The following is a 71,558-nucleotide window of genomic DNA, read 5'->3' on the forward strand; positions in this document are numbered from 1 at the left end:
CCTTGGAGGCGAAGAGGTCGACCCGGGGAAACCCCCACCTCTGGAAGATCGTGTGAGCCACGTCGGGACGGAGGGACCACTCGTGGGAGAGAAACGACCTGCTGAGATGGTCGGCCAGCGTGTTCTGCACTCCCGGAAGAAAGGACGCTTCCAGGTGAATGGAGTGGGCCACACAGAATTCCCACAGGAGGATCGCTTCCCTGCAGAGGGGTGACGAGCGGGCTCCGCCCTGCTTGTTCACGTAGAACATTGCTGTTGTGTTGTCCGTGAATACTGTCACACAGCGGCCTTGCAGCTTGGTCCGAAAGGTGTGACATGCAAAACGGATTGCTCTGAGCTCGCGGACATTGATGTGGAGTGTGAGCTCGCTTGCTGACCAGAGGCCTTGAGTGTGGAGGTCTCCCAGGTGAGCCCCCCATCCGAGTGCAGAGGCGTCCGTGGTCAACGTTGCCGATGGCCGGGGAGGGTGGAACGGGACTCCAGCGCACACGACCTCCGGGTCGAGCCACCAGCGGAGGGAGCGGAGAGCCGTCCTGTTGACTGTGACCACCATGTCGATGGCGTCGCGATGCGGGCGGTACACCGTCGCGAGCCAGGACTGAAACGGACGAAGGTGAAGTCGTGCGTACGCGGTGACGTATGTACACGATGCCATGTGGCCCAGGAGGCGGAGGCATGACCGCACCGTCGTGGTCGGGAAATTGACGAGGTCTCGGATGATGGAGACCATCGTCTGGTGTCGAGCGCGAGGGAGACAGGCTTTGGCCATCGTGGAGTCGAGGACCGCCCCAATGAATTCGACTCGCTGCGTCGGAATCAAAGTTGACTTCTCGGTGTTGACAAGAAGACCGAGGCGCCGAAAGAGAGCCAGGACCTCTATTATCTGACTCTCCAAGAGCTGCCTGGACAGACCGCGAATCAGCCAGTCGTCCAGGTACGGGTATACGTGTATCTGGTTCCGTCTCAGTGCTGCGGCGACGACCGCCATGCATTTGGTGAATACTCTGGGGGCGGTCAAAAGGCCGAATGGCAACACGGCGAATTGGTAGTGGGCGTCGTTGGCCACAAACCGAAGGTAGCGCCGATGAGGGGGGTAGATAGCGACATGGAAGTAGGCATCCTTCATGTCGAGGGCCGCAAACCAGTCTCCCGGATCCAGGGAGGGAATGATGGTCCCCAAGGTGACCATGCGGAACTTGGGCTTGAGTAGGTATCTGTTCAGCCCGCGAAGGTCCAGGATAGGACGTAGCCCGCCTTTTGCCTTGGGGATGAGGAAATACCTGGAGTAAAATCCCCTGCCCCGCCTGGAGGGAGGCACCTCCTCTATGGCACCCACGCTCAACAGAGTCTGGACCTCTTGTAGGAGGACTTGCTCGTGAGAGGGGTCCCTGAAGAGGGACAGGGAAGGTGGGTGGGAAGGAGGGGGCGAAATAAACTGAAGACGGTATCCCGAGTGGACCGTGCTGAGCACCCAGCTGTCCGACGTTACTCGGGACCACTCCAAGAAAAAACGGGAGAGGCGGTTGTGAAATAAATGACGAGGCTCCGTAGGGGAGAGTGATGTGCAGCCCTCGTGCGTCCCATCAAAAGGGTTGCTTCGCCGCCTGTGGGGCCTTGGAAGCGGCCTGGCCCCGGTTTCGGCGGTTGCCCGACGGGCGACGGCGATTTTGGGCCGGTCGCCGAGCCAGGTAGGGTCGGTACCGCGACTGATAGCGGGAGGGCTGCGGGCGGAAAGGTCTACGCTGCGTAACCGGCGTATGCATCCCGAGTGTCCGGATTGCCACCCGGCCGTCCTTGAGCGACTGGATCCGCGAATCCGTCTTCTCCGAAAACAACCCCTTGGTGTCAAAGGGCAAATCCTGGAGAGTAAACTGGACTTCTGGAGGCAGGGTGGAAGATTGGAGCCAGGCGATGCGCCGCATCGTGACCCCTGTTGCTACGGTCCGTGCCCCTGAGTCCGCCGCGTCGAGGCCGGCTGTAATGGAGGAGCGAGAGGACCGCCTCCCTTCCTCCAACATTGTGGTGAAGTCCTGGCGGGATGTCGGGAGCTCGACCGAGAGTGCGAACTGCGACGCCTGGAGCGTCCGCGGGAGTCTCGGTGCCGGGAACGGTGCCGGGACTGAGACCGGCAGTGCCTAGCTGGTGGCGACCTCGATCTGGTGCGACGTCGGGAGTGCGACCGGTACCGCGAAACGGAGCGGTACCGGGACTTCGACCGACGAGGAGACTGCGATCGGTGCCGCGATGGGGTGCGGTGCCGGGAGCGCGATCGGCGGGACGGCAAGCTGTCGACGGTGCGGGAGCGAGACCGGGACCGTGACCGACGTCCACGCCTTGATTCCATGGAGGGTGGCCGGACCATTGCCGCCAGTTTTCCTCTGGAGACGACAGCCCGCGCCGGCGGTGCCGGGGGCCGGAGGCCTGGAGCCTCTATGAGCTGTATCAGCTCTCGCGCAGAGGCGAACGTCTCTGGCGTCGACGGCCGCCGAGGCTCGACCACGGACGGCACCGGGGAGCGAGGCGGCGCCGGACTCGACGGCCCTTGCGGCGCCAGAGTCACAGGTGCAATGCACTGTTTGTGCAGAGGCACCACAGGGGCTGCAGGCTGCGGAGTCGCCTTGGCGGAGTCCTGCACGCGCGCCTGAGCCAAAGCCTTCGCCAGTCTTTGTTTCCTGGCGGGCGAGAGCGAGCGGTGCCGAGTCTTCGCAGCCGCTTTCTTCGCCGGCGGTGCCGCAGTCGGTGCCGGCGGTGTGTCCTGCACGGGAGGAGGCCGCGGAGGCGGCGCGGGCGGTGCCGGTGGTTGGAGGGACTCCTCCATGAGGATCTGTTTTAAGTGGCTATCTCGATCCTTGCGGGTCCGCGGCTTGAATTTCAAACAGATCTGGCACTTGTCAGTTCGGTGCCCTTCGCCTAAGCAGCGGAGACACGCGTCGTGCGGGTCTCCTACGGGCATCAGTTTCTGGCACCCCGTGCAGGGCTTAAAGCCCGGCGCTTTGGGCATGAGCCCGCACCGGCTAACGCAAAAAAAGGGGGAACCCCCCCTTTTTTAGCCTATCTAACTAACACTAACTATGCTAACTTAACAACTATAACTAACTATGCTAACTATGTACAACAATGAACTAGAGAAAGCTAGGGACGTGAAGAGCTATCAAGCACTCCACAGTTCCAACTGCCGTCACGGGCGGTAAGAAGGAACTGAGGAGCGGACGGGCCGGCTGGGGTATATATTTAGCGCCATGGCGGCGCCACTCCAGGGGGCGCCAGCCGGCCCGCCGGGGTTGCTAGGGAAAAAGTTCCGGAGAAGCCGTGCACGCACGGCGCGCACACCTAACTGGAATGCATTGGAGCAATCACTCGAAGAAGAAGAGGAGCAGACCTGCTTGGGCCACAACAGTTGCTAAGACGGGATAAAGAGCCCTGGAGAGGCTGAGGGTGGGTTAGAAAGTCCGGCTTTAATTGGTGACGATACTGAGTGCCTAATGCTCTAGAGTTGGCTTGAAAACAACTCTGTCTAAATCAGTCACCTGTCCTCTTTACACCACAGTGTGTGGAACCCCCTTGCACAGGAGGCAATTGGCAGCAGTGGGATTTGAACCCACACCTCTCAAGGCACAGCCACCTAGGCCCTCCCACTCCCAGCTCTGGTCCAGTCCTGCCCCCAGCTGTGTCCCTGGCTCCCAGCCCAACACTTGGCCCCGTCCCCAGCATCAGCCCAGCTCCACTCCTGCCCCCACCCCCAGCCTTGGCTCCTGGCGCCGCAGCCCTGCTTCCTGCCCCAGAATCACTCCTAGCTGCGGCCCCAGCCTCGGTTCCCTTACCACTGCCCCTACCCCCTGAGCCATCGCAGAGTGGGGGCTGCAGACATAGGTACGGCGGGCACAACCCCCAAAAGTTTGGGGCCCGCTGTTCTAGCACATCCTCTCTCATTTGTCTCCTTTCACAGTCCCAGCCTTTTCCACCTCCCTTCATACACATCTCTCCCCTCCTGTGCCTTGTCTCAGAGCCCTCTCTGCTGGTAGTTACAGATTATTCCTGAATGAAAAATAATATATAAAAAATCTGCACTAGCCCGAGGGAGGTGGGCTGGGGCTCTCCCATCTCCTGAGTCTCTGAGAAACAAACCTGAGCACAGAGCACTGGCAGGATGACGGAAAGGATAAGGAGCAAAGAACTGGATTAGACAGACTAAAAATTAACTAAAGGAGCGATATGTAACCCTTCTGCCCCTCTGAGTTGGCAGCAACAAGGGCCGGGTTCAGTATCCAGGGGTTCCGTTTCAATAACGCAATGCAAAACCGGCTCAAGCCCCCACCCAGTGACCTGGGACAATTACATACCACCCCTCTGGGTGCCTCTAGGAGGCAATACTTCCCCTCTCGCAAGCACGGAGTCCGAGTGTAGCAAAATCCTTTTAATAAAGGAGGGAAACATGTAGCATTACATTGGGGAAACACCACAAACAGGATTCATAACACAAACCATGAGCAAAAGACCCACCTCCAAGTAAGTTTGGCAATGTCCTTTTCCCCTCGGGATCTTAAGTCCAAATCACCCCAAAGTCCAACAACTCAAAAGTCTCTGTCCCTGGTCAGTGCTGCCCCAGAGTTCAAAAGTTCATCTGCAGAGTTTTACCCCCCCCAGCCTGGGTGGAATTGGGGGGGGGCACACAGGGTGTTAAAGGGCACCTTACATGGGCCAAGGCCGACTGCCCCGCCTCTCCGTGGAGGTCTGCTGCAGCCTTTACCATGAATGGCTCTGCTCCACCAGCCGCTCCGCTCCTCTCCTCTAGCCGTCCCCACAAACTGCTCCGCTCTGCTCGCTGTTCCATGGGCCACTCCAACCGTCTCACGAGCTGCTCCGCTCCACCAGCCGTCCCATGAACCACTCCAGCTGTCCCCACAAACTGCTCAGCTCCGCTTGCCTCTCCAGTCATCCTGCAAACTGCTCTGCCAGCTGCTTAGCAATATATCTTCAGGCTCCCCTGCTAGTTAACACAGCACTCCCTGATCTCAGCTCAATAATTTTAGCTCTTTTAGTGGTTTCAGCTCTTAGTGAGTTCAGCTTGTAGTAGGGGAACCCCAGGGCTGGTGCACCATTGGCCCAAAGCGAATTCAGCTCAGCAGCCTGCAACAAGACTCTTGATAGAATCAAAACTAGCTTTGCTATTCAACATTAGAGAGAGAAAAAGAGATTCAATGGGTGTGCCAGGCCCTCAAAATGCACCTATGCCATCAGGTGTACATACCTGTCCCCCACCCCTCTCAATTCACTGGGTTTTGGAACCCATGTCCCTTGTCTAGCGAGTGCTACGAAGTTGATGGTGAGACCCTCTGTCATAAAACAGTCTCATAGTCCTTCATTCACATAATCAGGGTAACAACACTTTATTCCTCCTACCCCAATAACTGAGAAATTGGGGATCACACAGCTGTCAAAGTGGCCATTTTAGGCTGCTGTGGGCTCATGCTAGGCAGAGTGGGTGTGCCTATGCAAACAAGATCAGCCCCTGAAGTTCTTTTCCACACTCGCCATAAATCACCACCAGATGTCAGGGTAGAGCTTACACATACAATCTGTTGATTACACAGAAGTAACCGTCCTAACATCAATTATTGAGTCCAGCCCAGTATCAAAGGTGAATGTACAATAAAATGATTAACTAAGTCTAAAGAAACAAGAATACAAAGTCACTCTAAGGCCACAGGTCGCTCGACAACAGGACAATGTTGCTCAAGTTGCCATTTATGAAACAAAATCCCTTGGAAGAATGATTGAAAAGAAGCCAGCCCTAGACGGAGGCAGGGAAACTCTCCTCAGCCTTACTACAGTGCAGGCACCATCCTGACGGAGCCGAGCAGGATGCTGTGGGTAACTAGAAATGGGACAGAGCTGTTTGACACTGCCGTTAGAGGCTGAGCTGTCAGCCTGAGCAACATCCACTGGCAGGGAGTTCCGTGGGCTAATGTCACCCCCATGAGAGGTGGAGCCTGCAGGGCAGAGGCAGCTATAAAAGAACCAAAGATGCCAGAATGCAGAGTGACACAACCCTGCTCAGAGACAACACAATGCCTGCTGTCAGGGCTAGTGGCCTGAGTCTCACAGAGAGTGTGAGAGACGTGGGGTCCACTCCCAGATGAGCCCAGCAGTGCTAGTTTTGCAAATTGCCTTTAGGAAGTAGCTAGATCTGGAACAAGGTGCAAACAGGGTGGGTGAGCACAGTTGTGAAGGTGGGATAAAGAGATCTAGAGAGGGCCCAGCACCTCTGGGCCTGGCAGTTCAGAGCCCAAGCACCTGTGGGCCTGGCACATCAGTTATAAAAGAAAAAAATTGTTTGAGCTCCAGCACTTCTTTCATTACAAATTAAGCACTGGTGAAATCCCTCCCAAGAAGGGTACATGGCAGCACACAACCAACTGCAGAGGTGAACTGTTCTCTGGTTGATGGCCCAGCTTCTAGCTCTGTTACGGATTCAAATCCTGCCTAGCTTAGATTTGACATGCTGGTTTGATGTTCTCTTGTTCTTGTGTTAAAAATGGAAGGTTCCAATCGATCTCCTGTCATTCATGTCACAACCCCTTTCAATTGTCTTGCTTTACAGCCCCAGCTTTTTTAATCCTATTCCTACAGACATCTCTGCAGCCCTGCTGCCTTCTCTCTGAGCCCTCTCTGGCAGTAGGTAGAGATTATTCCTTAGTGACAAATAACACTGTCAGTTTTTTAATGAGAATCTGGCACTAACCAGAGAGAGCGTGATCAGGACTTTCCTGTCTCTGGGAACCAAACCTGAACCCAGGCCATTGGGCGGATCAATGTATTTGCAGGCTAAATAGTTCACTGAGTTATTCTCAGCAGAAGACAGCCTGCCTAAACAGACCTGCTGGCCTTCTCTTCTGAGACTAACACAGAGTCTTTGCCAACAATTACAACTTACCACTCAGCGCTTCCCAGGCAAGCCTATTCCATCCCCGAGGTAAAAGCAGCCTAGAGAAAACATATCAGAAACAACAGAAGAAGCGAGACATGTGCTAATAACGTCACGGACGTCATCCAAGGTGTCTCCAACTTTTCCACTAGTGAAACCTTCAAACGCCCCAACAGGGTCTCTTTTGTGCTGACCAGTTCAGAGCAGCCTCAGTGCAGAAGTAGCCTGCTCATGAAAAGTCTAATCCGTCCTTTGTACAGTTCGGGAATCTTTGATCTGGAGTTTCCAGGAGCAGGTCACCAGTAGAAAATGGGTCTCTCTCTCTCCAGGGCAAAGCTTCAAAAGGCTGTGGGGAATGTGCATTTCCCTTCTCCCAGGTGCTTTCCAGGAAATCCACTTTGCCCACATTGTCCTCTGAAGCCCTTTCAAGTTCCTACTGCTATCCACAGATTGCACTAGTCAGTCGCCTGGAGGAGTTACATGCAATTCCGCCAACACAGACACACAATTTCATTTGCAATACTCTGGATCCCGAAGGGATTAAACTTAATTCAGTAATTGTCTTAGTCCCGTAAGGTTTAGCTAGCATATTAAGAACATAAGAATGGCCATACTGGGTCAGACCAAAGGTCCATCCAGCCCAGTATCCTGTCTACCGACAGTGGCCAATGCCAGGTGCCCCAGAGGGAGAACCTAACATGTAATGATCAAGTGATCTTTCTCCTGCCATCCATCTCCACCCTCTGACAAACAAAGGCTAGGGACACCATTCCTTACCCATTCTGGCTAATAGCCATTAATGGACTTAACCTCCATGAATTTATCTAGTTTTCCTCTAAACCCTGTTCTAGTCCTAGTCTTCATAACCTCCTCAGGCAAGGAGCTCCACAGGTTGACTATGCGCTGTGTGAAGAACTTCCGTTTATTTGTTTTAAACCTGCTGCCCATTAATTTCATTTGGTGACCTCTAGTTCTTATATTATGGGAACAAGTAAATAATTTTCCTTATTCACTTTATCCACATTACTCATGATTTTATATACCTCTATCATATCCCCCCTTAGTCTCCTCTTTTCCAAGCTGAAGAGTCCTAGCCTCTTTAATCTCTCCTCATATGGGACCTGTTCCAAACCCTAATCATTTTAGTTGCCCTTCTCTGAACCTTTTCTAATGCCAGTATATCTTTTTGGAGATGAGGAGAGCACATCTGGACGCAGTATTCAAGATGTGGGCGTACCATGGATTTATATAAGGGCAATAAGATATTCTCCGTCTTATTCTCAATCCCTTTTTTAATGATTCCTGACATCCTGTTTGCTTTTTTGACCACCTCTGCACACTGCGTGGACATCTTCAGAGAACTATCCACGATGACTCCAAGATCTTTTTCCTGACTCGTCGTAGCTAAATTAGCCCCCATCATATTGTATGTATAGTTGGGGTTATTTTTTCCAATGTGCATTACTTTACATTTATCCACATTAAATTTCATTTGCGATTTTGTTGCCAATCACCTAGTTTTGTGAGATCTTTTTGAAATTCTTCACTGTGTGATTCGGTCTTAACTATCTTGAGCAGTTTAGTATCATCTGCAAACTTTGCCATCTCACTGTCATAAAACTTTTCATTTATCACAGGCTCATTCTGTTCCCAGAGATTTCAGGCCCTGCACTGGCGGATTCCCACCAACCAAAGGAATTTAGCTTTGAAATAAATCGAAATCTTTGATTAAAATGATACAGGAAGAAAATGAAAATGAAGGAAAGAAAATATGATAATGTAAACTATAGAGAGGAAAGGGATGGATTGTAACCTGTAATATAACGGAGTGATACGATCTGTTGATTACACAAAAGTAACCGTCCTAACACTGAGTATCAATTCTAGCCCAGTAACAAAGGTTAACGTGTAATACAATTATTACCTAGGACTAAAGAAACAAATCACACAGCCAGTGTAAGGCAGGAGGTCGCCCCGCTGACAGGAGGATATAGTTCAATTAGCCACTTGTGAAATAATCTTGCTTTGAAGAATGACTGGAAAGAAGCCAGCCCTGGCCGGAGACAGGGAAACCTTCCACTGCCCGAGTACAGCTCAAGCCCCATCCTGACAGAGCTGAGCAGGACCCTATGAGTAACTAGAGACAGGAATATGCCCTTTGACAGCCTGGGGCTGAGGTGTCAGCCTGAGTAACATCTAGTGGCTGGGAGTTCTGTGGGCTGATGCCAACAGCAAAGACACCCATGAGAGGTGGAGCCTGCAGGGCGGATGCAGCTATTAAAGATGCCAAGGTGCCTGAGGGCAAAGTGAGCTATCCTGGCTTAGAGAAGGTGCAGGGGGGTTGGTATGTGGCTTGTTGGTCTAGTGGTACGAGTCTTGCTATTGGCAGAAGAAGTCCTGGGTTCAGACCCTGAATGAGCCCAGCTGTTGGGGTTTTACAAATGGCCTGTAGAAAGCAGCCAGAGGGAGGGAGAGAGAGACAGTGGGTGGACACAGTTCAGAAGATGGAGGAAAGAGAATGATGGAGGCCCAGAACTGAGGTCTGCTGGAGTGGCGATGGGTGGGTTAGAAAGCTCTACTGTGTTGGTGACTATATGGGGTGCCTAACTTCCTTAAGCTCTTTTGAAAACAGGTGTGAATGTCCAGGTCCCTCCATCAGCCGCTTTATATCTGAGTGTAAAGCAACTGTAAGTGACCACGATGGGTAGGTTTGAATTGACATCCCCAAAGAGACAGGAGCCCCAAGCCAGCACCTCAGCCCCCTCCTGGCCTTTGGGCAGCGCCTGCTCCCGATGGAGTGTTTACATTGCAGATTTAGCGATTCATTTATAGATTCAAAATCCCGAGTGGCAGAAGTTTTCTCTCAGCATTCAGGGCCCTCTGCTCTGGTCCTCTTTGCCTTCTCTAGGCAGTCATTCCTTTCCAGCCTCTGTCACATTCCCTCTCATTCATCTCCTTTTACAGCCGCAGTGGGGAGAGGAGCCTCTCCTCCAGCCCCCACCCAGTCCAGCCCCGGAGCTGCCATGGCAGAAAGAGGCACTGGGAGAGAGAGCTGGGGGGAGCCCTGGGCAGCCTGCACCCCAAAGCCCACACCCCAGGCTGGATCCCTCACCCCCCTGCACCCAACCCTCTGCCCCGAGCCCCCTCCCACACTCCACACCCCTCAGCTCCACCCCTGCCACACATCACCTCCATATTTGTGCACATAAGAAAATTCATTCCGCACATGGGTGGGAAAAATTAGAGGGAACACTGGACACAATGTGTGCGTCTCCCCCAAGACTCTTCTTTAGATAAACCCAAGCAAATTTCCCCCTTGTTTTCCAGCAGAATTGCTGCATCTGGAGGTTGCTAGTCCTCTCTCCACATCGGTCCAGAAGTTGAAGGGTTTTAATAGAGAGTGGAATTATCCATTGGTATGACTTACCGAGGGTCATGGTGGATTCTCCGGGACACACGACAGGCAGGTTCACCAGAGGGTCACATCCTCCGTAGCGTGTGTTGACTGAGCTCTTTGCATCTCTGCATTCCCCACCCAAGACTTTCTCTTCCTCTGTATTTCAGGAACTCCCTGCTACTCCCTGCAATCTCTTCGGTTCTCCTAGGCCGAAATCAGGGACAGGAAATCCGGAGCTGGGGTGTAACTATGTTGGTTCTTGCGGGACCCAACTGAGGGTGCCAATTCAGGACAAATTGCTTAAAACAGGGCAGTTACAGCCCAAGGCTGGGGTTTTTCCACCTCTAAGGCAAACCAAACCAGACAGACAGAGAGGACTTTGGTCTCACCCCACGAGCTAACCACAAGTCACACAAGCAATTCCCTTAGACACTTGTTTCCCAGTATCACCACCAGTGCCACTTGTCATGGGGACAAATAGTTATGAAAACCAATACTCCAGTGAAAGAAAAAAAGGTTCTCTCGATCCCAAAGGACCAAGCCCCAGACCCAAGTCAATATACAAATTAGATCTCTTCCCCCATCCCCTGTATTTCAGGAACTCCTGCTACTCCCTGCAATCTCTTCCCTGCCTCCTCGGTTCTCCTGGGCCAAGATCAGGGAGAGGAAATCCAGAGCTGGGGCATGGGCATTCGTCAGCGTCGGAGGCTGTCCCAGGGCGGGGAGCCTCCTTTCTGCCCCCTCCGCTCATTAGCATTGTTATGAATCATTGCTGTAGCACCTCGATGCCCGAGTGGAAGTCCAGGATCCCTTTGCCAGGGCCGCCCCGGAGGGGGGGGGGGAAGTGGGGCAATTTGCCCCAGCCCCCACAGGGGCCCCGCGAGCCCTGGCCAAGAATCTCTTCCCTGGCTACTCACCCGGTGGCAGTCTCAGTCTTTGGTGGCACTTCGGCGGCAGGTCCTTCAGTGCTGCTGAAGACGCGGAGCGAATGAAGGACCCGCCGCCACTGCAGCCGCCGCAGACTCGGAGCACCGCCCGGTGAGTACAAGCGTCTGCTCCCCCACTTTGCCCCAGGCCCCCTGAATCCTCTGGGTGGCCCTGCCCTTTGTGCCAGGTGCTGTACAAACACAGATCAGAAAAGTGGGTCCCTGCCCCATGGAGCTTGCAATGGAAGCATAAGAGAAGAGCTGAGAGGTGGAAAGAGATGGGGCAGGACAAGGGAACCCCCAAACAATGTTTGTACCCGTGACGGGCGCTGGCCTTAGCAGCAGAACCGCTGTGCTGATTTTTGGGGGCCTCCTGGCAAAGGTGAGTTGTGAGGCGGTATCCGAAGGAGGGCAAAGACGTGGTTTTGTCGCTGTGCCCAGGCAGCGCAGCTCTGGTGGGAGGGGAGGCGCGGGAGGAAGCAGGAAGGGGCCTGTTTGAAAAGGGGACCAGCGGAGGAAGGTGGCCAGTGACGGGGAGTGAGAGGAGACAGGTCGGGCGGGAAGGGCCTTGGAGGTGGAGTCAGGCAGCTGATGCTGATACGCCCCTGACAAACCCAAGGGATTGGCTGTTGGCGGAAATGAAAACTCATCAATTAAAATGGTACGGGAGGAAAAGGAAAGGAAGGAACGGACGTAGGTGCTGGGAAGCGTGCAGAGGAAAGCGACGGACTAGCCGGGGTCAAAGGCGACTGACGGAGCGCCCCAATCTGATCACACACAAGTCACCGTGTGACCAGCGGGTACCAAGTCCAGCCCAGGCTCAAAGGCCAGTGGGTGATAAAACGATTAACTGAGGCTGAGGGTACAAATCCCACAGCCGTTGGGAGTCCGCAGGTCACCCCAGCGACAGGGGAACATGGTGCAATTCAGCATTTATGGAACAATCTCGCTTGGAAGAATGATTGGCAAGAAGCCAGCCCTGGATGGAGGCAGGGAACCCACCACAGCCTTAGTACAGCTGGAGCCCCATCCGCGCAGAACTCCGTGGGTAACTAGAGACAAGAACAAGCCTTTTGATAGGCCTGAGGAGTCAGCCTGAGTAACATCCAGTGGCTGGGAGTTGTGTGGGCTAATGCTAACTCTGCAGACTCCCATGACGGGCGGAGCCTGCAGGGCAAAGGGAGGCAGCTATTGAAGGAGCAGAGATGCTGGAGGGCAGAGTGACACATCTCAGCACCATAGCAACAGCACCTATCTGGCTCGTTGGTCTAGGGGTATGATTCTCGCTTCGGGTGCGAGAGGTCCCGGGTTCAAATCCTGGACGAGCCCAGTGCTTTGCCTTTTGCAAATGACGCTTGGAAAGCAGATAGAGCTGGGGCGAGGGGCAGCCAGGAGTAGGTGGGCTTGTGAGCTGGAGTGGGGCCTGTAACTGAGTGGTGCTGGGGAGCCTGGGGGTAGGTTAGAAAGCCCTGCTGTGCTGGTGACTATATTGGGTGCCTAACTCCCATAGGCTCCTTTGAAAATGACTCTGAATGTTGAAATCCGTGTTCTGTACACACTAGTTTGTGAAATCCCTCTACGGCTCTGAGGGGCTCTGGGGATCTCCAGACCCAGCTGTTCCCTGCCTTCACTGTGATATCCTCAGCACACGCAGTCTGCCTGAGCAGGCCCATGTCATGTGCCCTCCCTGCAGAGGCCTGGTCGGCACCAGAAAATTGTTTAACTACGTCGCACAGGGGTGTGAAAGAGCCACACCTCTGAGCAGCGTGCTTAAGCCGACCCATGTGCCTGTGGAGACAGTGTTGGGTTGACGGAAGAATTCTTCCCTCAGCCGAGCTCCCGCCTGTCGGGGAGGTGGTTAATCACGCTGCTGGGAGAACCGCTCTGGGCGGCGTAGGTGCGTCTACACTGCAGCACTGCGGCTGCACAGCTGTGACACTGTTGTGTTTTCAGGGTAGCCACGCCCACGTACAATCACACACACCCTATTGCATTCTTCATACAAGGCCCCCAAACGAATTAAACTAGGGTCAATGATGGTTGTCGCAATTCCATTAGCTTGGTCCAGCACGTGGCCGGATGGTGTTAGAGCTGTCACAGGCCGTGGGTTCGTATTCCCCTTCCCTGCCTCCAGGGGCAAAAGGGGTCCTTCAAACTGCTGAGTCCCTGGGAATTTTAACATTCACCATGAACACGGCAAACGAAAACCGAACCCAAATTTTCCAAATCACTGACCGGGGAGAAACCCCAGTCTGGCCAATGGAATTATTGACTCATTGTGGCTTATCCGACAAACAAGCACAAAGACTGGAGCTGGGGCTAGTGGTTAATTTCTGTGCCTGGAGGGGCCATTCCCTGCACTAGGATCCTCCAAGCAAAGGAACTTACCTTTGAAATAGATGAAAACTGTTTAATTCAAATGCTACTGGAAGAAACTGAAACTGAATGAAAACAAACACGATGATGTGAGCTACAAAGAAGAAAGACGGTGATTCCGTGGTATAAATTAAGGTAACTAAAGGAGCAATACAATCTGTTGATTACACAAAAGCAACCGTAGGAGTCTCAATTCCTGCCCTGTATCAAAGGTTAATGGATGATAAAATGGTTAATTATGTGTAAAGGTTCAAACAAAGCCAGGGTAAGTCCACAGGTTGCCGCAGTGACAGGCGAATGTTGTTCAATTTGCCATTTATGGAACAACCTCGCCCTGCAGAGAGACTAGCAAGAAGCCACCCCTGGATGGAGGCACAGAAACCCTCCGCAGATGGTGCCCGACCCTCAAAAAGCGGATCAGACAGGTGTGGGTCCTGGAGATGGGAAGGGGCCTTTTGACAGACTCAGTAACATCCTGGGGCAGGGAGTTCCATGGACTGATGCCAATGCCAGAGATGCCCATGAGAGGCAGAGCCTGCAGGGCAGCAGCAGCTGTTAAAGAGGCAAAGATGCCTGAGTACAGTGGGAGCCATCCTAGCTCAGAGAAGCCCCTGTTCATTCTTTCACTATCTGGTTAGTTGGTTTAGGGGTATGACTCTCATGTTGGGTCCCGCATTCAAATCCTGGACAAGCCCAGAGATTTTGAGTGTGCAAATTAACTTTACAAAACAGCTGGAAAGAAGAACAGACACCTATGGGGTGCTAATGTGCACAAGAAAGTACTGTCCTTGGGGTGTCTAACTCTCTTATGAATGTGCTTTTAAATGCAGCTATTGTGGTGTTTACACATCTATGTGAGAAGAGCTTAGCAGCAATAGGCTTTGAATCCATGTCACCAGAGAGACTAGAACTCACATTCCCCCCCGATCCACACACTACCCAGTCACCAGTGTATGCGCTAGAGCCTAGATTGCAGTTCTGGACATAAATGGTCCCATGTTCCTGTCCTATGTCCATTCCATTTGTTTCACACTTTCCATGACCCCTTGTTCTGGTGACACTCGTGGATGGCCCCTTCAGTCCCCGCTGAGTTTCCATTCATTTCTAACCTTTATCACAGCCCCTCTCGTTCATCTCCTTTTACAGTCCCGCCCTGTTTAATCCTAGTGACATATCTCCAGTCCTGTCGCCTTCTCTTCAAGCTCTCTCTGTTTCCAGCTAGATATTAGTGCTCCATGAAACATAGCCATGTTCATTAATTAAGGAAAATCTTGCATTAGCCACAGGGCGCTGGATTTCATGTTTTCCCATCTCCTGAATCTTTGAGTAACAAACCCTTAAATGGGAAAGATGTTTTTATTCCCTGATGTAACATTTTGCACTGCACTTTCCAATTACTGCCTTGGTGAATAATTTAGCTGCAGCTTGCCAAGGGGATAACATATTTCCAGCCATGGGTAGAGCAAACACTCCAGCTGCAGAGATGGGCACGGGTGCACAGTGGCTAGAAATGAATAGCACAGTAAGTGCCAGCTCTGTGACTGGTAGATTTAAGGGTATGCTTCTTGTTTTGGGCAGAAGTGGACTTGGCATCATCTGCCTGGTAAAAGCGGGTACTGTTCCCTTCTCATGTGTCAAGAATTTAGAAAGAGCCAAAGTTTTAAATGTAAAAGGATTTCTTTTTAACCAAATTTCTTTATATCATTCTTGAAACGTCTGGGGTTTGTCTGCAACGTCGCCTGCAGCTTGGGAAGAGAGGATAATCCTTCTGACTAAAGAATTGTCTGGAAAACGTTTTTCGGTGGTGCAAAATAAATGTATGATAATTTTTTCAGAATGTCATTGAGAGAAGCCGCCCCACCCCCATCCCTGAAGCCAGGTTTGTCCCTTTTCGTTCGGGAGGTGAAAACTAAACCTTGTCAGGGAAATATTTCCGTTTTTTGAAAAACGGATTTTATTTTTGAGAAAAATGGAATTTTTTTTCTGTTAAAAATTGAAAGTGAATGGAAACTATCCCCATACACTCCCATCTGTCTATCTACACACAGCCATCTATCCGTCCCCATACACTCCCATCTGTCTATCTACATACAGCCGTCTAACCATCCCCATACACTCCCATCTGTCTATCGCCATACAGCTGTCTATCTGTCCCCATATACTCCCATCTGTCTATCTATGTATAGCCGTCTATCTGTCCCCATACACTCCCATCTGTCTATCTACACACAGCCATCTATCCGTCCCCATACACTCCCATCTGTCTATCTACATACAGCCATCTATCCATCCCCATACACTCCCATCTATCTACACACAGCCGTCTATCCGTCCCCATACATTCCTATCTGTCTACACACAGCCATCTATCTGTCCCCATACATTCCCATCTGTCTATCTACACACAGCCATCTATCCATCCCCATACACTCCCATCTGTCTATCGCCATACACCTGTCTATCTGTCCCCATATACTCCCATCTGTCTATCTATGTATAGCCATCTATCTGTCCCCATACACTCCCATCTGTCTATCTACACACAGCTGTCTATCCATCCCCATACACTCCCATCTGTCTATCTACACACAGTCATCTATCTGTCCCCACACACTCACATCTGTCTATCCAAATACGTCTGTAACACACTCCCATCTGTAACAATGCTGCCTCTGGCGAGATACAACTGAGGAGCCTAGGTAACAAAATGGAGGAACTAGAGCTACTGGTGCAGGAAGTGAAACCGGATATTATAAGGATAACAGAAACATGGTGGAATAGTAGTCATGACTGGAGTACAGGTATTGAAGGCTATTTGCTGTTTAGGAAAGACAAAAATAAAGGCAAAGGTGGTGGAGTAGCATTGTATGTCAATGATGAGGTTGACGATAAAGAAATAAGAAGTGATGGAATGGATAAGACAGAGTCTGTCTGGGCAAAAATCACATTGGGATAGAAAGCTACTAGAACCTCCCCTGAGATAGTGCTTGGGGTGTGCTACAGATCGCCGGGATCTGATTTGGATATGGACAGATATGGACAGAGACCTCGTTAATGTTTTTAATGCAGTAAACACTAATAGGAATTGTGTGATCATGGGAGACTTTAACTTCCCAGATATAGACTGGAGAACAAGTGCTAGTAATAATAATAGGGCTCAGATTTTTCTGGATGCGATAGCTGATGGATTCCTTCACCAAGTAGTTAAAGAACCAACAAGAGAGGATGTCATTTTAGACTTGGTTTTGGTGAGAAGTGAGGACCTCTTAGAAGAAATGGTTGTAGGGGACAACCTTGGTTCGAGTGATCATGAGCTAATTCAGTTCAAACTAGATGGAATAATAAACAAAAATAGATCTGGGACCAGGGTTTTTTATTTAAAAAGGGCTAACTTTAAAGAATTAAGGAAATTAGTTAGGGAAGTGGATTGGACTGAAGAACTTGTGGATCTAAAGGCGGAGGAGGCCTGGAATTACTTCAAGTCAAAGTTGCAGAAACTATCAGAAGCCTGCATCCCAAGAAAGGGGGAAAAAATCATAGGCAGGAGTTGTAGACCAAGCAGGATGAGAAAGAATCTCAGAGAGGTGATTAAGAAAAAGCAGAAAGCCTACAAGGAGTGGAAGATGGGAGGGATCAGCAAGGAAAGCTACCTTATTGAGGTCAGAACATGTAGGGATAAAGTGAGAAAGGCCAAAAGCCATGTAGAGTTGGACCTTGCAAAGGGAATTAAAACCAATAGTTAAAGGTCCTATAGCCATAAAATAAGAAGAAAACAAAGAAAGAAAAAGTGGGACTGCTAAACACTGAGGATGGAATGGAGGTTAAGGATAATCTAGGCATGGCTCAATATCTAAACAAATACTTTGCCTCAGTCTTTAATAAGGCTAATGAGGAGCTTAGGGATAATGGTAGGATGACAAATGGGAATGAAGATATGGAGGTACCACATCTGAGGTAGAAGCCAAACTCGAACAGCTTAATGGGACAAAATCGGAGGGCCCAAATAATCTTCATCCAAGAATATTAAAGAAACTGGCACATGAAATTGCAAGCCCATTAGCAAGAATTTTTAATGAATCAGTAAACTCAGGGGATGTAGCGTCCGACTGGAGAATTGCTAACATAGTTCCTATTTTTAAGAAAGGGAAAAAAGGTGATCTGAGTAACTATAGGCCTCTTAGTTTGACATCTGTAGTATGCAAGGTCTTGGAAAAAATTTTGAAGGAGAAAGTAGTTAAGGACATTGAGGTCAATGGTAATTGGGACAAAATACAACATCTACCTTTTACAAAAGGTAGATCGTGCCAAACCAACCTGATCTCCTTCTTTGAGAAGGTAACAGATTTTTTAGACAAAGGAAATGCAGTGGATCTAATTTACCTCGATTTCAGTAAGGCATTTGATACGGTTCCACATGGGGAATTATTAGTTAAATTGGAAAAGATGGGGATCAATATGAAAATTGAAAGGTCGATAAGGAACTGGTTAAAGGGGAGACTACAGTGGGTCATACTGAAAAGTGAACTGTCAGGCTGGAAGGGGGTTACTAGCGGAGTTCCTCAGGGATCGTTTTGGGACCAATCTTATTTAATCTTTTTATTACTGACTTTGGCACAAAAAGTGGGAATGTGCTAATAAAGTTTGCGGATGACACAAAGTTGGGAGGTATTGCTAACACAGAGAAGGACCGGGATATCATACAGGAAGATCTGGATGACCTTGTAAACTGGAGGAGTAATAGTAATAAGATGAAATTTAATAGTGAAAAGTGCAAGGTCATGCATTTAGGGATTAATAACAAGAATTTTGGTTATAAATTGGGGACACATCAGTTGGAAGTAACAGAGGAGGAGAAGAGCCTTGGAGTATTGGTTGATCACAGGATGACTATGAGCTGCCAATGTGATATGGCCATTAAAAAAGCTAATGCAGTTTTAGGATGCATCAGGCGAGGTATTTCCAGTAGAGATAAGGAGGTGTTAGTACCGTTATACAAGGCACTGGTGAGATCTCATCAGGAATACTGTGCGCAGTTCTGGTCTCCCATGTTTAAGAAGGATGAATTCAAACTGGAACAGGTACAGAGAAGGGCTACTAGGATGATCCAAGGAATGGAAAACCTGTCTTAGGAAAGGAGACTCAAAGAGCTTGGCTTGTTTAGCCTAACCAAAAGAAGGCTGAGGGGAGATATGATTGCTCTTTATAAATATATCAGAGGGATAAATATCAGGGAAGAAGAGGAATTATTTAAGCTTAGTACCAATGTGGACACAAGAACAAATGGATATAAACTAGACACTAGGAAGTTTAGACTTGAAATTAGACGAAGGTTTCTAACCATCAGAGGAGTGAAGTTCTGGAACAGCCTCCCAAGGGGAGTAGTGGGGGCAAAAGACATATCTGGCTTCAAGACTAAGCTTGATAAGTTTATGGAGGGGATGGTATGATGGGATAGCCTAATTTTGGCAATTAATTGATCTTTGATTATTAGCAGGTAAATATGCCCAATGGCCCGTGATGGGATGTTAGATGGGGTGGGATCTGAGTTACTACAGAGAATTCTTTCCTGGGTGTCTGGCTTGTGAGTCTTGCCCACATGCTCAGGGTTTAGCTGATCGCCATATTTGGGGTCGGGAAGGAATTTTCCTCCAGGGCAGATTGTCAGAGGCCCTGGAGGTTTTTCACCTTCCTCTGCAGCGTGGGGCAGGGGTCACTTGCTGGAGGATTTTCTGCAGCTTGAGGTCTTTAAACCATGATTTGAGGACTTCAATAACTCAGACATAGGTTAGGGGTTTGTTACAGGAGTGGATGGGTGAGATTCTGTGGCCTGCATTGTGCAGGAGGTCAGACTAGATCAGGCCTGCACAACTCGTAAAGCGGCGAGGGCCACATTACTCCAAAGAAAACAGCTGAGGGCCAAAACCTCCCGGCCCCGCGGAAACACCCCCCCAGCACCTCCCAGCGGGGAGCCCTCAGGGGCAAATTAAAGGGCCCGGGGCTCCGGCGGTTGGGGGAACCCGGAGCTTTGTGGGGCTGGGGCAGGGATTTAAAGGGCCCAGAGCTCCTGCCACTGAGCGGAGCCCGAGCCCTTTAAATCCCAGCCCCAGCCTGGCCGCTGGAGCTGCGGCCAGGATTCAAAGGGCTCTGGGATGCCTGTGGCCAGGGATCCCTGAGCCCTTTAAATCTCAGCTGCAGCCGGGATTCAAAGGGCTCTGGGCTGCCCGCAGAGCGCCGTGTGCACGGGATTTAGAATCCCTCCGCGAGCCACACAGTGAGGCTCCATGGGCCGCATTGTGCAGGCCTGGACTAGATGATCATAATGGTCCGTCTGACCTTAAGTCTATGAATCTATGAATTCAGGACAAATTGCTTAAAGCAAGGCAGTTACAGCCCAAGGCTGGGTTTCCTTTACTATCAAGGCAAACCAACCCAGCCAGCCAGAGAGGACTTTGGTGTCACCCCACTGGCTATCCATAAGTCATACAAGCAATTCCTGTAGACACTCCAGTTTCCCAGTATCACCACCAGCACCGCTCCTTATGAGGATGACTGGTTATGAATACCAATACCCCAGTAAAAGAAAAACGGTTCTTCTGATCCCAAAGGACCAAGCCCCAGACCCAGGTCAATATACAAGTCAGATCTTACCTACAAATCACACTGTTGCCAATCCTTTAAAATCTAAAACCTAAAGGTTTATTCATAAAAAGAAAGAAATATAGATGAGAGTTAAATTGGTTAAATGGAATCAATCACATACAGTAATGGCAAAGTTCTTGGCTCAGGCTTGTAACAGTGATGGAATGAACTGCAGGTTCAAATCAAGTCTCTGGAGTACATCCACAGCTGGGATGGGTCATTCAGTCCTTTGTTCAGAGCTTCAGTTTGTAGCAAAGTTGCTCCAGAGGTCAGAAGCAGGATTGAAGACAAGACGGAAGAGATGCAGCTGCCTTTTATATCCTCTGCCATGTGGAAGGACACCCCTTTGTTCTTACTGTGGAAATCACAGCAGCAAGATAGAGTTTGGAGTCACATAGGCAAGTCACATGTCCATGCATGACTCAGTTCTTTACAAAGAGAGCAGCCATTGCTCACATGCTATCTTGAACATCCCCAGGAAGACTTCTCATGTGGATTGGAGTCTCTCAAGGTCCATTGTTGGTTAATTGTTTCTTGATTGGGCACTTAATCTGCAAATTCCTTTCTCAAGAAGCTGACCAAATGCTTCACTAATGCTACTTAGGGCTTGGCTACACTTACAAATTTGCAGCGCTGCAGCAGGGTGTGAAAACACCCTCTCCAGCGCTGCAAATTGCGGCGCTGCAAAGCGCCAGTGTGGTCAAAGCCCCAGCGCTGGGAGCGCGGCTCCCAGCGCTGTACGTTATTCCCCACAGGGAGGTGGAGTACAGACAGCGCTGGGAGAGCTTTCTCCCAGCGCTGGTGCTTTGACTACACTTAGTGCTTCAAAGCGCTGCCACGGCAGCGCTACCGCAGCAGCGCTTTGAAGTGCTAAGTGTAGCCACAGCCTAAGAATCAAACACATTGAGATACAAGTACATAGCCACTATTCATAATTTCAACTACAAAATTGATACATGCATACAGATAGCATAATCATAACATGCAGATCACAACCTTTCCATAGACACCTTACTGGACTTCCTTTTTACAAGATTTGGTGCAACTATAAAACCCTGGTTTCAACAATGATCTTTACGGTCAGAGTTCATGTCAATAAAGTCACACCATCCCCATACACTCCCATCTGTCTATCTACACACAGCCATCTATCCATCCCCATACGCTCCCATCTGTCTATCTATATACAGGCCCCCAAAGGGAGGACTTAATATCACCCCCAAAGAATATCAGATTGTTGTAATTATATGTTCCAAAAAAATAGCAAGTTTCTCCACCTTGGAAGCAGTTTGTGTAGGAAATACTTAGTTGCTTAGACAGCAAATGGGATCATTTATCTTCTTTGTTGAAACCCCTTATTGTTAAATCCAAAAAACCTGCAAGCTACAATCTAAGATCTGGAACAGTTGGTCATATTTGGGGAAGTACTAAAATAATTACCCTTCGCCTTCCATTTCTAGACATACCAGACTGTCTCATATCACAGGAGCATTTATCTTTCTGATCTTGTTCCAGTGTTGGGGGTATACATCTGAAAGCTTACCCCAGAATGATTTCGTACAGAGTTCTTTTAATTCAGTGAATGAAAAATGGAATACAAATCAAACAATCACCCCAAAGTCTCATTTGGCATTTCCTTCTCTTCTGCTGGAGCAATTCAAGAATAAAAAGGTCTCCCTTTGGCTAGCGTCGGTGAGGCTTTTGAATAGCCCAGCTCCAGTCTTCCGCAAGGTTCGGCTTCTTTCATTCATTCCCAAGTCTATGGACGGTTGGTTGCTGTTTATATAGATTTTTTCCCTTCTTCTTCCAAAACAACCTCCCGAACTCGTTGGGCGTCTTCAGCAACAGCATCTAGGAATCTATGCAGCATGAAGCTGGTGGCACTATAAGAAATTCCTCCAGCTGTGAGGGCACATAACACAGGTAGGACTTTCCCACAATACTCACTAAAATCTGCTACCAGGAGACAAGTCTCAGTCATGGCCTGCAATTTAGCTCCCACTGAAGACGATAATAAAGTGCCCATTGACTTCAAAGTGAGCAGGACCGGGCTCTGGCTCAGTAATTCCCACACATATTCTAATGTTAGATCTTTGGCCAGTGGGGTTTTTATCGCGGCTTTCAGGTCATTGACAGACTTTCCAGAGTGCTGAGCGAGTTTTGCAAGGGAGTTCTCCTCCAGGCCAAAGCTTTTGGAATAGCCGCGCATGCGTTTCAGCAAGACAGGAACATTAAAAGCAAGACAGAGACTTTTGCTACGAAAACCAGGAATCGCAGCCACGCCTCCGGAGGCAGCTCCCGACAGGAGGGCTAATTTCCATATCTGCTGTTTTAGGGCTTCCTTCTTCTTTTGTAAGGTCTGTGGAGAAATATTCGGCAGGCTGAGCAGGAAAGCGTGTCTCTTGTGACTGGGAAGTTCACGTTCCAAAGTGTCCACCAGGTCATGGAAATCGTAGTTCTCTAGATCAAAGCTGGAGAGAAGGAAAACCTTAGGAGAGGTCATCCCTTCTGCTTCAAGGTGCTGTATGCAATTCTCTTTAATCGCCTCCAAGATTTTCTCCTCCTTGTAGGTGGAGGGTTGTTGCCTCTTGGCATTATACAAGTCAGCATCTACTTTGGAGCACACAAAGTAAAACTTCTTTCCCCTTCCCCGAATCTCCCTCGCGAGCTTGGCATGGCTGGATTTGAATCGCTCAGAAGCTATAATGATGAAGAAATCATAGCTGTCAAAGTTTACTTTTCAGGATATTGGGCTATCTGCAAATCTGGTGTTTCAACTCCTGGCATGTCCCAGAATGTTACTTTGGGGTATGTCGGGTGTGGATAAGAAGTTGGCTTCCTTGTTGTTTCTGTCTCCCCAGTCGCAGCCGCGTTTTCATCCTCGTGTCCCACACCCCGGATGGCGTTGAAGAAGGATGATTTTCCAGCACCTGTCTCTCCTGTGATGGCGATATTTAGCATGGCATTTTCAAATGACTCCAATTCCTCCTTCACTTTGCAAGCTGCTTCTGATGGGTCTTCAGTTTCTAAATGAGCCAGGTGGTTTCTGTAGCTCTGTAAACACATCTCGACAACATCCTTTTCGCATGAGCCCAGATCCATAGACATCATGAAATTTGTGAGAGCTTCCATCTGCCGCAGAAAAGAAAGGGAATATTTCAGTTATTGTTTGTTTTAAAAGGGCAGGATAAGAAAACCCCAGATGGTGTAAGAATCCACAAATATAGGCCCAATTCACCATTGTTCTGCATCTTGTATAGCGCAAATAAATGCAAAGTGGGTATAAAACAGTATGGAATTAAAATGGCAGTGTTCTATACCCCCATAGCCTTTGCAATGGTGAATTAGGCCCTGATTTGTTTGGGGAACAGGTTTATTTCAACCACTTCAGTCTGTCTCTAGATGACCAAAAAAGTGCTTTTTAAATTGAGTTATCCAATACTATGTTCACAGAGAAGTTAGAAAAAAAACCAGATACTCTTGCTTAGAATCCAAAGCCCTAACACACAAGAACTCAAACCAGAAAGAGACAAAGCAGGCTGCTCCTTAAGGCAGAGCAGCACAACTCACCCCACCTTGCTCTAGACTGCCTCTTTTCAGACTGACCCAGACCACATGCTTCCCTACAGAGCTCCCTGCCTGTGAACAGGACCAGGAAACCCCTGACATTGAAAGTGAGACAGTTTTCAATCCATCAATCTCCTCCTCAGTACATTCCTTAATTGACAAACACAATAAAAACAAAATCATAAATGTAATCTTATGGGAGGGCTGCAATTTCACTATGGCCACCCTCTTCTAGAACCACCATCTCCTCCTCCTCATCACCTTCTTCTTGCCAACCAAACCTTTTGCCATCTTTACTAGCTTCAGGGGTCACATCCTCTAACCGTGCTGAGTTTTTATCTGGTAACAGCTGATCAAGAGGCAGGGGCGGCTCCAGGCACCAGCACGCCATGTTATCTGGTGATAGGAAGTGCATTGTAAACCTCTTCTTTGCTCTGGAGGGCTTGTACCTAAAGAATTAATTGGGCTTCCTTGAGAAGTGCCAAGTGGTGATTCATTGGCCATGACTCTATTAGTCCCAGAAGCGAAAGCAAGCAGGCCTGTTTAGGCCGCCTGGCTTCTGTTGAGAATGACATGGTGAACGCAGCCTGCAGATACCCTGATCCACCCAATGGACTGTGCTCAGGTTTATTACTCAGAGACCTGGGAGACGGGAAAGCCTCAGTCATGCTCCCTGAGGCTAATGCAAGAGTTTTCTGGAAGAACTACCAGTGTTACTTTTCACTAAGGACTGGTCTCTCTGCAAGTTTGCAGATGAGCCTAACCAAAAGAAGACTGAGGGGAGATATGATTGTTCTCTATAAATACATCCGATGGGGACCACTGGGGGCAAAAAATCGAACTGGCTCTGGTTTGTTACACAGAGATCAGGAGATGGGAAAACCCCAATCCAGTTCCCTTGGGCTAGTACATGGGTTTTATTACCAATTTAACTGGGTTATTTTTCACAAAGGAATAATCTCCGATTACAAACAGACAGGGCTCAGAGACAAGGCAATGGGACGGGACAGATGTCTGCATGAAGAGAGATGGAAAAGGAGATGAACAAGAAGGGATGTGTTAGGGTAAGTCTACACAGGGGTAAAAGCCCCTCAGCATCACCATGGCTGGCCTGGGTCAGCTGACTCGAGTATGGGGGTCTCCTAAGGTTTTCCTTCTGTCTAGTTTTGATCTAGAGAAGTATAATTTCCATGACGTGGTGGACACTTTGGATCATGAACTTCCCAGTCACAAGAGACACGCTTTCCTGCTCAGCCTGCCGACCGTCTCTCCACAGACCTTACAAAAGAAGAAGGAAGCCCTAAAACAGCAGATATGGAAATTAGAAGAACCGGACTGCAGAAGAACCGGACTGCGTGTGCATTCTTTGCAATATACAAAACCACATCTAGAATAGATCCATCTAAAAAAGGCTCCCTCCCCCCCGCCAACCCCTCCCCCGCTGCCATTGAAGACACAGCCAGAGACAGGAGATGTTTGCGTCTACGCAGAGTGCTCTGCATCAAAATGGAAGCAAAACCTGACTAACCAGCCAGGAAACACGGTGCATTTTTAGGGGCAAGAGGTTGCACAAGAGAAGCCAAAAGGGCTTTTTTCACAAGCCTACGTGTCAGTGTCTGGGGTGGGGGCTCTGCTGTCACACACCCCTCAAGAGGCCTCATCTTCCATCCAAAAAAGTTCCAGTTAAAGACAGAGAATTGAACTCTTGTCTCTGAGCTGGGTTGTTTGCGTTAGGATGAGAAATTGAGGAGGCAAGATGGATCTATTCTAGGTGTGGTTTTGTATATTGCAAAGAATGCACACGCAATCCGGTTCTCTGAACACAGTAGGAGCAAAAAGCATCAGGCAGGTTCCTTGCTCAGAAATCCCCACATCTGCCCCTCGAGGTGGTTCTGTGCCCAAGAAATGCTGTCTCTCTGCATCCTCTTCGGCGCACTCACAGTTCTCCTCAGGAATTTTTTACTCCAACACAACCAGCTGGTAAAACAGTATCCCAGCCCCCGTGTTTGCAATCAGCACTTGCAATATTCACGCACCAGGTATGACTCTACACTTCAGCATCAAAACATAGGACAGTTAAAAGTGAATGAAACCATGCCCCAATGATAACTCCATATAGTCATAGACAGTTCTGTATAGAGAGAGATGAGAGTGTATGGGGACGGATAAACGGCTGTGTGTAGACAGATGAGAGTGTATGGGGATGGATAGATGGCTGTACATAGATAGACAGATGGGAGTGTTTGGGGACGGATAGACGGCTGTATGTAGATAGACAGATGGGAGTGTATGGACGGCTGTATTTGGATAGACAGATGGGAGTGTGTGGAGAGGGACAGATGGCTGTATTTGGTTAGAGAGACGGGAGTGTATGGGGATGGTTAGAGGGCTGTATTTGGATAGACGGATGGGAGTGTATGGGGACAAGCAGATGGCTGTATGTAGATAGGCAGATGGGAGTGTATGGGGATCGATAGACCACTATATGTAGCAAGAGAGATGGGAGTGTATGGGGATGGATGGACGGCTGTATGTAGATAGACAGATGGGAGTGTATGGGGATGGATGGATGGCTGTATGTAGATAGAGAGATGGGAGTGTATGGGGATGGATAGATGGCTGTATGTAGATAGAGAGATGGGAGTGTATGGACGGCTGTATTTGGATAGACAGATGGGAGTGTATGGGGATGGATGGACGGCTGTATGTAGATAGACAGATGGGAGTGTATGGGGATGGATAGATGGCTGTATGTAGATAGAGAGATGGGAGCGTATGGGGATGGATGGACGGCTGTATGTAGATAGAGAGATGGGAGAGTATGGGGATGGATGGACGGCTGTATTTGGATAGACAGATGGGAGTGTATGGGGATGGATGGACGGCTGTGTGTTGATAGAGAGATGGGAGAGTATGGGGATGGATAGACGGCTGTGTGTAGATAGAGAGATGGGAGTATGTGGAGAGGGACAGATGGCTGTATTTGGTTAGAGAGACGGGAGTGTATGGGGATGGTTAGAGGGCTGTATTTGGATAGACGGATGGGAGTGTATGGGGACAAGCAGATGGCTGTATGTAGAAAGGCAGATGGGAGTGTATGGGGATCGATAGACCACTATATGTAGCTAGAGAGATGGGACTGTATGGGGATGGATAGACGGCTGTATTTGGATAGACAGATGGGAGTGCATGGGGATGGATGGACGGCTGTATTTGTTTAGACAGTCGGGAGTGTATGGGGATGGATAGAAAGCTGTATTTGTTTAGACAGTTGGGAGTGTATGGGATAGTTTCCATTAACCTGAAATTTTAAACCAAAAAAAATTAATTTTTTCAAAGAGCTGAAACATTTTCCTGACAAAGTTTAGTTTTCATCTCCAAAACCGGAAGGGACAATCCTGGCTTCGGGGGGCTTCATTGTATCGACGACACCCTGAAAAAACTATGATTCATTTATTTTGCACAAAACAAAAGACTTTTTTAGACAATTCTTTTGTCAGAAGAATTAGCCTTTGCTCCCAAGCTGCAGGCGACATTGCAGATAAACCCCAGACATTTCAAGAACAAGATAAAGAAATTTGGTTTAAAAAATTCCTTTTACATTTAGAACAACTCTGGCTCTTTTGAAATTCTTGGCACGTGAGATGAGAACGGTCCCCACTTTTACCAGGCACGTGAAGCCAAGTTGACATCTGCCCAAACCAAGACACATATCCTTAAATCTACCAGACACAGAGCTGGAACTTACTGTGCTATTCATTTCTAGCCACACTGCAACTGTGGCCATCTCTGCAGCTGGAGTTTTCGCTCTACCTGCTGCTGAAAATCCATTATCAGTGATCGCCTCCCCTGAGCAAATCGCGGCTAAATTCTTCTTCAGGGCAGTAACTGGAAAGTGCAGTGCAAACTGTTAAATCATGGAATAAAAACATCCTTCCCATTTAAGGGTTTGATACTCATTGATTCAGGACATGGGAAAACCCCAGATCCAGTGCCCTGCCGCTAATGCAAGAATTTGCTTAATTAATGAATATAGTTATTTGTCAGGAAGGATTAAACCCTAACTGCAACCAGAGAGGGCTCGGAGAGATGGCGACAGACCGGGAGAGATGTCACTAGGATAGAAAAGGCTGGGACTGTAAAAGGAGATGAAGGAGAGGGGATGTGATAAAGGTTAGAAATGAATGACAACTCAGAGGAAGTGTAACACCAGACCAAGGGGTTGTGGAAGAGTGCAGCAAATGGATCTCTCGCAGGACAGAAACATGAGACCTTTTACATCCAAAACTGCAATCTAAGGGATTGTCTACACTTTCCAGGGGATCGAAGCGTGGCGACTGCTCCACCGGGGGTCGATTTAGTGGGTCTAGTGAAGACTGTCAATTCTGGTACTCCACCAGAACGAAAAGCATAAAGCAAGTCAAGGGGAGAGTTTCTCCCATCGACCCAGTGTGGTGTAGACACAGCAATAAGTCGACCTAAACTATTTCAACTCCAGCTATGTTATTCATGTAGCTGGACTTGTGTAACTTAGCTCAACTGAGCCCCGTAGTGCAGACCTGCCCTAAGCTTAGCCCACTCGCCAAGGAATAAATGCCATACAGCTGGGAGTGTAGCTCAGCAGTCAAAGAGGGTGGGTTGAGATTCTGGTCTCTGGTGACACAGATTTAAATTAAGGATGTAAAATGTTAATATGGTCAGCATTCGTTTTATGGGTTAACCCGCCTTAACCATTAACCCCTGGGCTGGCCAGCCCCAGCCACACTGGATGGATCGTCTCCAGCCATGCCAGCTGGCCCATTAACCGTTTAAACAAAATATTTTAATTGTTTTAATGGTTAACTTTTTCAGCGCTATTTACATCCCTAGTTCAAATCCCATTGCTGCCAAGCATCGGCATTTCCCGCACCATCGTGTAAATGTGATGATGTGTACAGTTAGAGTCACATGCAAAATAGCCTAATGGAGGTAGGCACCCAAAGACCAGTACTTTCTAACCCACTCTGTAGTAACTGTAGCCCCCCACAGCTGTCTGCTTTAGCTGCTTTCTAAAGGCAATTTGCAAAATCAAAACCTATGGGCTTATCTGGGATTTGAACCCAGGCCCTACTGCACCAAAAGCAAGACTCATGCCACTAGACCGACACGGCAGAAAAGAAAACATTGCACAGTGCCCTGGCTGAGCTGGGACAGCTCACTCAGCAGGACAGCATCTTGGCTTCTTTAATAGCTGCCTCTGTGCTGCAGGCTCCACCTGTCATGGGTGTGTCCAATGTTGGCATCAGCCCATGGAACTCCCTGCCACTGGATGTTACTCAGGCTGACACTTCAGCCTCAGGCTGGCAGAGGACTCCTTCCTGTCTCAGGATGATGCGCCAGCTGTACTAAGGCTATGGAGGGTTTCCCTGCCTCTGTTCAGGGCTGGCTTCTTGCCTGTCAGTCTGCAAAGCGAGGTTGTTCCATAAGTAGCAAATTGAACAATATTATCTTGTCACTGGGGCAGCCTGTGGGCTTATCTGGCCTTTGTTTGAACCTTTACATGTAATTAACCATTTTATTATCCATTAATGTTTGATACCGGGCTAAAATTGAGACTCAGAGTTTGTGTGGTTACTTTCATGTAATCAACAGATCGCATCACTCCTCTAGTTACCTCAATTTATACCATGGAATCACTGTCTTGCTTCTTTACAGTTCACATCAATGTATTTGGTTTCATTCAGTTTCAGTTTCTTCCCATAGCATTTGAATTAAACAGTTTTCATCTATTTCAAAGGTAAGTTCCTTTGCTTGGAAGATCCGAGTGCAGGGACTGGAGCCTCCAGGAGGAGAATGAACCAGGCACAGAAATTAACCAATAACCCCATTTCCAGTCGTTGTGCTTGTTTGTCGGATAAGCCACAATGAGTCAATAATTCCATCAGCCAGACTGGGGTTTCTCCCCGGTCAGTGATTTGGAAAATTTGGGTTCGGTTTTCATTTGCCGTGTTCATGGTGAATGTTAAAATTCCCAGGGACTCAGCAGTTTGAAGGACCCCTTTTGCCCCTGGAGGCAGGGAAGGGGAATACGAACCCACGGCCTGTGACAGCTCTAACACCATCCAGCCATGTGCTGGACCAAGCTAATGGAATAAAGACAACCATCACTGACCCTAGTTTATATCCTTTGGGGGCCTCTGTATGAACAATGCAATTGGGTGTGTGTGATTGTACGTGGGCGTGGCTACCCTGAAAACACGAGAGGATCACAGCTGAGCAGCTTTAGCGCTGCAGTGTAGATGCACCTACACCGCCCAGAGCGGTTCTCCCAGCAGCGTGGTTAACCACCTCCCCGAGAGGGGGGAACTACGTTGAGGGAAGAATTTGTCTGTTGAGCTAGCGCTGTCCACACAGGGACTTGGGTCAGCTTAACTACACCACTCAGGAGTGTGGAGCTTCCTCTTCCCTGTGTGACATAGTTACACCGACCCAATTTTCTGGTGCATCCCAGGCCTCCGCAGGGAGGGCACGTGACACGGGCCTGGTCCAGCAAGCTGTGTTGTGCTGAGGATAACACGGTGAAGGCAGGAAACTGCTGGGTCTGGAGATCCCCAGAGCCCCCCAGAGCCTTAGAGGGATTTCACAGACTAGTGTGTACAGGGGACGGATTTCAACCTTCAGAGTCATTTTCAGAGTCATGAGGTAGTTAGGAACCCAATCGAGGGCACAGCAGAGCTGGACTTTTTAACCCAGTCACAGCCTCTCCATTTCTGGGCCCTTCTTAAGCTCTTTACCCCACCTTTGCAACTGTGCCCACCCTCACCTGTCTGCTGCTCATCCCAGCTCTCTAGCTGCTTCCTAATGGCCATTTGCAAAAAGGTCATTCTGTGGACTCAGCTAGGATTTGAACCCAGGCCCACTCACACCCAATGTCAGAAGCACACCCCTAAACCAACACACCAAGCAGAAAAACTAGATGTAGCTCTCTCTGTAAGCCAGAATATGTCAGCATCTTTGCAGCCTTAATAGCTGCCTCCACCCTGCAGGCTCCACCTCACATGGGTGTGTCTGGCAATGGCATCAGCCCATGGAACTTCCTGCCACTGCATGATACTCAGGCTGCCACCTCACCCTCATGTCATCACATGGCTCATTCCCAGCTGTAGTTTTCCACAGGAGCCTGTTTGACTCTGTCAGGGTGATGTATTAGCAGTACTAAGGCTGTGGAGAGTTTCCCTGCCTCTGTCTAAGGCTGGCTACTTTCCAGTCATTCTTCCAAGTGAGATTGTTTCATAAGTAGTGTATTAAATAGCATCCTCCTGTCATTGGGGCGACCTGTGAACTTAGACTGACTTTGTGACACTGTTTCTCTAGCCTCAGCTAATCAATTTATCATCTGTGACACTGGGCTGCTCTAGATGCTCAGTGTCAGTGCAGGTATTTCTGTGTAATCAACAGATCGTATTGCTCCTTTAGTTACCTGCTACACTGTCTAATCCAGCCCTTTGCTCCTTTTCATCTCCAGCATCCCGCCAATGGCCTGTGCTCAAGTTTGTTACTCAGAAGCCTGGTCTACACTACGCGTTTAAACCGGTTTTAGGAGCGTAAAACCGATTTAACACCACAACCGTCCACACTAAGAGGCCCTTTATATGGGTATAAAGGGCTCTTTAAACCGGTTTCTGTACTCCTCCCTAACGAGAGGAGTAGGGCTAATATCGGTATTACCATATCGGATTGGGGTTAGTGTGGCCGCAGATCGACGGTATTGGCCTCCGGGCGGTATCCCACAGTGCACCACTGACCGCTCTGGACAGCAATCTGAACTCGGATGCAGTGGCCAGGTAGACAGGAAAAGCCCCGCGAACTTTTGAATATTTCCTGTTTGCCCAGCGTGGAGCTCTGATCAGCACGGGTGGTGATGCAGTTAAAAATCAAAATAAAGAAAGAGCTCCAGCATGGATGATGCAGACGTGATCACTGTAAGGGCAGGCAAAACTGTTCTATCAGCGCTCCGTTACAGAAGACGAAATTCAAAATCATTTTTTAAATATCTCCAGACAGATGCCATAGCAGGGACTCAGCGCACTGCTGCGTGACAAGCGTAACGGAAAGCCAAATAATCAAATGGACGCTCATGGACTGGAGGACTCAAGCTATCCCACAGTTCCTGCAGTCTCTGAAAAGCATTTGCATTCTTGGCTGAGCTCCAAATGCTTCTAGGGTCAAAAACAGTGTCCGCGGTGGGTCAGGGCATAGCTCGGCAATTTATGCACCCCCCCACCCACCCCCAGAAGTGAAAGGGAAAACAATCCTCTCTTGACTCTTTTACATGTCACCCTATCTTTACTGAATGCTGCAGATAGACGCGATGGTGCAGCACTCAACACCAACATCCTTGCTCCCCCCACGCTATGGCTGGCTGATGGTACAATATGACTGGTATCTGTCCCCGTCATCAGCCTATTGGCACATGGGGCAGTGCAAAAGGACTGGTAACCATGATGACCAGCATCTGTTAGGTCGATCAAGGGCGCCTGGTCCTAATTTTTCCTGGTAGATGGTACAATATGGCTGATAACCATCATCGTCATAGCAACAGGGGGCTGAGCTCCATCAGCCCCCACCCTTCATGTGTAAAGAAAAGATTCAAGTGCCCCTGAACTAGCAGAGGGATGCTGGGCTCCTCTCCTACACACTCCTTACTGTCCTGTCTGGACTATCATAGCAGCTGGAGGCTGCCTTCCACTCATATCTCACTAACAAGTCACTGTGTCTTATTCCTGCATTCTTTATTATTTCATCACACAAGGTGGGGGGACAATGCTACGGTAGCCCAGGAAGGCTGAGGGAAGAACAGAATCAACAGGTGGGGTTGTTGCAGGAGCACCCCCTGTGAATAGAATACAGCTCATAATTTCTGCAGGATCTGACACAGAGCAGCTGTGCTCTCTGATACAGTGGTTCTCTAGTACACTTGCCCATATTCTAGGCAGGACTGATTCTATTTTTAGATACCAAAAAGGAGGGATTGACTCAGGGAGTCATTCCCAATTTTGGCTTTTGCGCCCCTGGCTAAGAGCAGCCAGGGGCACTTATGACAGCAGCAAATGGAACAGTGCAAAAGGACTGGTAGCCACGATCATCTTATTACCAATTTATAGTATGGTAGATGGTACAATATGGCTGATAACCATCTCTGCTATCATGCAAAAGCAAAAGCATGCTGCTGTGTAGCGCTGCTGAATCGCCTCTGTGAGCGGCATCTAGTACACATACGGTGACAGTCACAAAAGGCGAAACAGGCTCCATGATTGCCATGCTATGGCATCTTCCAGGGCAATCTAGGGAAAAAAGGCATGAAATGCTTGTCTGCCGTTGCTTTCCCAGCGGAAGGAGTGACTGACGACATTTACCCAGAACCACCCGCGACAATGATTTTTGCCGCATCAGGCACTGGGATCTCAACCCGGAAATTCAAAGGGGCGGGGGAGGCTGCGGGAACTATGGGATAGCTACGGAGTAGCTACCCACAGTGCAATGCTCCAGAAATCGACGCTAGCCTCGGACCGTGGACGCACACCACCGATTTAATGTGTTTAGTGTGGCCGCGCACACTCGATTTTATACAATCTGTTTTGTTAAACCAGTTTATGTAAATTCGGAATAATCCCGTAGTGTAGACTCAGAGGATGAGAAAGCCCCAGTCCAGCTCCCTTGGGCTAGTGCCAGATTCTTGTTAAAGAACTAACCGTGTTATTTCTCACTAAGGTTATTCTCTAACTGCAAACAGAGAGGGCTCCGAGACAAGGCAGCAGGACAGGAGAGAAGTGTGTATGAAGAGAGACGGGAAAGGCTGGTACTGCAAAAGGGGACGAATGAGAGGGGATGTGATAGAACGAGACCTTCCCTTTGCAAACCCCAGGAGCCCTGGATTCCCACCCTACACACTAGTGTGATGATCTTTGTACAAAACATGTCTTGTGCGGTATCATTTGAAAACAAATAATTGCTGGTCCTGATGAAACGTCTGCAGCAACATTTGATAAACAGTTACGCACATTGTTCCTGACAATATTAGAGCAGCTGTCTGTGATCAATAACCTGATTCAGTCTTGAGGGACGCAGAGATTGCAGATGCTTATATGCAAAATAGGGTTTGGGAAGGATATAAGCTCCATGGGAAGAGTAATCACTATTCACCGTAATTTAAAAGAGGGAAAGGATTTAAAAATAAACCTACCCCCAACTTTGATAAAAGAGCTCCTGCCACCCTTTTAAGTGCCAGTGCCATAGCTGGGAGTGCAGAGGCTAACCCTGTCAATGTTAACTTTGTCTCCTGAACCCCAAAAGCCAGAGAACACAGGGGAAGGACAGGGCCTTGTGAATTATATCAGAGCTGAGTCTTCGAGGGGTAGTGACAAATTTATTAAGAACACAAAAGTGAATGGTGTGGATTGTCACGGTTGGCGCGACCCAGCATCAGGCATTACTTTGGTTAAGGAATGTTATGTCCGAGGAGAGGACAAACTGGCAGGCAAGAATAAAACTGTTCTGGCCCTGCCCAAGTTTCCTGTAACTGTCCCTTTAGCTAAGATCCACCTGCAATGGGGGGATTTTAGTGGTGAGCTGAGGGGAGGCATTCGGGATTCACTTCTGGAGGATGGTCTAATAGGTAATGACATTATCACTAGGCTTATGCTTTATGACTATGCGACTACAGAGAAAGAATGCTATGCAATCGTTTGGGCTGTAAAGCAACTCAAGCCCTATTTCTATAACAAGAAGTTGTCCATGTTCACTAATCATTGGAGAGGTTACACAAAGCAAAAGGAACCAATTCTAGGTTACTCCATTGGAGTTTGGCCTTGCAAGAGTTTGATATGGACATAATCCATATCATGGGAAAAGAGAATCTAGTGGCTGATGCCTTGTCAAGATTGGGAGGTCCTTACGGTGTGTTCAGGAGCTCTGATTACTCCCTCCTACACCAATCTCCCATTGGGCCTATGACACAAGGCCAGAAAGGGTTAAGCAACTTACAGGCGAATTGACCCAGATTCAATCTTTAAAGACATATTAGTAGATAATGGTTGTGGGATTTTTGTGTGTGTTTAGATATATATTGTTAGAGGTTGACAATGTAACAAACAGTTGCTGTCTAGGGCTGTATTCTGTTAATTCAGAGATCAAAGGGAGATTTTAACATTTAGATGAACTGTGACGGTAGTAATATCATTGTCTTCATTTCTCTTTGTATGCAGTAAATGACCTGCAAACAGCAGGAGATGGGCAATTGCCTTATGTTAATCCATGTTTAGGAAATAGGAGATTACCTCAAAGACATTATTCTTCACTGAAGGAACTCCTGCTGTCAAGAGGCTGACAACAGCCGGCCAGGGATCTATAAAAAACAGTGAGCCCTGATTCTTTCATCTCAGATCTGCTTAAACTTCATGAGGGAACGTTTGAGTCCCAAGACTGAGGTCTCCAGTCCCATCTGGATCGCCCTGATATTGGCCAGGGACATTGGACTATAAACTGATTCTGGAAAGAACTTTTTGCAGCTCTGAAGCTCACCATCGCTACTGTGAAACTGACCTAAGAACTCTGTTCATACCTGTATGTAGAACGTTCTTTTAACCAACATGCTCCCTCTTTTCTTTTTCAATAAATCTGACATTAGTTAATAAGAATTGGCTGTAGCGTGTATTTTGGTAAGATCTGAAATACTCATTGACCTGGGGGGTGATGTGTCTGATTTTTGGGATTGGTAGAACTTTTTATATGCTGAACAAGATTTTCAGTAATCATCACATTTCACTTGGCTGTCTGGGTGGGAGCCCAAAGGTTGGGTTGCTTTAAGGGAACTGTATTTCTGACTTCTGGGTACTCAGTAAGGTCTTGTAGACACCGTTTTGTTGCTGGCTTGGTGAATTCAGTAAAGAGCCACCAGTCTGGGGATTGTCTGCCCCATTCTTTGCAGTCTGCCCTAATTGAGCAATCACAGCATGGCCCCCTTGAGATCCCGGTCACATGGTTCCTTTTGTGTAATCAACAGATTGTGTCTCTCCTTTAGTTACCTTAATTTATACCATGGAATCTCCGTCTTTCTTCTTTACACTTCACGTCATCGTGTTTGTTTTCATTCAGTGTCATTTTCTTCCTGTAACATTTGAATTGAACAGTTTTCATCTATTTCAAAGGTAAGTTCCTTTGGTTGGAGGATCCTAGTGCAGGGACTGGACCCTCTAGGGGGAAAATGAACCAAACAGAGCAATTAACTGATAACCCCAACTTCAGCCTTTGTGCTTGTTTGTCGCATGATGCTGCATATGATCCACTGAGATGCGGGGGAGATAGGGGCACCCTGGAATTGAGGGAGTGGGAATGGGGGATGCACAGACCTGCTAGCAGGGAAGAGATTGTAGGGAGTAGCAGGGAGTCCCTGAAATAGAGGGAGTGGGGGAGGAGAAAGTCCTGGGCAGGGAATGCAGAAGTGCAAGGAGTTCGGCCAACGCAAGCTTTGGAGGGTGCGACCCTCTAGTGAACCTGCCTGTCGTGTGTCCTGGAGAATCCACCATTGGAAGTCATGCCAATGGGTAATTCCACTCACCATTAAAACTCTCCACCTTCTGGACCGACGTGGAGAGAGGACTAGCAACCTCCAGATGCAGCAATTCAACTGGAAAATGAGGGGACAATTTGCCTGGGCTTATCTATCAAAGAGTCCAGGAGAGACTCACTCGTCGTATCCGCAGCCACGCACCGAGGCTGTCATGGGCGGTGGGTATCATAGGCCAGGAGAGGCTGAGCCTCCCCAAACAGCCTGGCGTGGCCCTACCCATGCACCACCCTCAGTCCCCATCCTGCAGTTCCCGCTCTTTCGTGGCCCAGGGCTGGTTGGGGCTGGGGCAGGCCGGCCTGCTGCCAGGACTCGGAGCGGCTAGGGCCAGTGCTCGAAAGGCCCAGGGTTGTGGGTGCTGGGGCCACGGCCGCATCACGCCGCCTGCCTGGAGCTCTGGGAACTGGGACCACGCCACCCGCCCAGTGCTCCGGGGCTGGGGTTGGGAGCACTACGACCACCCTGTTGGTGTCCCTAGACCTAAGTGAACCAAAGTTGTGACTCTAGGCCTGAGTGAACCGAAGTTCTTCCATGCTGTGAACTTTAACCAGCCTAAGATGCTAATAAACAGCAAGCAAAATGTGTAACTGTCAGCTTTCTTAGCTTGCAGCTGCAGTATAGCTCGAAACAGCAAAAAGCGGCAGTAAGACAAGGAAAAAGGGGAAGGAAAGTCTGCATGCGTCTGTGCTGTGAAGGCCATAAATAAACATGCAAATAAGAACAGTTCTAAAAAGCTACATTATAGTGTTAAGTGTAACTGTTGCAAGGGGGAGGGAGGAAAGGGGAAAAACAAGGGGGGTATAAATGCTGGGACCCCGCCTGCGTGCGGGTGTGCAGGATTTAAGATTGCTTTTTCTCCCTGGCACCTTATTTGAGCTCAAATAAACTTGGTTTGCTTCTCCACCCTGGTGTGTTAATTAGTGCGACGCACACCGGGCAACAAACCCCGCTGTTGCCTCCTTGGGCCGTTTGGGCCGGCAACAACCCTGCATGCCTGGTGCTCTGTGGCTGGGGGCGCTCAGTAAGCCTGGGACTGCGACAGGGGAACTTGCCACGGTGGCGGTGCTCTGGGCTCCTGCAGGAAATGGGGGGCAGAAGGCGATGGGGAGGGGCAGGGTCATGGGAAGAAGGGGAGGGGTTGGGAGCTATCTTCCCACAACGGCCGGTTTCCCAGCCACCCAGGAAGGCTGTTTTAAGAAGGAAGATGAGGCCAAGCACTGACCCAGAGAAGTCACACATCCTGACTTACGAGCCACATGTTCAATGGAGGACTCTGAAAAGCAGCTCCTGTCCCCGTGGGACCCACAGCCACCTCGGGTGAGAGGTACAGTCCCACTGCTAGCAGCAATGAATTCTCGAGGCATGCTCCAACTCGAATCTCGCTCTGGGCTCTGCTACTTTAAATCAGCCAGGAAATGCACCGAATCTAAAATGGGGAGAGTCCAACTTCTGCCATAAACAACATTTGTTTTCCCCTGAGACTGAGGAAATGGTGAAAGCACATGGGACGGCCCCCACCAGGAAGAGCTAGAGAGACGTAGGCACGGATGGGGCCAGAGAGACAGGTGGGTGCGGATGGAGATGGAGAGATGGGCGGATGGGGGTAGGTGGATGGGGTGTCTAGGGATGGTTATATGACCAGCATTGCTCAGGGCTTGGCCAACGCAGGGGAATAAGACCTCCAACCGAATGGAGCCATCAATCCCTGCTCTACACAGCACAGCCCTGAGCGATGGAGCCCCCGGCTCCGCCTGCTCGCTGAAATCTTGACTAATCTCGACCTTGGAGCAAGAGCAGCTGCTGCTGGAAATGCCCCCTTCTTTCCGGTGTGCAAACTGCAGCTGAATTGTCAGCCAAATAAACTATCCACCTGGGGATAAACACCCCTTCCCGCTGTGACATTGCATTCCATATGATTCTAAGAAGTGTGAATATAATGTAACTGGAATATGCTTCATGCAAAAGGTCTCTTGTAAGGTATCATTACAAAGCTTATAATCTATTGAGTGTGGTCATCCTATTTGTATGAATGTACCACTCTTGTATCTGAAACTAGAAATATGAAATATAACTCTGAGGTCTTATTGTAATTATGCAAAGTGTGGGCCATTAATGGTGATTTGGAATCTTGATGGCTCCCATTAACCAGGACAATTGACTGTAAATGGCTCTGTTTACTTGCAAGCCTTCCTGTGAGTCAAGCCAGGAAGAATGAAGGCTTGGGGGATCTCACAGGACATGTGACCATGTCACCTGGTACTGGAATCCATCTTACACCTGGTGTTTTTCCATTTAGAAGGAGGGGTGGGAACCCAGATGTAGAAAAGATTCCCACCTTGTGCCAAAGCTATAAAAGGGGGTGGAACAGAAAAAAAGGGGGCTGCAGTCATGAGAAATCCTCTAGCTACCACCTGAGCTGGAACAAGGACTGTACCAATTCTTATTGGGCCCAGACTAGAAAGGAGTCTAGTCTGTGAAAGAAGCTTATTGGAACATCTAAGATTTCATCTGTAATCAGTTTCTAAATATATTAGGCTTAGACTTGCATGTTTTTGTTTTATTTTGTTTGGTAATTTACTTTGTTCTGTCTGTTATTACTTGGAACCACTTAAATCCTACCTTTTATATTTAATACAATCATTTTTTGCTTATAAATTAACCCAGAAAAAGTAATTAATTCCTGGGGGAGCAAACAGCTGTGCATATCACTCTATCAGTGTTACAGAGGGTGAACAATTTATGAGTTTACCCTGTACAAACTTTATACAGAGTAAAACAGATTTATTTGGGGTTTGGATCCCACTGGGAACTGGGTGTGTGGGTGCTAGAGACAGGAGCACTTTCTAAGCCATTTTCAGCTAAGTGTGCAGCTTTTGGGGGACGTGGTTCCAACCTGGGTCTGTGTTTGCAGCAGGCTAGCGAGTCTGGCTCACGAAGACAGGGTACTGAAGTCCCAAGCTGCCAGGGAAAACGAGCTCAGAGGTAGTCTCAGCACATCAGGTGGCAGTTCCAAGGGAGTTTCTGTGACCCAACCCATCACACCTGCTACTCAGGGACTCGAGAGATGGGAAACCTCCCACCTGGCTCCCTGAGGCTCCTGTGAGATCGTGATTAAAGACTTACTTTTTTGATCTTTCACTGAGGAGTAATCTCTAGCTACAAACAGAGAGGGCTCAGAGAAGGCTGCAGGCCAGGAGAGAGGTCTGCACATAGAGAGCTGCAGCAGGCTGGGGCTGTAAAAGGAAATGAATGAGAGGGGACGTGACAGAGGCTAGAAAGGAATGACCACCTAGAGAAGGCAAAGGGGACCAAGGAAGGGGGACCTGAATGCTGGGAGAAAACTTATGCCACTCGGGATTTTGAACCTGTAACATCTTATAGCAAAATGTGCAACATAACCACTCACCCGGGAGCAGGTGTTGCCCAGAGGGCATGACGGGGCTGAGGGGCCTGAGGTGCTGGCTTGAGGCTGTCATCTCTTTGGGGATGTCGGTTCAAACCTCCCCATTGTGGTCACTCAGAGCCACTTCAGACACCATTATAGAAAGGGGACCATGGAGGGAGCTAGACTTTCACAGCTGTTTTCAAAGGAGCCAGCCACCCAATATAGTCACAAACACAACAGGGCTTTTCCCTAACCCATCCGCAGCTGCTCTAGGACTCCTCAGTTCTGGGCCCCCTTAGAGCTCTTCATTCCACTGTTACAACTGTGCCCACACACCCCTGGATGTCCCTCGCCCCGGCTGCTTTCCACAGCCCATTTGTGAACACCACACAGCTGGCCTCATCCAAAATTTGAACCTGGGACCTATCACCTTCAAAGTAAGGATCATAACCCTAGACCAACAAGCCAGACAGGAAAAGATGGCACAGCGCCCTCTCTTAGCCGGGACATGTCACTCTGCCCTCAGCCACTTCTGTCTCTTTAATAGCTGCCTCCACCTTGCAGGCTCCGCCTCTCATGGGTGTCTCTGCTGTTGCCATCAGCCCATGGACCTCCCAGCCACGGGATGTTACTCAGGCTGACATTTCAGCCTCACACCGTCACAGGGCTCACTTCCTTCTCTAGTTACCCACAGGATCCGGCTCGGCTCTCTCAGGATGGTGCGCAGCCGTACTAAGGCTGAGGAGAGTTTCCCTGCGTCTGTCCAGGGCTGGCTTCTTTTCATTCATTCTTCAAAACGAGATTGTTCCATAAATGGCGAACTGCACCAGGTTCCCCTGTCGCTGGGGCAAGTTGTGGACTTAGACTGACTTTGTGACACTGTTTCTCTAGCCTCAGTTAATCATTTTAGCGTCCGTGACACTGGGCTGCTCTCGATGCTCAGTGTTAGTGAGGGTATTTCTGTGTAATCAACAGATCGTATCGCTCCTTTCGTTACCTGCTACACTGTCTAATCCAGCCCTTTGCTCCTTTTCATCTCCAGCATCCCGCCAATGGCCTGTGCTCAGGTTTGTTACTCAGAAACTCAGAAGATGGGACAGTCCCAGCTCAGCTCCCTCAGGCTAGTGCCAGATTCTCATTAAAGAACTCACCATGTCATTTGTCACTAAGGACAATCTGTAATTACAAGCAGAGAGGGCTCCAAGACAAGGCAGGTGCAACGTCTATAGGCTGGAGAAGGCTGGGCCTGTGGATGGAAATGAACGAGAGGGGATGTGACAGAGGATAGAGATGAACGGCAGCCTGGAGAAGGGAGAACGGAACCTTCCCTGGGGGACACCAGAGCATGGGGATGTGGAACAAGTGCAGCAAACTCAAGTTATGCAGGATTTTGAGTCTGCGACTTCTTATGGCTAAAGCGGCCAGCTCACCACTAGATCTCCCAATGGAGGGGAGACAGGGCTCGGACCCAGTGGTGTAGCTGAGTGATCCAAGCGACTGGATTTAGGCTCAAGTGGATTTGAAGATGGGGGCTTGAGTCCTGCCAATGCTACGGGCCCCTCATCAGAGAGATTTCATAAACCCTTCTGCCAAGGGGCGGAGGGCTGCATTTAGACATTGACAGCTTGTTTGCACAACAGCCTAAGGGAATTAGGCACTCAGCGGAGCAGGACTTTTTAACCCCATTGCCTGCACCTGTCAGTTTTGCGCCCTTGTAGAGCTCATTAACCCACCGTAGCAATTGAGGCTTCCCCAGCCTGCCGGAGCCTGTCCCTGGCTGAAGCTGCTTTCTAAAGGCACCTTGCAAAACTAAACCCTATAGACTTCTTGAGGATTTGAACCCAGGCCCTTTCACCCCCAAACAGAGTCACACTCCTAGGTCAGGGAGCAACAGTCAGACATCTTTCATAGCTACTTCCCCCTCTCATGGGTATCTCTGGTGTTGGCATCAGCCCATGGAACTCCCTGCCACTGGATGTTACTCCAGCTGATGCCTCAGTCTGTGAAAGGGCTTTTCTACATCTGTCACAGCTCAGGGCAACTGCCCCTGTCTTCTCCTACCACAGCAGGGTGAGGTAAAACCAGGCACTCACTCAGCCCTCCCCGGGCATGGGGCGGGAATCGGCCTGCCAAGCCCACCCCACGACTTTCCCTGTGGTCAAAAGTTCATCACAGCTCCAGCTTGGAACAACTGGGATGGTGCTTGGGATGCGGGGCCTGAGTCCTTCCAACCCTCTCCTGTGCCCTGGGGCCCTCTGGGGGTTCGGTCCATTTGCTGGCCCAGGCCCTGCGCCGGTTTAAAACCAAGCTATTGAGCTGTGGCCAGTGGTCCCCGGAGAAGGCACTCTGCACCAGCGCAGGCACCTCGCCAAGGGGCTGGTAACTGGTGGGATGACACTGGAGATGCTATGGACCATACCACAGCCCCGACTGCATGTTTAATCCAACGGCCCCCAAAGGCACCAACCCTGCTGCCATTGAAAGCGAACAGTGAAATGGTCTTGGGCTGGTTTATAAACCCGGGAAAGGTGAAGCCGTCACAATTACAGGTGCCGGGAGCTGCAGGTGGGCCGGCGCGCTGCCTGATGGAAAGGTGTCACTGTCTGTGCGCTCTGCAGCTGGGCTCCAGCGCGCTTCAAGAGCCAAGAAATGCATCAGACAGTAAATGGGGACCCACGTTCTGCCTTTGGGGGCCTGTTTTACAGGTGGGCTCAGAGACTTGGGGGAAAGCGAGTGGGGCACATTAGCGAGCAAGCGGGTGCGTCTGGGGACAGCTAGGTGGATTGATTGGCAGATCAAAGCAAGAGCCAAGGTGTGTGACGCTGGCAGACCAGGTGGCAGCTGATCCCTGGTGAATGCACGGCTGGCACCCAGGCTCGCTCTCCTGGCATTAGCGGTGTTAAACCAGCTGCTACATTTCAAAGGCTGCGTTCAGTGTTTGGTCTTTATGAAACGCTTGGGAGCTGCTGCCGGCTGCTGTTCATCTCACGCACACCAGCTGCATCCTGCATTATGTCCCAGTATTTGCTCTGTAACTACAGATGTGTCTGCTAGGAAACTGGACACCCCCCCAGACAGGAGAGAAGCAACACCAAGCGTGAGCTGCTCATTCACCACAAGAGGCGTCATCTCGTGCCCGGCAAAAGAAGACCCATAGACCCCCATTGTGGGACACCAGTGGACGGATGACGTGGTTGAATCTTTTCCCCACACGTATGAAGGGGGACATGCAAAGACACTCGGCCCATCACCTCTCGAGCTCTGCAGGAAGGGCATAAAAATCCCTGTCAAGGAGAAATTGTCGTCACTTTGCTGCTGGAGAGGGCCAGGGATCTCCAGGCTGCTTAGCCGGGGTTAGCGCTAAAGGACGTACAGAGGTGACGCTTACAGCTGCACTTGTTACTGTCTGGAACTTCAGACGAACTCGTATGTGTGCACTTGTTACCCACTTGAACCTGCAAATCACTCGCTGGTTCCCTTTCCCTCCTTAATAAGCCTTTAGTTAGTTAATTACAGGGTTAGCTGCAGGCGTTGGTTTGGGGTGAGGTCTGCAGTGCACTCAACCTCGGATCAGTGACCGGCACTGGATCGTGTGTGATTTTTGGTGCAGTGGATCAGCTCTCGCAAAGGGGTGTCGGGATACCCCGGGGCGCCCCAGGGCCGGCCTGGGATCTCCCCATGGTAAGGTATGAAGAGGTCACAGCTGATCGGTGAAATCAAGTTCTGGGACCCACCACCAGTTTGGGGCTTTTGCCATCTGCCCTGAGGTGCCCCAAAGCCCTCACATTACCTCCCGCTCCGCTCCCAGCCCAGGGGCCGCGCTCACGCAGCCTGCCCCAGTGGAGCTGTTCTGCTCAGTGTCAGTAATGTACTCAGAGAAGCCAGGACTCCCAGGGGAGCCCCCGAACTCTTGGCTGTTCTTGCTGGTCCTGCTCACTGCTGGAACGGCACCTCCCCCTGGCTGTCCCAGGGATTAGCTCTGTGAGGCTGATGCCCCTTCCTGCGGTCGCACGTATCTCGCTGCTGCAGCCTCTCCATGCCTCATGTGCTGATTTTTGGGGGCCTCCGGCAAAGGTGAGTTGTGAGGCGGTATCCAAAGGAGGGCAAAGAGGTGGTTTTGTCGCTGTGCCCAGGCAGCGCAGTTCTGGTGGGAGGGGAGGTGCGGGAGGAAGCAGGAAGGGGCCTGTTTGAAAAGGGGACCAGCGGAGGAAGGTGGCCAGTGACGGGGAGTGAGAGGAGCCAAGTCGGCCGGAAAGGGCCTTGGAGGTGGAGTCAGGCAGCTGATGGCTGATACGCCCCTGACAAACCCAAGGGATTGGCTGTTGGCGGAAATGAAAACTCGTCAATTAAAATGGTACGGGAGGAAAAGGAACAGGAAGGAACGGAAGTAGGTGCTGGGAAGTGTGCAGAGGAAAGTGACGGACTAGCCGGGGTCAAAGGCGACTGACGGAGCGCCCCAATCTGATCACACACAAGTCACCGTGTGACCAGCGGGTACCAAGTCCAGCCCAGGCTCAAAGGCCAGTGGGTGATAAAATGATTAACTGAGTCTGAGGGTACAAATCCCACAGCCGTTGGGAGTCCACAGGTCACCCCAGCGACAGGGGAACATGGTGCAATTCAGCATTTATGGAACAATCTCGCTTGGAAGAATGATTGGCAAGAAGCCAGCCCTGAATGGAGGCAGGGAACCCACCACAGCCTTAGTACAGCTGGCACACCATCCACGCAGAACCCTGTGGGTAACTAGAGACAAGAACAAGCCTTTTGATAGGCCTGAGGAGTCAGCCTGAGTAACATCCAGTGGCTGGGAGTTGTGTGGGCTAATGCTAACTCTGGAGACTCCCATGATGGGCGGAGCCTGCAGGGCAAAGGGAGGCAGCTATTGAAGGAGCAGAGATGCTGGAGGGCAGAGTGACACATCTCAGCACCACAGCAACAGCACCTATCTGGCTTGTTGGTCTAGGGGTATGATTCTCGCTTCGGGTGCGAGAGGTCCTGGGTTCAAATCCCGGACGAGCCCAGTACTTGGCCTTTTGCAAATGACCTTTGGAACGCAGATAGAGCTGGGGCGAGGGGCAGCCAGGGGTAGGTGAGCTAGTGAGCTGGAGTGGGGCCTGTAACTGAGTGGCGCTGAGGCGGCTGGGTTAGAAAGCCCTGCTGTGCTGGTGACTATATTGGGTGCCTAACTCCCATAGGCTCCTTTGAAAATGACTCTGAACATTGAAATCCGTCCTCTGTACACACTAGTCTGTGAAATCCCTTTACGGCTCTGAGGGGCTCTGGGGATCTCCAGACCCAGCTGTTCCCTGCCTTCACTGTGATATCCTCAGCACACGCAGTCTGCCTGAGCAGGCCCATGTCATGTGCCCTCCCTGCAGAGGCCTGGTCGGCACCAGAAAATTGTTTAATTACGTCGCACAGGGTTGTGAAAGAGCCACACCTCTGAGCAGCGTGGTTAAGCCGACCCATGTGCCTGTGGAGATAGTGTTGGGTTGATGGAAGAATTCTTCCCTCAACCGCGCTCCTGCCTGTCGGGGAGGTGGTTAATCACGCTGCTGGGAGAACCGCTCCGAGCGGCATAGGTGCATCTACACTGCAGCACTGCGGCTGCGCAGCTGTGACACTGTTGTGTTTTCAGGATAGCCACGCCCATGTACAATCACACTCACCCTATTCCATTGTTCATACAGAGGCCCCCAAACGAATTAAACTAGGGTCAATGATGGTTGTCGCAATTCCATTAGCTTGGTCCAGCACATGGCTGGATGGTGTTAGAGCTGTCACAGGCCGTGGGTTCGTATTCCCCTTCCCTGCCTCCAGGGGCAAAAGGGGTCCTTCAAACTGCTGAGTCCCTGGGAATTTTAACATTCACCATGAACACGGCAAACGAAAACCGAACCCAAATTTTCCAAATCACTGACCGGGGAGAAACCCCAGTCTGGCCGATGGAATTATTGACTCATTGTGGCTCATCCGACAAACAAGCACAAAGGCTGGAGCTGGGGCTAGCGCCTGGTTCATTCTGTTCCTGGTTCATTCTCCCCCTGGAGGGGCCTGTCCCTGCACTAGGATCCTCCAAGCAAAGGAACTTACCTTTGAAATAGATTAAAACTGTTCAATTCAAATGCTATGGGAAGAAAATGAAACTGAATGAAAACAAACACGATGATGTGAGCTACAAAGAAGAAAGATGGTGATTCCGTGGTATAAATTAAGGTAACTAAAGGAGCGATACAATCTGTTGATTACACAAAAGCAACCGTAGGAGTCTCAATTCCTGCCCCGTATCAAAGGTTAATAGATGATAAAATGGTTAACTACGTGTAAAGGTTCAAACGAAGCCAGGGTAAGTCCATAGGTTGCCCCAATGGCAGGAAAATGTTGTTCAATTTTCCATTTATGGAACAACCTCGCCCTGGCAAGAAGCCAGCCTGGGACGGAGGCAGGGAAACACTCCACAGCCTTAGCGGAGCTAGTGCACCACCCTCAAAAAGCAGAGCAGACAGGTGTGAGTCCTAGAGATGAGAAGGGGCCTTTTGACAGACTCAGTAACATCCAGCAGCAGGGAGTTTCATGGACTGATGTCAATGCCAGAGATGCCCATGAGAGGCAGAGCCTGCAGGGCAGGGGCAGCTGTTAAAGAGGGAAAGATGCCTGAGTAGAATGGGAGCCATCCTAGCTCAGAGAAGCCCCTGTTCATTGTTTGGCTAGTTGGTCTAGAGGTATGATTCTCACTTTGGGTGCTGGGGTCCTGCATTCAAATCCTGGACAAGCCCAGAGGTTTTGATTTTGCAAATTGCCTTTAGAAAGTAGCTGAAAAGAAGAACAGACACCTGTGGGGTGCTAACATCACTAAGGTGGGCTAGAAAGTACTACTCTTGGGGTGCCTAACTCTCTTAGGCTGTTACAAATGTGCCTCTAAACGCAGCCATTGTGACATAAGAACATCCGTACCGGTCAGACCAAAGGTCCATCTAGCCCAGTATCTGTCTACCGACAGTGGCCAATGCCAGGTGCCCCAGAGGGAGTAAATAGGTAATGATCAAGTGATCTCTCTCCTGCCATCCATCTCCATCCTCTGACGAACAGAGGCTAGGGACACCATTCCTTACCCATCCTGGCTAATAGCCATTAATGGACTTAACCACCATGAATTTATCCAGTTCTCTTTTAAATGCTGTTATAGCCCTAGCCTTTACAACCTCCTCAGGTAAGGAGTTCCACAAGTTGACTGTGCACTGTGTGAAGAAGAACTTCCTTTTATTTGTTTTAAACCTGCTGCCTATTAATTTCATTTAGTGACCCCTAGTTCTTGTATTATGGGAATAAGTAAATAACTTTTCCTTATCCACTTTCTCAACATCACTCATGATTTTATACACCTCTTTCATATCCCCCCTTAGTCTCCTCTTTTCCAAGCTGAAGAGTCCTAGCCTCTTTAATCTTTCCTCGTATGGGACCCTCTCCAAACCCCTAATCATTTTAGTTGCCCTTTTCTGAACCTTTTCTAGTGCCAGTATATCTTTTTTGAGATGAGGAGACCACATCTGTACACAGTATTCGAAATGTGGGCGTACCATGGATTTATATAAGGGCAATAATATATTCTCAGTCTTATTCTCTATCCCCTTTTTAATTATTCCTAACATCCTGTTTGCTTTTTTGACCACCTCTGCACACTGCGTGGACATCTTCAGAGAACTATCCACGATGACTCCAAGATCTTTTTCCTGACTCGTTGTAGCTAAATTAGCCCCCATCATATTGTATGTATAGTTGGGGTTATTTTTCCCAATGTGCATTACTTTACATTTATCCGCATTAAATTTCATTTACCATTTTGTTGCCCAATCACTTAGTTTTGGGAGATCTTTTTGAAGTTCTTCACGATCTGCTTTGGTCTTAACTATCTTGAGTAGTTTAGTATCATCTGCAAACTTTGCCACCTCACTGTTTACCCCTTTCTCCAGATCATTTATGAATAAGTTTGGTCCCAGGACTGACCCTTGGGGAACACCACTAGTTACCCCTCTCCATTCTGAGAATTTACCATTAATTCCTACCCTTTGTTCCCTGTTTTTTAACCAGTTCTCAATCTATGAAAGGATCTTCCCTTTTATCCCATGACAGCTTAATTTATGTAAGAGCCTTTGGTGAGGGGCCTTGTCAAAGGCTTTCTGGAAATCTGACGTTTACGTGAGAAATGCCTCTGAAGAGAGAAGCATGACAAGAATGGGATTTGAACCCATGTCACCAGAGGGAGTAGAACCCACCTTCTCCCAAAACCGTGAAGCCCCACTGCTGCCCACTAGTCAATCACCAGTGCCTAGATTACAGTTTTGGCCATAAAAGGTCCCATGTTGCTGTCCTGTGTCCATTCCATTTGTTGCGCACTTTCCATGACCCCTTGTTCTGGTGTTAGATGTGGAAGGCCCCGTTCTACCTCCTCTGAGCTGTCTTTATTACAGCCCCTCTCCTTCATCAACTTTTACAGTCCCAGCCTTTTCAATCCTAGTGACATCTCTCCCGGTCTGTGGCCACCTCTCCGAGCCCCCTCTGGTTGCAGTTAGTGATTAGTCCTTCCTGCCAAATAATCATATTCATTAAGCAAAATCTTGTATTAGCCGCAGGGTGCTGGATTTCGGGTTCTCATCTCCTGAATCTTTGAGTAACAAACTCTTAAATGGGAAACGTTTTTATTCCCTGATGTAACATTTTGCACTGCACTTTCCAATTACTGCCTTGGTGAAGAATTTAGCTGCAGCTTGCCGAGGGGATAGTGCATTTCAGCCAGAGGTAGAGTAAAAACTCCAGCTGCAGAGATGGCCACGGATGCACTGCGGCTAGAAATGAATAGCACAGTAAGTGCCAGCTCTGTGACTGGTAGATTTAAGGGTATGCATCTCGTAGTGCATGCCTCTTTCGGGCTGCAGGAATGGATCCCAAACTGCTGACCAGTATGCTGCTCGCTCTGACTAACACATCACAAGTGGCAGTGGAGTTATTCCTTTAACTGCAAAGGCAAGAGGAGTGCGACCTTGATCTCACCACGATGCGAGACTGCTTGTGGCAGTCACGGAGGTGCTGACCACAGTGGAACGCCGCTTTTCGGCTCAGGAAACAAGCACTGAGTGGTGGGATCACATCGTGATGCACCTCTGGGATGACGAGCAGTGGCTGCAGAACTTTCACATGAGGAAAGCCACATTCATGGGACTGTGTGATGAGCTCGCCCCAGCCCTGCGGTGCAAGGACACAAGAATGAGAGCTGCCCTGTCATTGGAGAAGTGTGTGGCGATTGCACTGCGGAAGCTGGCTACTCCAGACTGCTACCAATTGGTCGCTAACCAGTTTGGAGTGGAAAAGTTGACAGTTGGAGTCGTTTTGATGGAAGTGTGCAGGGCCATTAATTGCATCTTGCTCCGAAAGACCGTGACGCTGGGCAACATGCGTGACGTTGTGGCTGGCTTTGCACAAATGGGCTTCCCTAACTGCGAGGGGCGATAGATGGCACACACGTTCCAATTCTGGCACCAGACCACCTAGCCACAGAGTACGTTAATCTCAATGGTTCTCCAGGCACTTGTGGATCACCGTGGGCTTTCACAGACATTAACGCAGGCTGGTGCGGAAAGGTGCATGACGCACACATCTTTTGGAACACTGACCTGTTCAAGAAGCTGCAAGCAGGGACTTTCTTCCTGGACCAGAAGATCACCACAGGGGAAGTCGAAATGCCCATTGTGATCCTGGGAGACCCCACCTACCCCTTAATGCCATGGCTTATGAAACCCTACACGGGGCAACTTGACAGCAGCAAGGAGCAGTTCATCAACAGGCTGAGCAAGTGCAGAATGACTGTTGAGTGTGCATTTGGCAGTTTAAAAGCCCACTGGTGATGTCAGTATGGGAAGCTGGACATGGCCGATGACCATATTCCTATTCTTAGAGCCACGTGGTACGCTCCATAATATTTGCGAAGGGAAGCGTGAAAAATTCACTCAGGGCTGGACTGCAGCTACTCAGCGCATGGAGACTGAGTTTGAACCACCAGAAACTAGGGCTATTAAAGGGCTATAGCGTGGGGCCATGAGGATCAGGGATGCCTTGAGGCAGCAATTTGAAGCTGAAAGTCATTAATATTTGTTGCTATGCTTGGGATTGCAGTGCTTGTAATGCTAGGAGGAGATTGGTGCACATGATGCAAGAAGTGGCCTTAACATAATTGTATGGTGCTTTGCAGTGCTCTTTTTGCTTTCACGTAATAGAATAAAGATTGCTTTCCCACAAACAATTCTTTTATTAAAAGACAACAATTACAGGAGAGAGTCAAATGAAAAAATTCATTAGTGGCGGGGGAATGGAAGGTCTACAGAGGAGGAAGGGTCCCGGGACGGCTACAAATTTGTGTATGTCCAGGGATCATACCCAACCTTCTCCTTTGGAGTACAATGCAGCGGATGCTGTACTTCAGCAGGGCAAAACTGCAGAGGGATGAGTGTTGAGTGCAGTGGGTAGTGGGAGACGGGAGTCCACAGTGCTGGTGTGATAAATGAGGGGGGGGTAGCTCCCTTTTATGGACACCCAGCCAGCCAGTAGCTATAAAATCCCTCTCAACAGCTGTTCTCTAATTGCTTTACCTCTAAAGGGAGACAAACTCTCACTGCGATGCAGAGGTGAAGGGAAGTGAGTGGGCACCTGGCCAAAAGAGCCAATGGGAAGGTTAGAATGTTTTAAAATTGAAACAAGACTCCCCTTTTGTCTGTCTGTTGTTGTTTTTGGGAAGAGGCAGACAGGGGAGCAGTTATTCTGTGAGACGCTTGGGGCCAGGTATGAAAAATCATCAGTATCATACCTAGAAACTACTCATCTAAACCCTCAGAGATGTAAGTAGATCAGGAAATGCCTAGGAAGACGTGATTAGGTTTAGCCCTCTTATTTCTTTATGGCTTGTGCATTCCTCTGTGCTAACCCCAGATGCTTTAGTTTTGCTTATAAACTTTAAACTGAACCTCAAGAGAGCTATTCTTGATGCTTAAACCTTGTAGTTGCTCTTTTAAAATCTAGCACTAACCTGAGTTCCCAGATGTATTTTCTTTTATTATTATTAATAAAATTTACCTTTTTTTTTAACAGAGTTGGATTTTTGTGTCTTAAGAGGTGTGTGCACATGTTGTTTAATTAGCTGGTGGCAACAGCTGATTTCCTTTTTTCCCCCCTTTCTCAGCTCTTCCCCGGAGGAGGGGGGTGAAAGGGCTTGAGGGTACCCCACAGGAAGGAACTCCCGAGTGCGCCTTCCTAGGTTCCCAAAGGGGTTCTGCACTTGGGTGGTGGCAGCATCTACCAATCCAAGGTCCGAGAAAAGCTGTAACCTTGGGAGTTTAATACCAGCCTGGGAGCAGCCAGTTTTATTTTTTAGAATCCTTGCGGGCCCCCACCTTCTGCACTCGAAGTGCCAGAGTGGGCAATCAGCCTTGACATGGTGGCAGAGTGGTGGGATCATTTGGAACCAGAGGCACAGACCTCAGGATTTTAAAAGGACACATTTTTCCTTTTGGCAGCCTGCAAACCTAGGGAGGGTTTTTTTCCTTCTTTCTTTTCCTTTCTTTGCTGCCTCAGGGGGAACAGGCACGCAAAGGGTTCAGCCTGAAAAGCAATTTATTTTTTTCTAACTTTGTGGCAATGAAATAGCTCGGCTAGAGTAGGGCAGCCCTGTGCATGAAGTGTCGATCGAGCACCGAAACCCTAGATCAGTCGTCCCAGAGCAGCACACCACTGGGAAGACAGACCCAGAACAAGCCCAGACATCCAGCTCCATGACACAAATGCAGGGAGCGGATCGGGGACCGGGGATTTCCCCAGCAAGGAAGAGTCAACCCCCCGCCCTCACACACACACACCCTGAGATCTCGGTGCCAAGATGGAGGGAAGCCCTTAACTCAGACCGAGTTCTAACTGGGGAAGACAGTAATTTCTTCCCACAGATGAAGCGCTTGGAGGCAGAAGCAGCGGCAAAGCGCTTGGAAGCAGAGGAGAGGAGAGAGGTGAAGCGCTTGGAGACGGAAATGGAGCTGAAGCACTTAGAGCTGTAAAGGGCTAAACTGGGTCAACCAGGTAATCCTAACAGTCCTTCTCCAGGTACCGCTCCCCATTCCAAGGATGTCCCTGCATACATGGTAGGCAATGATACTGAGGCCGTCTTAGAAAATGTCGAAAGGGCCCGCCTTGGGTACAGCATTTCTACAGACCAGTATATGGTGGAGCTGAGGCCTCAACTCAGTGGACCCTTAGCAGAGGTGGCGGCTGAAATGCCAAAAGAACACATGAACGGGTATGAACTTTTTAAACAAAAGGCCAGAGTTAGAATGGGGCTAACACCCGAGCATGCCTGTTGGCAGTTCAGAGACCTAAGGTGGAAACCAGACGTGGCATTTTCCCAACACACCTATCACATTGTAAAAAATTGGGATGCCTGGATATCAGGAGCAAGTGTTAAATCTCTGGAAGATCTGTCTTTCCTAATACAAATGGAGCAGCTCTTAGAGGGTGTTCCTGAGGAGATAGAAAGGTACATCCTAGATCGGAATAATAAGCGATGCTCCAGGGGGAGGGGAGGCGAAGGGGGGGGGTGCACAAAGTGGAAGTTTTGCCTAGGGCACAAAATATCCTTGCACCAGCCTTGCTGTCACCTCGAGACCCTGCGTGTCTTCGTCCTCACAGCAGGAACCAACTTTATCTAGGGGTGACCCTCCGGAAACAGCATGTCAAAGGGTGACTGGACTATAAGCGTGAGGGCCACAAACACCCATGGTCTGCACTTTCTTTCTTTCTCCCTGTCTGTCTCTCTCGCTTTCACCTGAGACAAAGGAACCAAGTATCGGGCTCTGACCTGAGCATGTGGTCAGCCCCGTTGCTGGGACCACGTGGGAAGAATTTTCCCTTGAATCAACTCTAGCTTGTTAAGATTTAGCTGCTGGGAAGCGTTTTATCTTCATTTCTCTTGTGCCAGTTCCTGACATTAATGCCCGATGCTCACGCTCGCTTGAAATCTCTCCGGTCGTTGTTAAATGAACTCCAGGGCTGTGTTTAAACCGAATCATTTGGCAACTCCCGTTAAAGTAGCAAACTGGTACATATTGACCCCTGACAGGGACAACAGCCCTCTGGTGGGCTGGTCAGTGCAGAGCAACCGTTCTGGAGGAGTGTGGGAGTGTGCTGGGGTCACCCTGCAGGCAGTAACCCAGGCTGGTGGGTACCAGAGCATGGCTGGTGTGTGGCTGGCCGGCTGTTGGCCCAGGGCTGTGGCTAGACACACTCAGGGAGTGACTTGCAGGCTGGTGGCTGGTTGTGAGCAGCTTGAGGTGGGAGCTACACCAGCAAAGCATGAGGAGGCACCCAGGGTGTGACTTGCAGGTGGTGGCAGCCTCTTGCTGGTTGGGATGGCCGCTCCACAGGGGGCACTGAACATGGGCATCCAATTTAACTCATTTAGGATTCGAGCCTCTGATCATTTGCATCTAAAGCACCAATCACCCCCCCAGGCTGTCCAAGAGGGAGCAGACCCGCCCTGCCGGTGGGATGATGCCGAGTGGTCTCAGGAACCGGATTTAGGCGCCAGGATCTTTGGTGACCTCAATTCAAATCCAGCCGCTGCCCCCGGCCCCCTTTCAGGGGGATTCCACAGAGCTTTGCGCAAAGGAGAGGGGTGCTGGGTTTAGACATTCAGGGTTGGTCTCAGTACCGCCTAAGGGAACGACGAGCTGGCAGAGCAAGACTTTCCAACCCACCCGCTGCCCCTCTGGAGCTCTTCAACTGGCTGTGGCCACCCAGCCTGGTCTGTAACTGTCTCTGGCTCTCGCCTTTTTCTCCAGGCAATTTGCAAAAGTGAAAGGGCTGGGCTCATCTGGGACTTGAACCCAGGACCGCTTGCACCCAAAGCAAGAATCATACCCCTAGACCAATGAGCCAGACACATAACAACCTTGCAGGGCCCTTTATTAGCCAAGGTGTGTCACTCTGCCCTCAGGTACCTCTGCTTCTTCAATGGCTGCCTCCACTCTACAGGCTCCGCCTCTCATGGGTGTCTCTGGCATTGCCATCAGCTCAGGGAACTCCCTGCCACTGGATGTTACTCAGGCTGACACCTCAGCCCCAGGCCATCCCAGGGCTTCTTCCCATCCCTAGTGATCCAGGATGGGGCGCCCGCTGTATGAAGGCTGTGGAGAGTTTCCCTGCCTCCGTCCAGGGCTGGCTTCTTTCCCGCCATTCTTCCCAGTGAGACTGTTCCACAAGTGGCCAATTGAACAGCACTGTCCTGCCATTGGGGCGACCTGGGCACTTAGACTGACTTTGTGACACTGTTTCTCCAGACTCCGTTAATCATTTTATCGTCCGTGATACTGGGCTGGACTCGATGCTCAGTGTTAGTGTGGGTAATTCTGCGTAATCAACAGATCGTATCGCTCCTTTTGTTACCTGCTACGCTGTGTAATCCAGCCCTTTCCTCCTTTTCATCTCCAGCATCCCGCCATACCATGCCCCGGCCAGCCCCTCACGCTGGGGACCGATCTCCCTGCGCCATGCTCCATTGCCCCCATGGGGGCCCACAAATATATTTGGCGCCAGGACCACAAAAGGTTCATCTGGCCCTGCCTGGCTGGAACCGCTTTCTAAAGGCAACTTGAAAAACTAAAACCTACAGACGTCTCAGGGATCTGACCCCAGAATCTCTCGCACCCAAAGGGAGTCACACCCCTAGGCTAGGGAGCAATGTTCAGGCATCTTTAATAGCTGCTTCCCCCTCTCATGGGTATCTCTGGTGTTGGCATCAGCCCATGGAACTCCCTGCCACTGGATGTTACTCCAGCTGATGCCTCAGTCTGGGAAAGGGCTTTTCTACATCTGTCACAGCTCAGGGCAACTGCCCCTGTCTTCTCCTACCACGGCAGGGTGGGGTAAACCTGGGCACTCACCCAGCCCTCCCTGAGCATGGGGCGGGAATCAGCCTGCCAAGCCCACCCCACGACTTTCCCTGTGGTCAAAAATTCATCACAGCTCCAGCTTGGGACAACTGGGATGGGGCTTGGGATGGGGGGGGCCTGAGTCCTTCCAACCCTCTCCTGTGCCCTGGGGCCCTTTGGGGGTCCGGTCCATTTGCTGGCCCAGGCCCTGCGCTGGTTTAAAACCAGGCTATTGAGCTGTGGCCAGTGGTCCCTGGAGAAGGCACTCTGCACCAGCGCAGGCACCTCGCCAAGGGGCTGGTAACTGGTGGGATGACACTGGACTGGAGACACTACGGACCATACCGCACCCCCGATTGCATGTTTAATCCAACAGCCCCCAAAGGCACCAACCCTGCTGCCATTTGAAAGCGAACAGTGAAATGGTCTTGGGCTGGTTTATAAATCCGGGAAAGTTGAAGCCGTCACAATTACAGGTGCCGGGAGCTGCAGGTGAGCCGGCGCGCTGCCTGGTGGAAAGGTGTCACTGTCTGTGCGCTCTGCAGCTGGGCTCCAGCGCGCTTCAAGAGCCAAGAAATGCATCAGACAGTAAATGGGGACCCAAGTTCTGCCTTTGGGGCCTGTTACCCACTTGACAGATCAAAGCAAGAGCCAAGGTGTGTGACGCTGGCAGACCAGGTGGCAGCTGATCCCTGGTGAATGCACGGCTGGCACCCAGGCTGGCTCACCTGGCATTAGCGGTGTTAAACCAGCTGCTACATTTCAAAGGCTGCGTTCAGTGTTTGGTCTTTATGAAACGCTTGGGAGCTGCTGCCGGCTGCTGTTCATCTCACGCACACCGGCTGCATCCTGCATTATGTCCCAGTGTTTGCTCTGTAACTACAGATGTGTCTGCTAGGAAACTGGACACCCCCCAAGACAGGAGAGAAGCAACACCAAGCGTGAGCTGCTCATTCACCACAAGAGGCGTCAGCTCGTGCCTGGCAAAAGAAGACCCATAGACCCCCCATTGTGGGACACCAGTGGACGGATGACGTGGTTGATTCTTTTCCCCACCCCTATGAAGGGGGACATGCAAAGACACTCGGCCCATCTCCGCTCGAGCTCTGCAGGAAGGGCATAAAAATCCCTGTCAAGGGAAATTGTCATCACTTTGCTGCTGGAGAGGGCCAGGGATCTCCAGGCTGCTTAGCCGGGGTTAGTGCTAAAGGACGTACAGAGGTGACGCTTACAGCTGCACTTGTTACTGTCTGGAACTTCAGACGAACTCGTATGTGTGCACTTGTTACCCACTTGAACCTGCAAATCACTCGCTGGTTCCCTTTCCCTCCTTAATAAGCCTTTAGTTAGTTAATTACAGGGTTAGCTGCAGGCGTTGGTTTGGGGTGAGGTCTGCAGTGCACTCAACCTCGGATCAGTGACTGGCACTGGATCGTGTGTGATTTTTGGTGCAGTGGATCAGCTCTCGCAAAGGGGTGTCGGGATACCCCGGGGCGCCCCAGGGCCGGCCTGGGATCTCCCCATGGTAAAGTATGAAGAGGTCACAGCTGATGGGTGAAATCAAGTTCTAGGACCCACCACCAGTTTGGGGCTTTTGCCATCTGTCCTGAGGCTGGTGCCCCAAAGCCCTCACATTACCTACCGCTCCGATCCCAGCCCAGGGGCCACGCTCACGCAGCCTGCCCCAGTGGAGCTGTTCTGCTCAGTGTCAGTAATGTACTCAGAGAAGCCGGGACTCCCAGGGGAGCCCCCAAACTCTTGGCTGTTCTTGCTGGTCCTGCTCACTGCTGGAACGGCACCTCCCCCTGGCTGTCCCAGGGATTAGCTCTGTGAGGCTGATGCCCCTTCCTGCGGTCGCACGTATCTCGCTGCTGCAGCCTCTCCATGCCTCAGCCCCCCAGCCAGGTCCCTCAGCGCTGCCACCTTCCATGCAGAGTGCTTCCAAACCTCTTCTGTTGGAGGGGCATTCGGATGGCCTCAGGCCCAGTGCCTTGACCCTTCCCGCAGCGCCCATTGGCCTGGAGCGGCGAACCGCGGCCAGTGGGAGCCACGATCGGCCGATCCTGCGGACGCAGCAGCTAAACAAACCGGCCCAGCCCGCCAGGGGCTTTCCCTGAACAAGCGGCGGACCGGCTTTGAGAACCGCTGATCTAATCTGCGTGGCCACACAGCAGCCTATTAAGCGCCACACAGGCGCTCAGGACTGCAGCGGGAAGAAATGCCTCTGCCCCAGCCCCTGACCTGTCGCAGTGGGGAGCGGCTCCTCTCCTCCAGCCCCTGCCCAGCCCAGCCCCAGAGCTGCTGTGACAGGAAAAGGCACCTCTCCACCCTAGCCCAGGTGCTGCTACTGGGAGAGAGAGCTGGGGGGAGCCCTGGGGCAGCCTGAACCCCAAAGCCCTCACCCCCTACACCCAACCCTCTGCCCCGAGCCCCCACCCACACTCCGCATCCCTCAGCCCCACCCCCACCACACATCACCTCCATATTTGTGCACATAAGAAAATTCAATCCGCACATGGGTGGGAAAAATTAGCGGGAACACTGGACACGACGTGTGAATCTCCCCCCAGACTCTTCTTTAGATAAACCCAAGCAAACTGCCACCTTGTTTTCCAGCTGAATTGCTATGTCTGGAGGTTGCTAGTCCTCTCTCTACATCGGTCCAGAAGTTAAAGGGTTTTAATAGAGAGTGGAATTAGCCATTGGTATGACTTACCGAGGGTCATGGTGGATTCTCCGGGACACACGACAGGCAGGTTCACCAGAGGGTCGCATCCTCCATAGCATGTGTTGGCCGAGCTCCTTGCATCTCTGCATTCCCTCATCCAGGACTTTCTCATCCCCCATACCCTGTATTTCAGGAACTCCCTGCTACTCCCTGCAATCTCTTCCCTGCATCCTCAGTTCTCCGAGCTCAGGGAGAGGAAATCCAGAGCTAGGGCATGGGCATTCGTCAGCGTCGGAAGCCGTCCCAGGGAGGGGAGCCTCCTTTCTGCCCCCTCTGCTCGTTAGCATTGTTATGAATCGTTGCTATAGCACCTTGGTGGCGAGTGGGGGCCCAGGACCCTGTTGTGCCAGGTGCTGTACAAACACAGATCAGAAAAGTGGGTCCCTGTCCCACGGAGCTTGCAATGGAAGCATAAGAGAAGAGCTGAGAGGTGGAAAGAGATGGGGCAGGACAAGGGAACCCCCAGACAATGTTTGTACCCGTGACGGGCGCTGGCCTCAGCAGCAGAACCGCTGTGCTGATTTTTGGGGGCCTCCTGGCAAAGGTGAGTTGTGAGGCGGTATCCGAAGGAGGGCAAAGAGGTGGTTTTGTCGCTGTGCCCAGGCAGCGCAGCTCTGGTGGGAGGGGAGGCGCGGGAGGAAGCAGGAAGGGGCCTGTTTGAAAAGGGGACCAGCGGAGGAAGGTGGCCAGTGACGGGGAGTGAGAGGAGACAGGTCGGCCAGGAAGGGCCTTGGAGGTGGAGTCAGGCAGCTGATGCTGATACGCCCCTGACAAACCCAAGGGATTGGCTGTTGGCGGAAATGAAAACTCGTCAATTAAAACGGTACGGGAGGAAAAGGAACAGGAAGGAACGGAAGTAGGTGCTGGGAAGCGTGCAGAGGAAAGCGACGGACTAGCCGGGGTCAAGGCGACTGACGGAGCGCCCCAATCTGATCACACACAAGTCACCGTGTGACCAGCGGGTACCAAGTCCAGCCCAGGCTCAAAGGCCAGTGGGTGATAAAATGATTAACTGAGGCTGAGGGTACAAATCCCACAGCCGTTGGGAGTCCGCAGGTCACCCCAGCGACAGGGGAACTCGGTGCAATTCAGCATTTATGGAACAATCTCGCTTGGAAGAATGACTGGCAAGAAGCCAGCCCTGAATGGAGGCAGGGAACCCACCACAACCTTAGTACAGCTGATGCACCATCCGCGCAGAACCCTGTGGGTAACTAGAGACAAGAACAAGCCTTTTGATAGGCCTGAGGAGTCAGCCTGAGTAACATCCAGTGGCTGGGAGTTGTGTGGGCTAATGCTAACTCTGGAGACTCCCATGACGGGCGGAGCCTGCAGGGCAAAGGGGGCAGCTATTGAAGGAGCAGAGATGCTGGAGGGCAGAGTGAAAAATCTCAGCTCCACAGCAACAGCACCTATCTGGCTCGTTGGTCTAGGGGTATGATTCTCGCTTCGGGTGCAAGAGGTCCCGGGTTCAAATCCCGGACGAGCCCAGTGTTTGGCCTTTTGCAAATGACCTTTGGAACGCAGATAGAGCTGGGGCGAGGGGCAGCCAGGGGTGAGTGGGCTAGTGAGCTGGAGAGGGGCCTGTAACTGAGTGGTGCTGGGGAGCCTGGGGGTGGGTTAGAAAGCCCTGCTGTGCTGGTGACTATATTGGGTGCCTAACTCCCATAGGCTCCTTTGAAAATGACTCTGAACGTTGAAATCCGTCCTCTGTACACACTAGTCTGTGAAATCGCTCTGAGGGGCTCTGGGGATCTCCAGACCCAGCTGTTCCCTGCCTTCACTGTGATATCCTCAGCACACGCAGTCTGCCTGAGCAGGCCCATGTCATGTGCCCTCCCTGCAGAGGCCTGGTCGGCACCAGAAAATTGTTTAACTACGTCGCACAGGGTTGTGAAAGAGCCACACCTTTGAGCAGCCTGGTTAAGCCGACCCATGTGCCTGTGGAGATAGTGTTGGGTTGATGAAAGAATTCTTCCCTCAACCGAGCTCCCGCCTGTCGGGGAGGTGGTTAATCACGCTGCTGGGAGAACCGCTCCAAGCGGCATAGGTGCATCTACACTGCAGCACTGCGGCTGCACAGCTGTGACACTGTTGTGTTTTCAGGGTAGCCACGCCCACGTACAATCACACACACCCTATTCCATTGTTCATACAGAGGCCCCCAAAGGATATAAACTAGGGTCAATGATGGTTGTCGCAATTCCATTAGCTTGGTCCAGCACGTGGCCGGACGGTGTTAGAGCTGTCACAGGCCGTGGGTTCGTATTCCCCTTCCCTGCCTCCAGGGGCAAAAGGGGTCCTTCAAACTGCTGAGTCCCTGGGAATTTTAACATTCACAATGAACACGGCAAACGAAAACCAAACCCAAATTTTCCAAATCACTGACTGGGGAGAAACCCCAGTCTGGCCAGTGGAATTATTGACTCATTGTGGCTCATCCGACAAACAAGCACAAAGGCTGGAGCTGGGGCAAGCAGTTAATTTCTGTGCCTGGAGGGGCCAGTCCCTGCACTAGGATCCTCCAAGCAAAGGAACTTACCTTTGAAATAGATTTAAACTGTTCAATTCAAATGCTATGGGAAGAAAATGAAACTGAATGAAAACAAACACGATGATGTGAGCTACAAAGAAGAAAGATGGTGATTCCGTGGTATAAATTAAGGTAACTAAAGGAGCGATACAATCTGTTGATTACACAAAAGCAACCGTAGGAGTCTCAATTCCTGCCCCGTATCAAAGGTTAATAGATGATAAAATGGTTAACTACGTGTAAAGGTTCAAACGAAGCCAGGGTAAGTCCATAGGTTGCCCCAATGGCAGGAAAATGTTGTTCAATTTTCCATTTATGGAACAACCTCGCCCTGGCAAGAAGCCAGCCTGGGACGGAGGCAGGGAAACACTCCACAGCCTTAGCGGAGCTAGTGCACCACCCTCAAAAAGCAGAGCAGACAGGTGTGAGTCCTAGAGATGAGAAGGGGTCTTTTGACAGACTCAGTAACATCCAGCAGCAGGCAGTTTCATGGACTGATACCAATGCCAGAGATGCCCATGAGAGGCAGAGCCTGCAGGGCAGGGGCAGCTGTTAAAGAGGGAAAGATGCCTGAGTAGAATGGGAGCCATCCTAGCTCAGAGAAGCCCCTGTTCATTCTTTCCCTGTTTGGCTAGTTGGTCTAGAGGTATGATGCTCACTGTGGGTGCTGGGGTCCTGCATTCAAATCCTGGACAAGCTCAGAGGTTTTGATTTTACAAATTGCCTTTAGAAAGTAGCTGAAAAGAAGAACAGACACCTGTGGGGTGCTAACATCACTAAGGTGGGCTAGAAAATACTACTCTTGGGGTGCCTAACTCTCTTAGGCTGTTACAAATGTGCCTCTAAACACAGCCATTGTGACATAAGAACATCCGTACCGGTCAGACCAAAGGTCCATCTAGCCCAGTATCTGTCTACCGACAGTGGCCAATGTTATATCCTTGGGAGGAAGCCGGTTTAGGAAGAAATCAGTTGAGGCCAGAGAGCTGACAGCTAACAAAACCACCATTTTATTTTCAGAGAGAGAGAGCTCACTCAGCCAGCTGAAGCTGGCTGAGCTAACCCATAATAATCTAACTCAGTTGCCATAGCAACAAAAACTATGACAACCAAATACACAACATATTCCTCCCCCCCTAATAAGAACATCCCCTAAATAAAACACACACTAGACTAGAGAAGGAGGGTAGACTGCCTCCATTCCCGGCTAAACCCGGGGGATTATTTTGCCCCATAACCGTGGGTTCGCCCTAGCTAAAGATCCAGCCGATGAGGAGGCCTTCTGTCTCTAGGTGGATTACGGCGAACTTCTGGTGTTATTGCACCCGAAAGCACTAGGGGCTCAGGGTCCGCAGCACGAATGGGTGAGGAGGTGGTATCAGCTCGTGCTGGGCAAAGGGGTATCTCAGCCGCCGGCAGTAATGGAGGAGAACAGTCAGGAACAGGTGACTCGTGATTCGGTGCCTCACCAGAAGAGGTGAAGTCAGACCCCTCAACTGCAGATGGGTCCTGAGGACTGGCATGACCTGGCAACAGCTGATCTACATGTTGCCGCCAGGTAAGATTCTCTGCAGTCCGGACTGTGTAGGAAACAGGTCCTGTTTGAGTGATGACTGTGGCCGGGACCCATTTAGCTCTGGAAGTATAATTCCGAGCCAAAACTGGCTGTCCCGGGCTAAAGGTTCGGTCTTTTGCTCTGGGTGCCAGTCTGATGACTTGATATTGCGCTGATGTTGCACAATTTGTCGGGGTTCAGAAGGTTTCAGCAGATCAAAGCAAGTGCGCAGCTGTCGTCCCATCATTAGAAAGGCCGGAGATGCGTGGGTCGTAGCATGAGGTGTGTTTCTGTAGGAAAGTAAAAAGCTATCCAGACGCTTTTGAATGGAATGTTGTCCCCTTGCTGATTTCAAAGCGTTTTTCATTGTCTGCACCAATCTTTCAGCTAATCCGTTGGTGGATGGATGATATGGTGCTGACGTGATGTGGTGTATCCCATTTGCCTTCATAAAATTTTGAAACTCCTGAGAAACGAACTGCGGTCCGTTGTCGCTCACAAGTTGTTCTGGCAGACCAAAATGACTAAAGAGTCCTCGTAGTTTTTGGATAGTACTCTCTGCAGAAGTGGACTGCATTATAGAGACTTCTGGCCATTTAGAATGGGCATCTATTGCCACCAAGAACATGCTTCCTTCAAGGGGGCCAGCAAAGTCAACGTGAATACGTTGCCACGGGTTTTCAGGCCAGTCCCATGGGTGTAGGGGTGCCCACTGGGGTGCATTCCTCACACCCTGACATGACATACAAGCTTTTGCCTTCTCTTCAATAGCGCTGTCCAATCCAGGCCACCAAAAATAGCTTCGTGCAATTTCCTTCATGCGCACTATTCCACAGTGACCGGAATGTAGCTGTTCTAACATCTGTGATCTCAGTGGTGGTGGAATAATGACACGTCTCCCCCACAACAAACAACCAGATTGGACCGATAACTCCGTCCGCTTGGACATGTAGGGAACAAGGTCAGATGAGACCGGAGAGGTTTGTCGAGATTTTCCATGCATCACCAGGTCCATAACTTGGGACAATACTGGATCAACGCGAGTTGCCTTCTTTATCTGAGTAGCAGTGATGGGTGTATTCTCTACCTGTTCAAAGTAGAAGATTTCCTTTTGGGCACTATCTTAATGTTTGACCGGCAAAGGCAACCTTGAGAGGCCATCTGCATTGCCGTGCAGAGTGGATTTCCGATATTTGATTTCATATGTGTGTGCTGAAAGTAACAATGCCCAACGTTGCATACGACTAGCAGCTAATGGGGGAATGCCTGTGTAGGGTCCAAAAATTGATGTCAGAGGTCGATGGTCTGTGAGAAGAGTAAACTTTCGCCCAAACAGGTACTGATGAAACTTCCAAATTCCAAAAACAATTCCTAATGCCTCACGTTCGATTTGGGCATAGTTAGTTTCTGCTTTGCTTAGAGTGCGTGAAGCAAAAGCAATAGGTCTCTCTTCTCCTGAAGGCATAATATGTGACACGACTGCTCCCACTCCATAAGGGGAGGCGTCGCAGGCCAATTGCAGTGGTAAGGATGGATCAAAGTGTGTTAGAACTTCAGAATTTAGCAATGCATCCTTAGCTTTGTTAAATGCAACATCACAGGCTTCAGTCCACTTCCAGGCCTTTTTCTGCCCAAGGAGCTCATGAAGTGGTTTTAGCAGTGTGGCTAAGTGTGAGATGAACTTTCCATAATAGTTCAGGAGTCCTAGAAACGAGCGCAGCTGGCTTACATTTCGAGGTGGGGGAGCCTCCACAATAGCTTTAACTTTTGCAGGGGCCTTATGAAGACCTGCAGAATCAATGATGTGTCCCAAATATTCAACAGAGGGCTTGAAGAATTCACACTTGTCTTTGCGAACTTGTAGGCCATACTCTTCCAGTCTTTGTAGGGTAGCCTCTAAATTCTTTAAGTGATCCTCTTCATTTCTTCCAGTGACCAGGATATCATCCAGATAGCACTGAACTCCTGACAAGCCACACAAGATCTGGTCCATAGCCCTCTGGAACAGGGCTCCTCTTTTTGTCGGCCACACCACAGGCCTCTTTTTCTTTTGTTTACAGGCACACTCAATGTGTCCCTTTTTGCCACAGTGTCGACACACCAGGTCCTTACACCAGCATTCTGATGCCTGGTGACCCGGCTTACCACAGCGGTAACATTCTTGACTCTGCACAGTTTTGTGGGTCGGTTCTTGTGACACTTTTTGCACCCTAGGGGATGCACCGATGTATTGCGCCTCCCTTGTAGCCAGTTCCATGGAGACAGCAATATCAACAGCCTTCTGTAAGGTAAGCTGAGCCTCTATCAGTAGGCGCTTCCGTATAGCTTCACTGTAGAGGCCACACACTAACCTGTCACGCAGGGCATCATTTAACATTTCTTTAAATTCACAGTGTTCTGCTAGCTTTTTTAAAATGGCTACAAATTGTACAACTGTTTCATCTTCCTTTTGGTCTCTTTTGTGGAACCTATATCTTTCAGCAATTACCAGTGGTTTTGGGGAAAAATGGGACCCCAGGATTTCCACAATGTCACTGTAAGATTTAGTTGCTGGCTCAACAGGGTGTAGTAAGCTGCGTAGCAGGGAGTAGGTTTTAGCCCCTACAACACTTAAGAATATTGGCACCTTCTTCGCTTCTGTAATGTCATTTGCAATAAAAAAAAGCTCAAAACGCTCAGTATACACATGCCACTGCTCTATATTCTCATCAAAAGGTTCCAGTGGCCTGGTCAGAGTAGCCATGATTTTAGTTTCACTTTCACAGTCAGTGCAAACAAGCAGCTTTTTTGTTTGTTTGTTCTTTACCTTGACTTCTACTTCCTTCTGTTACTGGAGCAGCACCGGAATCCCATCCTCGTCGCCACTTGTTATATCCTTGGGGGGAAGCCGGTTTAGGAAGAAATCAGTTGAGGCCAGAGAGCTGACAGCTAACAAAACCACCATTTTATTTTCAGAGAGAGAGAGCTCACTCAGCCAGCTGAAGCTGGCTGAGCTAACCCATAATAATCTAACTCAGTTGCCATAGCAACAAAAACCATGACAACCAAATACACAACAGCCAATGCCAGGTGCCCCAGAGGGAGTAAATCGGTAATGATCAAGTGATGTCTCTCCTGCCATCCATCTCCATCCTCTGACAAACAGAGGCTAGAGACACCATTCCTTACCCATCCTGACTAATAGCCATTAATGGACTTAACCACCATGAATTTATCCAGTTCTCTTTTAAATGGTGTTATAGCCCTAGCCTTCACAACCTCCTCAGGTAAGGAGTTCCACAAGTTGACTGTGCACTGTGTGAAGAAGAACTTCCTTTTATTTGTTTTAAACCTGCTGCCTATTAATTTCATTTGGTGACCCCTAGTTCTTGTATTATGGGAATAAGTAAATAACTTTTCCTTATCCACTTTCTCAACATCACTCATGATTTTATATACCTCTATCATATCCCCCCTTAGTCGCCTCTTTTCCAAGCTGAAGAGTCCTAGACTCTTTAATCTTTCCTCATATGGGACCCTCTCCAAACCCCTAATCATTTTAGTTGCCCTTTTCTGAACCTTTTCTAGTGCCAGTATATCTTTTTTGAGATGAGGAGACCACATCTGTACACAGTATTCGAAATGTGGGCGTACCATGGATTTATATAAGGGCAATAATATATTCTCAGTCTTATTCTCTATCCCCTTTTTAATTATTCCTAACATCCTGTTTGCTTTTTTGACCACCTCTGCACACTGCGTGGACATCTTCAGAGAACTATCCACGATGACTCCAAGATCTTTTTCCTGATTCGTTGTAGCTAAATTAGCCCCCATCATATTGTATGTATAGTTGGGGTTATTTTTCCCAATGTGCATTACTTTACATTTATCCGCATTAAATTTCATTTACCATTTTGTTGCCCAATCACTTAGTTTTGGGATATCCTTTTGAAGTTCTTCACAATCTGCTTCGGTCTTAACTATCTTGAGTAGTTTAGTATCATCTGCAAACTTTGCCACCTCACTGTTTACCCCTTTCTCCAGATCATTTATGAATAAGTTTGGTCCCAGGACTGACCCTTGGGGAACACCACTAGTTACCCCTCTCCATTCTGAGAATTTACCATTAATTCCTACCCTTTGTTCCCTGTCTTTTAACCAGTTCTCAGTCTATGAAAGGATCTTCCCTTTTATCCCATGACAGCTTAATTTATGTAAGAGCCTTTGGTGAGGGGCCTTGTCAAAGGCTTTCTGGAAATCTGACGTTTACGTGAGAAATGCCTCTGAAGAGAGAAGCATGACAAGAATGGGATTTGAACCCATGTCACCAGAGGGAGTAGAACCCACCTTCTCCCAAAACCGTGAAGCCCCACTGCTGCCCACTAGTCAATCACCAGTGCCTAGATTACAGTTTTGGCCATAAAAGGTCCCATGTTCCTGTCCTGTGTCCATTCCATTTGTTGCGCACTTTCCATGACCCCTTGTTCTGGTGTTAGATGTGGAAGGCCCCGTTCTACCTCCTCTGAGCTGTCTTTATTACAGCCCCTCTCCTTCATCTCCTTTTACAATCCCACCCTTTTCAATCCTAGTGACATCTCTCCCGGTCTGTGGCCACCTCTCCGAGCCCTCTCTGGTTGCAGTTAGTGATTAGTCCTTCCTGCCAAATAATCATATTCATTAAGCAAAATCTTGTATTAGCCGCAGGGTGCTGGATTTCGGGTTCTCATCTCCTGAATCTTTGAGTAACAAACTCTTAAATGGGAAACGTTTTTATTCCCTGATGTAACATATTGCACTGCACTTTCCAATTACTGCCTTGGTGAAGAATTTAGCTGCAGCTTGCCGAGGGGATAGTGCATTTCAGCCAGAGGTAGAGTAAAAACTCCAGCTGCAGAGATGGCCACGGATGCACTGCGGCTAGAAATGAATAGCACACTAAGTACCAGCTCTGTGACTGGTAGATTTAAGGGTATGCATCTCGTAGTGCACGCCTCTTTCGGGCTGCAGGAATGGATCCCAAACTGCTGACCAATATGCTGCTCGCTCTGACTAACACATCACAAGTGGCAGTGGAGTTATTCCTTAAACTGCAAAGGCAAGAGGAGTGCGACCTTGATCTCACCACGATGCAAGACTGCTTGTGGCAGTCACGGAGGTGCTGACCACCGTGGAACGCCGCTTTTCGGCTCAGGAAACAAGCACTGAGTGGTGGGATCACATCGTGATGCACCTCTGGGATGACGAGCAGTGGCTGCAGAACTTTCACATGAGGAAAGCCACATTCATGGGACTGTGTGAGGAGCTTGCCCCAGCCCTGCGGTGCAAGGACACAAGAATGAGAGCTGCCCTGTCATTGGAGAAGTGCGTGGCGATTGCACTGTGGAAGCTGGCTACTCCAGACTGCTACCAATAGGTCGCTAATGGGAAAGTTGACAGTTGGAGTCCTTTTGATGGAAGTGTGCAGGGCCATTAATTGAATCTTGCTCCGAAAGACCGTGACTCTGGGCAACATGCGTGACGTTGTGGATGGCTTTGCACAAATGGGCTTCCCTAACTGCGGAGGGGCGATAGATGGCACACACATTCCAATTCTGGCACCAGACCACCTAGCCACAGAGTACGTTAATCTCAATGGTTCTCCAGGCACTTGTGGATCACTGTGGGCTTTCACAGACATTAACGCAGGCTGGTGCGGAAAGGTGCATGACGCACACATCTTTTGGAACACTGACCTGTTCAAGAAGCTGCAAGCAGGGACTTTCTTCCTGGACCAGAAGATCACCACAGGGGAAGTCGAAATGCCCATTGTGATCCTGGGAGACCCCGCCTACCCCTTAATGCCATGGCTTATGAAACCCTACACGGGGCAACTTGACAGCAGTAAGGAGCAGTTCATCAACAGGCTGAGCAAGTGCAGAATGACTGTTGAGTGTGCATTTGGCAGTTTAAAAACCCGCTGGTGATGTCAGTATGGGAAGCTGGACATGGCCGATGACCATATTCCTATCCTTAGAGGCGCGTAGTACGCTCCATAATATTTGCAAAGGGAAGCATGAAAAATTCACTCAGGGCTGGACTGCAGCGACTCAGCGCATGGAGACTGAGTTTGAACTGCCAGAAACCAGGGCTATTAAAGGGCTATAGCGCAGGGCCATGAGGATCAGGGATGCCTTGAGGCAGCAATTTGAAGCTGAAAGTCATTAATATTTGTTGCTATGCTTGGGATTGCAGTGCTTGTAATGCTAGGAGGAGATTGGTGCACATGATGCAAGAAGTGGCCTTAACATAATTGTATGGTGCTTTGCAGTGCTCTTTTTGCTTTCACATCATAGAATAAAGATTGCTTTCCCACAAACACAATTCTTTTATTAAAAGACAACAATTACAGGAGAGAGTCAAATGAAAAAATTCATTAGTGGGGGAGGTGGGGGGGGGAATGGAAGGTCTACAGAGGAGGAAGGGTCCCGGGACGGTTACAAATTTGTGTATGTCCAGGGATCATACCCAACCTTCTCCTTTGGAGTACAATGCAGCGGATGCTGTACTTCAGCAGGGCAAAACTGCAGAGGGATGAGTATTGAGTGCAGTGAGTAGTGGGAGACGGGAGTCCACAGTGCTGGTGTGATAAATGAAGGGGGGTAGCTCCCTTTTATGGACACCCAACCAGCCAGTAGCTATAAAATCCCTCTCAACAGCTGTTCTCTAATTGCTCTACCTCTAAAGGGAGACAAACTCTCACTGTGATGCAGAGGTGAAGGGAAGTGAGTGGGCACCTGGCCAAAAGAGCCAATGGGAAGGTTAGAATGTTTTAAATTTGAAACAAGACTCCCCTTTTGTCTGTCTATTGTTGTTCTCGGGGAGAGGCAGACAGGGAGCAGTTATGCTGTGAGAAGCTTGGGGCCAGATATGGAAAATCATCAGTATCATACCTAGAAACTACTCATCTAAACCCTCAGAGATGTAAGTAGATCAGGAAATGCCTAGGAAGACGTGATTAGGTTTAGCCCTCTTATTTCTTTATGGCATGTGCATTCCTCTGTGCTAACCCCAGATGCTTTAGTTTTGCTTATAAACTTTAAACTGAACCTCAAGAGAGCTATTCTTGATGCTTAAACCTTGTAGTTGCTCTTTTAAAATCTAGCACTAACCTGAGTTCCCAGATGTATTTTCTTTTATTATTATTAATAAAATTTACCTTTTTTAGAACAGAGTTGGATTTTTGTGTCTTAAGAGGTGTGTGCACATGTTGTTTAATTAGCTGGTGGCAACAGCTGATTTCCTTTTTTCCCCCCTTTCTCAGCTCTTCCCCGGAGGAGGGGGGTGAAAGGGCTTGAGGGTACCCCACAGGAAGGAACTCCCGAGTGCACCTTCCTAGGCTCCCAAAGGGATTCTGCACTTGGGTGGTGGCAGCATCTACCAATCCAAGGTCCGAGAAAAGCTGTAACCTTGGGAGTTTAATACCAGCCTGGGAGCAGGCAGTTTTATTTTTTAGAATCCTTGCGGGCCCCCACCTTCTGCACTCGAAGTGCCAGAGTGGGCAATCAGCCTTGACATGGTGGCAGAGTGGTGGGATCATTTGGAACCAGAGGCACAGACCTCAGGATTTTAAAAGGACACATTTTTCCTTTTGGCAGCCTGCAAACCTAGGGAGGGTTTTTTTCCTTCTTTCTTTTCCTTTCTTTGCTGCCTCAGGGGGAACAGGCACGCAAAGGGTTCAGCCTGAAAAGCAATTTGTTTTCTAACTTTGTGGCAATGAAATAGCTCGGCTAGAGTAGGGCAGCCCTGTGCATGAAGTGTTGATCTAGCACCGAAACCCTAGAGCACACAGTCTTCCCAAAGCAGCACACCCCATACTTCCATTATACTACATCCTAGTAAAGTCAGCTAATTAAGCTCTTGGGCCCATACCCCAAAAATGTTGGTTAAAATCCTTCCTGTACTAATGAACCCACACGCAAGCACAATCATTATTACTAGCCTAATCATAGGACCACTACTCACAATTTCCAGCGATCAATGAATCTTAGCATGAATAGGCCTAGAAATTAAAAAACTTCCTCCCAATCACCTTAGCACTATGCTTTTGACACATATCAATACCAATCACCTTATCAGGACTCCCACCAATACCATAGGACATGTGCCTGAATTAAAGGACCACCTTGATAGGGTGAATAATAGAGGTTAAAATCCCCTCGTCTCCTTAGAAAAATAGGACTTGAACCTACACCAGAGAGATCAAAACTCCCCATACCACTGGGAAGACAGACCCAGAACAAGCCCAGACATCCAGCTCCATGACACAAATGCAGGGAGCGGATCGGGGACCGGGGATTTCCCCAGCAAGGAAGAGTCAACCCCCCGCCCTCACACACACACACCCTGAGATCTCGGTGCCAAGATGGAGGGAAGCCCTTAACTCAGACCGAGTTCTAACTGGGGAAGACAGTAATTTCTTCCCACAGATGAAGCGCTTGGAGGCAGAAGCAGCGGCAAAGCGCTTGGAAGCAGAGGAGAGGAGCGAGGTGAAGCGCTTGGAGACGGAAATGGAGCTGAAGCACTTAGAGCTGTAAAGGGCTAAACTGGGTCAACCAGGTAATCCTAACAGTCCTTCTCCAGGTACCGCTCCCCATTCCAAGGATGTCCCTGCATACATGGTAGGCAATGATACTGAGGCCGTCTTAGAAAATGTCGAAAGGGCCCGCCTTGGGTACAGCATTTCTACAGACCAGTATATGGTGGAGCTGAGGCCTCAACTCAGTGCACCCTTAGCAGAGGTGGCGGCTGAAATGCCAAAAGAACACATGAACGGGTATGAACTTTTTAAACAAAAGGCCAGAGTTAGAATGGGGCTAACACCCGAGCATGCCTGTTGGCAGTTCAGAGACCTAAGGTTGAAACCAGACGTGGCATTTTCCCAACACACCTATCACATTGTAAAAAATTGGGATGCCTGGATATCAGGAGCAAGTGTTAAATCTCTGGAAGATGTGTCTCTCCTAATACAAATGGAGCAGCTCTTAGAGGGTGTTCCTGAGGAGATAGAAAGGTACATCCTAGATCGGAATAATAAGCGATGCTCCAGGGGTAGGGGAAGCGAAGGGGGGGGGTGCGCAAAGTGGAAGTTTTGCCTAGGGCACAAAATATCCTTGCACCGGCCTTGCTGTCACCTCGAGACCCTGCGTGTCTTCGTCCTCACAGCAGGATCCAACTTTATCTAGGGGTGACTCTCCGGAAACAGCATGTCAAAGGGTGACTGGACTATAAGCGTGAGGGCCACAAACACCCATGGTCTGCACTTTCTTTCTTTCTTTTTCCCTGTCTGTCTCTCTCACTTTCACATGAGACAAAGGAACCAAGTATCGGGCTCTGACCTGAGCACGTGGTCAGCCCCGTTGCTGGGACCATGTGGGAAGAATTTTCCCTTGAATCAACTCTAGCTTGTCAAGATTTAGCTGCTGGGAAGTGTTTTATCTTCATTTCTCTTGTGCCAGTTCCTGACATTAATGCCCGATGCTCACGCTCGCTTGAAATCTCTCCCGTCGTAGTTAAATGAACTCCAGGGCTGTGTTTAAACCGAATCATTTGGCAATGCCCGTTAAAGTAGCAAACTGGTACATATTGACCCCTGACAGGGACAACGGCCCTCTGGTGGGCTGGTCAGTGCAGAGCAACCGTTCTGGAGGAGTGTGGGAGTGTGCTGGGGTCACCCTGCAGGCAGTAACCCAGGCTGGTGGGTACCAGAGCATGGCTGGTGTGTGGCTGGCCGGCTGTTGGCCCAGGGCTGTGGCTAGACAAGGGTGCTGCTGCAAGGGTGTGACTTGCAGGCTGGTGGGTGGTTGTGAGCAGCTTGAGATGGGAGCTACACCAGCAAAGCATGAGGAGGCACCCAGGGTGTGACTTGCAGGTGGTGGCAGCCTCTTGCTGGTTGGGATGGTCGCTCCGCAGGGGGCACTGAACATGGGCATCCAATTTAAC

At 49.7% G+C, this 71,558-nt stretch overlaps 4 non-coding genes and 1 pseudogene across 4 annotated transcripts; 3 read left to right on the forward strand and 2 right to left on the reverse strand.

Annotated features, from left to right (window-relative positions):
• Positions 1-12,505: 12,505 nt before the first annotated feature.
• TRNAP-CGG lies at positions 12,506-12,577 on the forward strand. Its single transcript has one exon. It is a non-coding gene; the product is annotated as a tRNA-Pro (tRNA).
• An 8,615-nt stretch (positions 12,578-21,192) lies between these two features.
• On the reverse strand, positions 21,193-23,395 carry LOC123348362 (annotated as a pseudogene).
• A 21,375-nt stretch (positions 23,396-44,770) lies between these two features.
• On the forward strand, positions 44,771-44,842 carry TRNAP-CGG. The gene has a single exon. It is a non-coding gene; the product is annotated as a tRNA-Pro (tRNA).
• Positions 44,843-53,717: 8,875 nt separating this feature from the next.
• On the reverse strand, positions 53,718-53,789 carry TRNAP-UGG. Its single transcript has one exon. It is a non-coding gene; the product is annotated as a tRNA-Pro (tRNA).
• Positions 53,790-58,928: 5,139 nt separating this feature from the next.
• TRNAP-CGG lies at positions 58,929-59,000 on the forward strand. The gene has a single exon. It is a non-coding gene; the product is annotated as a tRNA-Pro (tRNA).
• The last annotated feature ends 12,558 nt before the right edge of the window (positions 59,001-71,558 follow it).

Source organism: Mauremys mutica, chromosome 13, assembly GCF_020497125.1.
Source record: "Mauremys mutica isolate MM-2020 ecotype Southern chromosome 13, ASM2049712v1, whole genome shotgun sequence".
NCBI lineage: Eukaryota > Metazoa > Chordata > Testudines > Geoemydidae > Mauremys > Mauremys mutica.